We start from the raw sequence: 71721 nt of genomic DNA on the forward strand, positions 1-71721 counted from the left end.
GAGCCTCCTCCAGGAGGACACGTGGACGGGGCAGTGGACACCTTGCCCCAGGAGCCTGGGAGAACAGAAGCTTACCCTCCTCTCCCTCCACCAGCCCTTTCCCCAGCCTCACAACCCTCCAGCAGCCTCCAGGCCCCCAAATGCAAGAAGACACCCAACTGATTCCATTTCTATGAATTCAAATGGCCTGCCAATTTTTCTGAATGTGTATTCAGCTGCTACCCTTTTATCCTCATTGGCTCTGCCTTTTACCAGCTGTGTGACCACAGGCCAGTCATTAACCTCTCTGAGTCTCCCTTTTCTCAAACAAAAAACAAAATAATATTGCTGATTTCACAAGGTTCTCACCTTGCTAGTAGAACTTCAGAAAATACGTGTGACAGAAGAACACAGGTATGTGATAGTCACTTAGTTGTGTCCAACTCTTTCCAACCCCATGAACTGTAGCCCACCAGGCTCCCTTCCTCTGTCAGTGGAACTTACCAGGCAAGAATACTGGAATCGGTAGCCATTTCCTTCTCCAGGGGATCTTCCTGACTGAGGGATAGAACCTGGGTCTCCTGCATTGCAGGCAGACTCTTTACCATTTGAGCCACTGAGGAGGTCTGCACGTGGGTATGGGGATGGTAAAATAGAGGTTGCATCTGATCTAGCAGTCCCACCCCTGGGCACACATCTGGAGAAAACTCCAGTTCTAAAAGACATGTATCCCATGTTCATTACAGCACTATTTACAATAGCCAAGACATGGAACCCAACTGGGCTGGGTTGGGTTTTCTCTAGTAAACATGTATCTACAGATGAATGGATAAAGAAGATGTCGTCTGTATATACAATGGAATACTTCTCAGCCATAAAAAGAACAAGGTAATGCCATTTGTGGCAACATAGGCTGGACCTAGAGATTATCATACTAAGAGAAGTCAGAGAAAGACAAATGTCATATGATATCACTTATACGTGGAATCTAAAAAAACAAAATGATACAAATGAACTTATTTACCAAACAGACTCACAGAGACTTGGAAAACAAATTTATGGTTACCAAAGGGGAAAGAGGAGCGGGGTGGGGATAAATTAGGAGTTTGGGATTAACAGATACACACTATTGTATACAAAAGAGATAAACAATAAGACCTACTGTATAGCACAAGGAACTATATTCAATGTCTTGTAATAACCTATAATGGAAAAGAATCTGAAGAAGGAATATATGTGTGTGTGTGTGTGTGTGTGTGTGTGTGTGTGTAACTAAATCACTTTGTAGTACACCTGAAGCTAACACAACATTGTAAATCAACTATACTTCAATAAAAAGAAAGGAAGGAAGAAAGAAAGAAAATATACGTAAAAACAGCCTTCTTGACCCTGAATTTCCTGTTTCTGGTGATAGAGATCCCTTCCCTGATTAAGGAGGGTAATTTCACACAGGAAATTTATTTCCTGGTTTCAGGGGAACAAAAGAGAGCCCAAATATTTTTCTTTTACCTGCTGTTGCTTATGCAACTTTCATTTAAAATGATAAAATACTGACGTTGCATCTTTTGCAGTGGCCTGAATGCTATCCACTGCTTTTTTTTAATTATTTTTTATTTCTGTATTTTTGGCTGGGCTGGGTTGGGTTTTCTCTGGTTGCGGTGAGCAGGGGCTACTCTCTATTGGGGTGCACGGGTTTCGCATTGCAGTGGCTTCTCTTATTGCAGAGCCTGGGCTCTAGGGCACACAGGCTTCAGTAGTGGCGGTGCACAGGCTTAGTAGACCTGTGGCACGTGGGCTCCTCCCAGACCAGGGATTGAACCTGTGTCTCCTGCATTGGCAGGTGGAGTCCTAACAACTGGACCACCAGAGAAGCCCCATTCCTTACTGTTTCACTTTCACCTTGCAAGCAGGACTCATGGTCTGTCGCCCGCTCCCTCCCCTGATTTATTCTCAATGCCTCACTGGTGGTCCTTCTCTTCTGTTGCCCATAATCTCCATGCCTGCCCTCCCAGTTATGTCAGATGAATGAATGAACAATTGGTTAAATGAATACCAGGACCATAGAAGCACTTTGGAAATTGAACAATGGCATATAACCTTGTAGCACATGCATTGGATTTGAGACATCCAAATTCATCCATCACCATAGGATGTTGTTGTTGTTGTTCAGTCACTAAGTCGTGTCTAACTCTTTGCAATTCTATGGACTGCAGAATGCCAGGCTCCTCTTCTCCACTGTCTCCCAGAGTTTGCTCAAATTCATGTCCAAGGAGATTTATACTCACTATTAAAAATGTGCCCTGACATTATTTTCCCAGTTCTGGTAGGAAGATGTAACCCATAAGCCTCAGAAGCCAGAGGAAATTTTTGCTACCACTGAATGTTAAATCTCTCTTGAAGGGGATCCAGGCAGAGATCAGAGTCTGTCCTCGTAAACAGAGCCCATCCAAACACGTGGCTCTGCCGCCAGCATGCCAGTTTCCATCCCTCATCAATCCCTGAGTATCCAAGTGGGTCAGCTGTGGTCTAGGTAACTCACTCTGCCTCTCTGGGGGAAGGAGCACCCCCAGTGCCGATGCGGATACAGGCCAGGGGAGAGCACAAGGGTCACACAGAGGTGTGGACCCCACTCCTGCTGGCTTGTTAGAACCAACTGTTAACTTTTCAGGAATTCTGCAGCCCTGTTGATAACCCCTTGGTAGCCTGAGATCAGCCACAACAGGGGTGTTAATGCCAAGGAAATTTGCAAATGCTCCAAAGCTGGGCTTTTTCTCCCTAGAGGGATGGTTCTTTACCATTTGTCCACATCCTCGAATGGGCATGTCCCCTCCATTCTGAGCCCCAAGGGAAGCCAGAATAGCATGGAACCTGTGAGCCTCAGCTGCTGCTTCTGCAAAATGGAGCAATTTGCCTTGTCTCCCACGTTGTGGGCAAGCACAGCCTTATCCGTGGGTGCAAGAGAGGCCCTTCTTCCTGCTGGCACGGTTTGAAGGAATACAGAGAGTATGTCTCCATCCAGACCTGAACAACTGCAGGTGCTTTCCTGAATACAAATCTGACCTTGCCATTGCTCTGCTCAAAAAACTTTGATGATTCTGTTGCCTCCAGGTTGTACTCAAATAAAACCTCCTTCATTCTCTCATCCAATCTGCCTCTCAAGTTTCATCTCCTTCCCCCAGCCCCTCCTCTCTGCTCCCCAGTCACCAGTTCTGAGCACTTTCCAGATGTGCCAGGTGGACTGCTCCCTATGCCCCTTTTCCTGGGTAGGAGCATCTTCACTTTGTGGGAGCTAGCTAGGCCCATTATCTGGATTCAGAAGCTAGAGTGCATGAGGGGCAGCCAGGGACTAAAAACATGGTGGAGGCATTGATTTAGGGCTGGCTGTGGAGGCAGGCTTCCTGCATGAGAGACTCAGTCCTACTGCCTCCCTGCTATGTGACATACAGCAAGTTACTTAACCACTGTGAGCCTGTTTTCTTATCTGCAAACAGGGAATAATACTAGTATCTGCTTCATTGGATAGATGTGAAGATGAAATAAGCTCTTGTACATTAAGAGTTCAGCTTAGTGCCAGGTACAGAATTAGCATTCAGACCTTTTAGAACTAACACCCAAAAAAGATGTCCTTTTCATTATAGGGGACTGGAATGCAAAAGTAGGAAGTCAAGAAACACCTGGAGTAACAGTCAAATTTGGCCTTGGAGTTCAGAATGAATCAGGGCAACGGCTAATAGAGTTTCACCAAGAGAACACACTGGTCATAGCATACACCCTCTTCCAACAACACAAGAGAAGACTCTACACATGGACATCACCAGATGGTCAACACCAAAATCAGATTGATTATATTCTTTGCAGCCAAAGATGGAGAAGCTCTATACAGTCAGCAAAAACAAGACCAGGAGCTGACTGTGGCTCAGATCATGAACTCCTTATTGCCAAATTCAGACTTAAATTGAAGAAAGTGGGGAAAACCACTAGACCATTCAGGTATGACCTAAATCAAATCCCTTATGACTATACAGTGGAAGTGATACATAGATTTAAGGGGCTGGATCTGATAGACAGAGTGCCTGATGAACTATGGACGGAGGATCGTGACATTGTATAGGAGACAGGGATCAAGACCATCCCCAAGAAAAAAAAAAAATACAAAAAAGCAAAATGGCTGTCTGAGGAGGCCTTACAAATAGCTGTGAAAAGAAGAGAAGGAAAAAGCAAAGGAGAAAAGGAAAGATATACCCATTTGATTGCAGAGTTCCAAAGAACAACAAGGAGAGATAAGACTTCCTCAGTGATCAGTGCAAAGAAATAGAGGAAAGCAATGGAATGGAAAAGACTAGAGATCTCTTCAAGAAAATTAGAGATACCAAGGGAACATTTCATGCAAAGATGGGCTCAATAAAGGACAGAAATGGTATGGATCTAACAGAGGCAGAAGATATTAAGAAGAGATGGCAAGAATACACAGAAAAAATATACAAAAAAGATCTTCATGACCCAGATAAACACGATGGTGTGATCACTCACCTAGAGTCATACATCGTGGAGGGAGAAGTCAAGTGGGCCTTAGGAAGCATCACTACAAACAAAGCTAGTGGAGGTGATGGAACTCCAGTTGAGCTATTTAAAATCCTAAAAGATGATGCTGTGAAAGTGCTGCACTCAATACGCCAACAAATTTGGAAAATTCAGCAGTGGCCACAGGACTGGAAAAGGTCAGTTTTCATTCCAATCCCAAAGAAAGGCAATGCCACAGAATGCTCAAACTACCACACAATTGCACTGATCTTACACACTAGTAAAGTAATGCTCAAAATTCTCCAAGCCAGGCTTCAGCAATACGTGAACTGTGAACTTCCAGATGTTCAAGCAGGTTTTAGAAAAGGCAGAGGAACCAGAGATCAAATTGCCAACATCCACTGGATCATCAAAAAAGCAAGAGGGTTCCAGAAAAACATCCATTTCTGCTTTATTGACTATGCCAAAGCCTTTGACTGTGTGGATCACAATAAACTGTGGAAAATTCTTCAAGAGATGGGAATACCAGACCACCTGACCTGCCTCTTGAGAAATCTGTATGCAGGTCAGGAAGCAACAGTTAGAACTGGACATGGAACAACAGACTGGTTCCAAATAGGAAAAGGAGTATGTCAAGGCTGTATATTGTCACCCTGCTTATTTAACTTCTATGCAGAGTACATCATGAGAAACGCTGTGCTGGATGAGGCACAATCTGGAATCAAGAACCTCAGATACGCAGATGACACCACCCTTATGCAGAAAGTGAAAAAGAATTAAAGAGCTTCTTGATGAAAGTGAAAGAGGAGAGTGAAAAAGTTGGCTTAAAACTCAACATTCAGAAAACTAAGATCATGGCATCCAGACCCATGACTTCATGGCAAATAAATATGGATACAGTGGAAACAGTGGCTGACTTTGTCTTTTTGGGATCCAAAATCACTGCAGATGGTGATTGCAGCCATGAAATTAAAAGATGTTTACTCCTTGGAAGGAAAGTTATGACCAACGTAGACAGCATATTAAAAAGCAGCGCCATTACTTTGTCAACAAAGGTCCGTCTAGTCAAGGCTATGGTTTTTCCAGTGGTCACGTATGGATTTGAGAGTTGGGCTATAAAGAAAGCTGAGTGCTGAAGAATTGATGCTTTTGAACTGTGGTGTTGGAGAAGACTCTTGAGAGTCCCTTGGACTGCAAGGAGATCCAACCAGTCCATCCTAAAGGAGATCAGTCCTGGGTGTTCATTGGAAGGACTGATGTTAAAGCTGAAACTCCAATGCTTTGGCCACCATTTGAAAAGACCCTGATGCTGGGAAGGATTGGGGGCAGGAGGAGAAGGGGATGACAGAGGATGAGATGGCTGAATGGCATCACTGACTCGATGGACATGAGTCTGGGTGAACTCCGGGGGTTGGTGATGGACAGGGAGGCCTGGCGTGCTGCAGTTCATGGGGTTGCGAAGAGTCGGACATGACTGAGCAAATGAACTGAACTGAACTGAAGCATTAGCTGATATCAACATCATCACGATCACCACCACCATCATCACCATCACCAGCATCATCACCATCACTGCATCATCATCAACATCATGACTATCATCACCACCATCACCACCATCAACATCACCATTACAATCATGACCATCATCACCAACATCATCACCATCACCACCATCATCATTAACATCACCACCATCCTGACCGTCATCACCATCCACATCACTGTTATTATTAGCCTCAGATCGTCATCATCACTGTTATTCCCAGAAGCAGCACCTTAAGACTGTAAGTCAGTCTCTGCCCATGCAGTCTTCTGATTTCTGTCCTCAGGTGGAACATCTTTGGACCAGAAACATCTCAGGGAAGGACATAGTTCAGTGGCCTTCACTCCCTTCCTGCTACATGGGCAAGGACAGACTTTGGAGACTCCTGGGACCAAGTTAACAGTGTGAACCTCCCACGTTCCTTATAAAAACCCACACTACGGTCAGATAGATAACCTAGTAGACAAACAGGAACCTTTATTTTAAAATGCACAGAGGCACAGGATGGTTCCTACAAATGGAATTTGGCCCAGGGCTCTCCCACCCTGCACATTTCAGTGTTAGCTCAGCCAGAGCCCTTAGCAGACCATATCCTCCCAGAAGCTGCATCTTTGACCAGAAGCTCAGTGCTGGAACTGTGCTGCTCTGGAAATTGCCAGGGAAGCAGAAGTGCCCTGGAGATCTGGTGGTTCATCACAGATGACTTGAAAGGGGAGAGGATGACCCAGGGAAAGCGAAAGTGCTGTGAAAATTAGAAGTTACTCCCCATGTTCTCTGCTGCAGTGCCACAGACTTCAGGGGCCCTTATGAGTGTTGAAGGTCCCCAGCTTACCAGCCTCTCCCCACCTGACTCATTTAAAAACAAAGGCTGGAGAAGAGGAGTTCCTTCACCTTGTATTCAGGCCATCTGCACATCTGAAGGACCATCAAGGAGAATCTGACAGAGCAGGCGATAGACATTAGGAAGCTTGTCTGCTGGGGAGGAAAAAATTCTAGAATAGCACCAATGGTAGCATCAGTGGGGTAGAGAGGAGGCGTATGGTTCTGAGTATCACTCAGGTCACCCCGCTCCCAGGACCTGTACCTGAATCCTGGCTGGGGGCTGGGGAGAAGTGATGGGGATGGATTAGATAAGCAGTGAAACTGAGAGTTTTTTCCCCTACAATCTGTGACGTATGGGCTACACAGAGCAGCCTGGGGTGGTGAAGCTGCTCTTCTGTTCAGGCTCACGTGGGAAACATTTCAAGGCAGGAGCTGCAGCAGATGATGGAGGAGAATGAGGGATAATCACGGCATGAGAGCAAAACAATGATGGGACCTCGTAATTGCTGCCGGAACAGTCTTAGAGGATCTGAGGCGCTTTGGGGACACTCAAAACCACGTGGGAAGAATCTTCAAGGAACAGAGTTTCTTCTTAGAATGGACAAAGGAAATACACGCGTTTGTCTCTAACTGTGATCTGACATGTAACCAGGTCGGTCCCCAGTCCTAGAGAAATAGGACCATGTTCAGCTCCACGTTGGGCTTCCGCATGGGTGGCTCAGTGGTAAAGAAATCGCCTGCCAATTCAGAAGACACAGGTTTGATCCATCCCTGGGTCAGAAAGATCCCCTGGAGGAGGAGAAGGCAACCCACTCCAGTATTCTTTCCTGGGATATCCCATGGACAGAAGAGCCTTGCAGACTATAGTCCATGGGATTCAAAGAGTCAGACACGACTTAGTGACTAAACAGCAGCAATTCCACACTGTCCCGTTCTGCAAATCCTGCTTCGCTCTTTACTACCGGCAGGCAGTTTGCAATTTACCCGAGTGAATGTCCCCACTTCTTCATCCACAATAGAACCTGTCTCCAGGGCAGTTAAATGGGCAGTAAGTGGATTAATACAGGTCAAGTGCTTTGGCTTCCCAGGTGGTACTAGTGGTTAAGAACCCCCGGCCAATGCAGGTAAGACGTAAGACACGCTGGTTGGATCCCTGGATCAGGAATATCCCCTGGAGAAGGGAATGGCAATCCACTCCAGTGTTCTTGCCTGGAGAATCCCATGGACAGAGGAGCCTGGCGGGTACAGTCCTTGGGGTCACACAGAGTTGGACATGATTGAAGAGACTTGGCACAGCACAGCACACAAGTAAGTGCTCCCTAAGAGTAGCATCCACCACTTTCATCAACATCAAAGAGAAGAAGACCGGCATGAGGGTCTTCTTGAGTCAGGGTTGGACTCCCAGCCCCACCCACCTAATCAACAGTGAGATGTTGGGGACTTTAACTCCTCTGTGCCTCTTTAAGTGAAGTGAAGGTGAAAGTGTAAGTCACTCAGTCATGTCCAACTCTTTGAGACCCCATGGACTGTAGCCTGCCAAACTCCTCTGTCCATAGCATTTTCCAGGCAAGTATATTGGAGTGGGTTGCCATTCCCTTCTTCAGGGCATCTTCCCAACCCAGGGATTGAACCCAGGTTTCCTGCATTGCAGGCAGATTCTTTATCTGACCCATCACTAATACCCACCCATAAGGTTGTCCCAGGGTTTCAGGGGCCTGTGTCAACGACTGGGATCTAGTTCACAGGGAGCCCCAGGCACATGATTGTGGTATCCACATTCACAGCGTTGGTTCAGCGTCTGGCAGTCCCAGCAGCTGTCCCCCATGCCACATACCCCAGTTCACTGAGCTCACCCAGTTCAGTGCTCAGCTCACTGCAGTGCCCCTCTGCATGGAACACTCCCCTTGCCCTGTTTCTCCAGGGTAACTGGGTGTTCAGTGCAGGTGGGAGTTAGGGTGACTGATGCTCTGGCATCAGATCTGTCCTCCTGCCGATGAGCCCTGGTAAGGGCTTTGGCTCCACTGGGAACAAGGGGACGCAGCCATCAGTCGCCTCCTGGAGATGCAAAGTGTCTCTTTTTGTCAAGTGGGTTCTTTACTGCTCCTGGTCTGGGTCCTGCTGAGAGCCAACATCTTCACAGGCAATGAGCCTTCCAGCTGGCCGGGAGTCTGGGATGTTGTTTGCTGATCTGTCCACCCCGAGTTTGGGGGAAATCTTCCCTGGTAGCTCAGATTGTAAAGAATCTGCCTGCAGTGCAGGAGACCCAGGTTCGATCCCTGGGTTGGGAAGATCCCCTGGAGGCAACCCACTCCAATATACTTGCCTGGAAAATGCTATGGACAGAGGAGTCTGGTGGGCTACAGTCCATGGGGTTGCAAAGAGTCGGGCATGATTGAGAGACTAACACTTACCCCTCAGGGTCAGGAAAGCACTTGCTCCCTGGCCTGGGAGGGAATATAATGCTTTCCTCTCATTTTGAGGCAGAGCAGGTGGATGGTCCCTGGGACTCCCAGAATCATAACCCTGGAGCAGGGGACCCAGGTTCTGCTGCCTGTCTCTCACAGGCTGTGTGACTCTGGGCAGGTGGCCTCACCTCTCTGGGCTTCGATCCCTTCTTCTGCACAAATGTGGGGCTTAGTTCTGAGGACCTCTTCAGTCCCTTCCTGCTGAGCTTCTGAACTGCTTTTTATTCTGGGGCCAAAACTGATCTCATCTGTGTGTGCTGGGAAGGGAGGTGTCCCCATTTGGTCACCTCCCTGAATGCTCTGCTTGAGGGAGAGGGAGTCAGAAAGAAAGCCTCCTTAGGGGTGCCTCCACCACGGCACATTTTGATTTTTTTTTATTAATTCATTCAGCAAATACACATTCAGTGCTTAAAATATGCCAGTGCTGCCCTGGGCGTTGAGGGACTTGTCATGAACAGAGGAAAGGAAATTCCTGTCCTGATGGGACTTATGTTACTGGAGGCAGATCATGAATAGGAGATGGAAGGATGTGTGTGTGTGTGATGGTGAGCAGGAGGGGCACACGGGTAAGAGGAGGGGATGACGATCTCACATGGAAGTGGGCAGGGGAGCCCCACTGATAAAGTCAGAGTGATGGAGCAGACACTCCAGAAAGAGGGGGCCCTGGGCTCTGTGAAGCCTGATCACGACATACCAGGCGAGGAGGGCATGCTGAGATTGGCCTGATTCCAGGTGGATCACGGTGGGGAAGCTGCAGAGTGTGGGCATCTCTTTGGGGCACCCAGGACTGGGCCCCTTGCCCTCCCACAGCAGGGAGGCCAGGCCAACCTGGATGGTCTGCAGTGCTGGCAGAGTCCAGGGAGGGTAGTGCTGCCAACCCCAATGGACCCACAGCAGCATCCTCAGAGCACTTGGCCAGGTGGCCAGGCGATGGTCAGCTAATGAGCTGGAATCCAGGACTCCCTCCATCCCTGCCTCCCTCCTCCTATCCTCCAGGTGCAGCCAGAGGTGGTGGGGAAGGGCGGGGGCGGGACCAGGGGGCACCAAGGCCCTGGTCATTTTCAAAGCAGCCCAGTGGATTCGGTTCCAGGAGGAGGGAGAAAGGAGAGGTGCGGAAGGACCTGGACCTCCTGCGAGTTGTCCTCTGTCCTTCCCTAGGTGCAGAGCAGAGAGAGAGAGAGCAGACTTCCGTTCAGCTGCAGAACATTTTCACCAACTCTGTCTGGAATTTTCCAGCCCAGCTCCTGTCCCCACCTGCCCCATCCAGTCCCACAGGCCGTGGTGGGAAAGCCTAAAGAGCTGGAGGGCAGGTCTGTTGGCCCCCTCAGCACCTCTACCCATCAACGCCTCTGTCCAGGCAGCTCGGAATGGAACCTGAGTTTTCCTAGAAGCAGCCTTGCCCTGGGTCCCTGGTTCCTCCTCTTTCTGCCCCTCCTGTGGAACCTTCGGTCAACGGATCCCTGCCTGGCCACTTCTCCACCTCCAGCCACCTCCTGGGGCCCCCTCAGCCTCTCTCCTTACCCAGGGCTGGCCTCCTACTGGACTCACTGCCCAAAACCTTCCACAATCAAGCTCTCCTCTGCCAGGGGGGCCATGGAAGGAGGGGATGGGGAGACACATGAGTGTAGAAATTCAAGACACAGAGAAGGAAACTCAGTACATAAACCAGTGACACATATGAAGCCGTGGCGTTGCAACTGCCAGAGCAGACTGTCCTGACTCCCAGGCTTCTCGATGGAGGGAGAAGCAGGGTGGGGTCTCCATAGACCCCCACCACCGCCTGGGGCCCAGACTCTGCCAGCACTCCCTAGGCCTTCCCGGACCACCCTCTCATCTTCAGGAAGGCCTCTCCCACCTAACTCCAAAAGTTCTCTTGGGGGACACTGGATGCTTTAGCCTCCGTAAGGGCTTTAAAAATAGACTGTGGATCCCCTGCAAAAAAAAAAAAAAATCTGTGGCTAAAAATAGCTCTCAGCATCTAAGGAAGGAAAAAAAAGAAACTGCAGCAAAATTCAACTGGAGCAGTGACTTTCCTGCCTCTGACGTTCCGGGTCAGTTACAGCGCTGGGGACTGCGGAGTGGGCGGGGGCGGGCGGGGTCCTTCAAGGACCCGCATCAGCATCTCACTCCACGGAGAAGGGCCCTGGACCACTCGGGCTTCCTGACTGCCGGCCGCCGGACCCCTGCCTGGTCCCAGCCGGCAGGCTGCACTGGAAGCAGCAGCGGCCGGAGTCCGCCGTGGAGGTGGGCAGGTGCCAGAGGGGACAGGCCCTGCAGTGTCCCCAAAGATGCAAGTTCAGGGGCAGCTGTAGGGCAGCCTCGAATCCCATGCTGAGAGTCCCTGCCATCCAAAGAGCTGCAGGGGAGGTGAGGCCGATGCTCCGTCTTGGAGAGCGACTGCCTCCGCAGTCAACAAGGGACAAAGAAGCCCTTTGGGGCACTGTCACTAGGAAAGTCAGAATTTATATCCCAGACTTAAGTGCAGGGGAAGGGGGACCCCGTGGTCTTTGGTTTAAGATGATCTGGGCAGCTGGCAGTAGAGCTATCTAGGGAATGAGCAGACAGCGCAGGGACGCGGCTCTGCTCACTAAGGGTGCTGTGTGTGTGTGTGTGTGTGTGTGTGCGTGTTCAGTCACGTCCGACTCTTTGTGGTCCCTCGGACTGTAGCCCGCCAGGCTCCTCTGTCCATGAAATTTTCCAGGCAAGAATACTGGAGTGGGCTTCCATGCCCTCCTCTAGGGACTCTTTCCCAACCCAGGGATCAAACCCATGTCTCTTGCATCTTGTGCCTCGGCAGGCGGGTTCTTTACCAGGTGAGCCAACTCTCTTACCCAAAGACACTTTAAGGGGTATATGTGGTGTGGGAGCTTGTAGTCTAAACACTCAGACACACAAACATACATACACACAGACACACACCTTTTTGTTTCTAGCCACAAAAAGGGAGTCTGCTCATCTGCGCAGATCAAAATGCTATCACAGGGAGCTGGAGCAAAATTTCAGGCCCCAGCCAGAGAAGAGAGGCTTCTGGTCCCTCCATTCATAACATTCTGGTCCCTCTCCTCCTCCTGTCATTCCAGCTTTGGTACAGGAGGAGCCATCTCCCTTTCATCTCAAGCCGCAGTCACTGACCGCACAGGGGGTGAATGAGGATGCACTGGGGAAGAGAAACAAGCAACCTGAAAAGCCAACAGCCCCCCCTCCCACCACACCCTGGATGTGGATGGAGTAGGTTCACATGGAGATGGCAGCAGTACGGCGGAGCCTGGCACACACAGAGGGCTGCCTGGACATCTCTGCTCCCGTCTCTGCAGTACTTTTCCTCTTGTCAGCCCCTCGGGTCTGGAAAGAAATCACCCTGCCCCACCTGGTGGCCAGCAGGGGCCAGAAGCTCAGAGCATGGACCTGGGATGCTTCCTGGCAACATGGTAATTAGCCAGGAGTTTTGGCCTTCCCTGATGGCTCAGACAGTAAAGAATCTGCCTGCAATGCAGGAGACCCAGGTTGGATCCCTGGGTCAAGAAGAGGCCCTGGAGGAGGGCAGGGCAACCCACTCCAGTATTCTTGCCTGGAGAATCCCATAGACAGAAGAGTCTGGAGGGCTACAGTCCATGAGGTCGCAAAGAGTCGAACATGACTGTGAGACTGGCACTTTCACTTCTGCTTAGTTAGCACCAGAGCCTTGTGAATAGCAACGGGAGGGCAGTGGGGACCTTCCGTTTCCTTGGAGATTTAGCTGTGCTAGCATCCACGGCAGTGACTGTTCCCTATGAGTGCGACAATCCCGGGTTAGGATCTTCACAGGGCTCGCCACCCTGGGGGTAGATGACGCGTCATTGTGTCCTAGGCCAGTGCCATCCCCCAGCTTGGTGTCCTGACCTGCAGCCTTGGTGTTACCCAGAGCCTGAGAGAAATGCAAGTTCCTGGGCCCCTTCTCAGACCTACTGTTTCAGTAACTCTAGGAGTTGGAGCCCAGGAATCTGCACTTTAACAAGGTACCCGGATGATCTGGATCCACAGTGAAGGGTGAGGAGGCCTACCCTGGATCACGCATGCCCCTGGTATCCTGCTCCCATTAATGTCTGGAGCCTTTCTTGACTATTCAGGCACTAGACAGGGACGTCCCTGATGGTCTGGTGGTTAAGAATCCACCTTCCAATGCTGGAGGCGCAGGTTCAATCCCTAGATGGGGAACTTAGATCCCCTGTACCTCAGGGCAACTAAGCCCTTGCATTGCAACTACTGAGCCCGGGCACTGAAACAAAGACCCAATGCAGCCAAATAAAGAAATAATTAAAAAACAAAAACATTTTAAAAGCACTAGACAAAAAGAAAACTGAAAAAGCACGTCTTCCTTATTCCAATCAATCATGCGTTGCACAGAACAATGTATTAATTGGAAGGAATTTCTTCTCCTTGCCTCTAAGGAAACCTCTTCAACCCCCTTCCATTGTCATCCACTTTCTTTTGCACCACAACCAAGTCTGGGATGGAGTCTTGGTCACTGAGGCATCTTTAAGAGACAAAGCAGTGCCTGGAAATCCAGAGAAATGAGGATCCTGTCACCAAGCTGTGAGGCAGCATCACAGAGCCCAGACGAGCTGGTCCCAGCCCCTCAGAAATCAGCAGGACCAGGGAAGAAACTAGACAGCAGGCAAGTGATTGTTGACGCAGAAAATGGAAACCCCGGCCCCTGCTGTTGAGCCTTTCCAGCCTATTGCCGTGAAATGATCAATTACTGTCGACATCTAAGCGCAGAGGGCTCAGAATCATTTTTGATGAGTTCACTGGTTCTAGGAGGTCAGTTTAATTTTATTTTTAGTGGGATTTTTAAAAGAAGCTCACATGGGGAAGGACAATGACTTTTAACAGCCTTTAAACCACAGAAAGCAGAGAGTTGGTGGCAAATGAACCACAGTGCAAGAAGGCAAACTGAATAGACTGCTGTCCCTTGCGGGAGAGACCGTATAGGGCATCGAAACACAAACCTAACAACCTAAACTTACACCTGAAACAACTTCAGAAAGAAATATAAACCCCTGTTTGACCAAGATGGAAACTGAGGCCCAGAGGTGAAGACTTGCCCTGGAGCATACAAGGTTATGCGCAAGGTCACTTATCCATACTTCCCCTCCTAACCCTGATGGCAGGTAGGCATTCTGGAGAATTCAGCCTGGTGGGATTCCAGACAATCTCTATGACCAAGTGGTATCTGAACTGGAAAATCACTTTTCCTAAAGACAGCTGATCTCTTTGCCACGTCATCTCCTGGCCCCTGTGGATAATTTCCCATCACTGACAGCAACTCAGGCAGAAGTCCCTGGGATGTCAGGTCTCTGAGTGCAGTTTTCAGGGCAGTTTGTGGCTGCTCTGTTGCCTCTTCCAGGAGGTAGGGGACACTCCCAGGCAGGGGACCCCTCAAGTTGCCCACTGGACTTCCCAGGCCAGGGATCTGGGGGCCTTTGGAGCCTGTGCTCTCCCTGCATCTGCCCTGGCTCTCTGAGAAGCACTGCCTTGCGCTCTTGCATGGATGGACAAAGGGGCGGTGGGGAGGGGGTCATCCCCACTCCCTGGACATCCAGCAACATCAGGACTGCTGGGTAGAAACCCTGGCGGCCCCGGGAAAGCAGTGCAGACTCTCAGCCCTGAATGGACTCAATCAGCAGGTGTGGCTAGACACGCAGGGACCCCTCAGAGTGACCGAGAGCCAGGAGGTGTCCAGCTCCCAGGGCAGCCCCAGGGTGTCCCATCCCATGGATGGGAGAAACAGAAGCAGTGGCCACTTGGGAGAACTAGTGGCTCCCTCTAGTGGCGCTGTCTGCAATGGCAGGTTACTGGGGACCAGAAAGGGAGCAGCAAGGACCTGCAGGGTAGGAATGGAGCTGGTGAGCGCAGTCCAGATTCTCACAAGTCATCTCAAGTAGTAGATTTTGGAGGAAGTTGTTTTCACCTCCAGAACAGGAGACTGTGACTTCAGGCCTCAGAATCAGCAACAAGCACAAGGGCCCTGAGCCCTAACCTCCCACTCAGAACGTCTCTTCCAGCCACTCACGGCCCACCGCGGACAAACCCCTGTCACTTTTCTGGGGTTGTCTCCCTCCACATGTTTGTGGGGAGCAGTGCGTGCTTGTCAACCAGCTGATCGCCCATCCCTGAGATGCTCTGAGATGCCCCGACTCTCTGATGAGCCCACGGTCTACCACTCACCTACGAGGAAGCACAGCGTTGCTCATAATCTCCTACGCTTGGAGGGAGCCTGACAGTCACCCAGCACTTCCAGGAAGAGCATGATGACAGTCTGATGCACCTCGGCCTCACCTCTCCCACCACCAGCCCAGCATCATAGTCTGAGGTTGAGCTGAGAGATGGAGGAGGCCCTTCTGCCACCCGCAGGGCCAAGCATTCCAGGCTAAGGAGTCAATCAGGGTTTGCACTTGGAAGCCTAAGAAAACGAGACCCAGGAATTCTCCTCCTTAGAAGATCAAACTAGTCAATCCAAAAGGAAATTAGACCTAGATATTCATTGGAAGGACTGATGCTGACACTGAAGCTCCAGTACTTTGGCCACCTGATACAAGGAACTGACTCATTGGAAAAGACCCTGCTGCTGGGAAAGATTGAAGGCAGGAGAAGGGAATGACAGAGGACAAGATGGTTGGATGGCATCACCGACTCGATGGACATGGGTTTGAGCAATTTCTGGGAGTTGGTGATGGACAGGGAATCCTGGTGTGCTGCAGTCCATGGGGTCACAAAGAGCTGGACACGACTGAGTGACTGAACTGAACTGAGCAGGAGAAGATGTCTATGTGGCCAGCCCATAACAGTCACGACAGTGACTAACTTTCACTAACATTCACACATGTGCTGATAGCATCCAGGCTCTGCTTCTGCGTTAACTCATGTGATCAGGACAACCCTGTGTTGCAGGCGATCCATTAACAAGCCATTCCTGCCTGGATCCCAGAACAGACACAGCCCATTGCCTCGTTATCACAATGCCTGTGGGTATTTGTGGTTCTGTCACTAAGTAGCGTTCAAGTGTCTGTGACCCCATGGACTGCAGCACGCCAGGCTCCCCTGCCCATCACTAACTCCGGAGCTTGCTCAAACTCATGTCCATCAAGTCGGTGATGCCATCCAACCATCTCATCCTCTGTCGTTCCCTTCTCCTCCTGCCCTCAGTCTTTCCCAGCATCAGGGTCTTTTCCAATGAGTTGGCTCTTCACATCAGATGGCCATAGTATTAGAGCTTCAGCATCAGTCCTTCCAATGAATATTCAGGGATGATTTCCTTGCAGTCCAAAGGACTCTCAAGAGTCTTCTCCAGCACCACAATTTGAAAACATCAGTTCTTTGGTGCTCAGCCTTCTTTATGGTCCAGCTCTCACGTCTGTACATGACTACTGGAAAATCGTAGCTTTGAATATATGGACCTTGCAGGTATAGATGCTTAATAAGAATTGAATACATATGATCTCCCTAAGCAAGATGAGAGGGCTTTCGTCTGCTGTTAGGTATCCGGAAATCAATTTGCTCTCAGTTACTCAAGTGATGGAGTTAAACATCTCAGAATTCTAAGTGGGAAGAGACGTGGGAGATGGCTGGGTCCGGTTCCGCATTTCTCAGGTGATAAGGACATGCAAAGTCTCAACATGTGTCATGCAGTGAGTTTAGTGGCAGAGCGGGAACTGGGTCCCAGGTCTCCGGACTCTCGGCCTTCAGCACCTGCCGCTCCGCTGTGTTGAGGAAGCTAAGCTGAGCTGGAGGGCAGCCCCAAGACCCTTCACCTTGCATGGCACAGTGGGCTCCCCAGACACCAGCCAGCACAGCTGAGCTCAGGAAGCAGCGTTCCTCCTGACACCAGCCCCAGCGCCTGCAAGTGGCTTCGTAAATCAGATTCCTGCTATCTCACCTCAGAACAAAGACAAGAGTTTGATGTATGATGCTGGGCACCCAAAGCTGGTGCTCTGTGACAACCTGAGCAGATGGGTGGGGAGGGGAGTGGGAGGGATTCAGGATGGAGGGGACACATGCATGCCTCTGGCCAGTTCACGTTGATATATGGCAAAAAGCCATCATAACATGGTAATTATCCTCCAATTAAGATAAATAAATTAAAAAAAAAATGAAGACAAGAGCCACTCCAGGAAATGGTGCATCCCAAGTGCAGACCAATGGCAGAGAGCAGGGCAGTCTGAGGGCGACCTGCTGTCCATTTCTCCACGCTGGACGAGGCCTCCATGGCCCTTCCAGGAGCCAGGAGAGAGGTGTTCTCAGCCTCTCTCTGCTGTTTCTTCTTTTCTCAGATCGATTTCTGGTTCTCCTACTGGAGCGCCCCAACCATCCCACCATTTCCTTCCCCAGGGTCTCAGCCTCAGGCAGTTCTGGTCTCCCATGTATCCACTCCAGCTTGGCTGCCCTGGGAGGCAACAATACCTTGACTGCCAAGGCCAAGGCCAGCCAGGTCCCCAGCCTTCCCAGCAGGGAGAGACTAGAATGAATCACAGAAATGCAGACGCAATCTGTCCTGGACATGGGGTCAGGGAGACAGATGGTGGGGGCAGAAGCAGCTGACCCTCACCCATCCACCAGCGGGGGCAGTGGGGCTGGGGGCAAAGTCAGGCTGTGATGGGGGCAGAGTCTGGAGGGTAAGGTCACCCCTCATCCCGGCTTCCGGGAGGGGGTTGCGGGGTCTCCAGCACAGCCACAGAATCCTCCAGCACAGTCCAGCCTCTGGTGTTTCGTCTCTCCCCCACAGGCTGGAAGTCATCCTTGCCTTCACTCTTTCTCTTAACCCCACACCCAATCCCTCCTGTGGGTTCTCTTTTCAAAGTTATGCAGAATCTCTGCTTCTCATCACTCCCCTCCGACTGCAGACAGCAGAATTCAACCACCGCTCTCACCTAGGTTATCCCACCAGCTTCCCAACTATAAAGTCTGTTCAATTTTAAGTCTGATCACATCCCTTCTCCACTCAGAACCTTGGAGGAATGGCTTCCCCTCCAAGTCCAAGTCCAGGCAAAGTCCTTTCAGTGCCTCCAAGGCCCTGCCTGGCTGGCCCAGCCTCAGCGCTCAGCTCACCTTGACCTTGTGTCTTGCGGCTCACTGCCCTCCGGCCACGCTGGCCCCCTTGCGCTCCTAGAACACGCCGGCCAGTCTCCCACCCCCAGGCCTTTTCACCCAGATCACCTCCCTCATTCCTTGACCACTTCTGTTCTCCACTCGAACATCCCCTTCCAGGTCAGCCTTCTCCTGTCTCCCTACATTAACCTGGTCTCCACTCCCCTACTCTGGCTTCCCAGGTGGCTCAGTGGTAAAGAATCTGCCTGCCAATGCAGGAGACACGGATTCGATCCCTGGGTCTGGAAGATCCTTGGAGAAGGGAATGGCAACCCACTCAGTATTCTTGCCTGGGATATCCCATGGACAGAGGAGCCTGGTGGGCTACAGTCCATGGAGTCACAAAGAGTCGGATACGACTTAGCAACTAAACAAGTGCTAACTGAGTATATTAACCAGAGTCTACATTCATTCATTCACGACCTTACTCATTCACCGGATCCTTTGTGAGTGACGAGTCCACGTCTGGGGCTTTACTAGACATCAGGTGGCCATGTGGCTGAGAAGATGGTCCCTGCTGCCAAGACACCTGCAGTTTGGTGACGCAGCACTCAGATCTGGGAGGGCCCAGCATTAAAGCAGACGGTAACCCTGGCAACGCCTAATTAGAAAAGTAAGCCCAAGGCAAGAAAATCAGCCTCATGGGTTTTGTCACCAAGAGGACAGGACACTTGGATGAGTGGGCGCCCATGGGAATGTCCCCCCTAGAGCACCCTGGACGGACGCTGCCAGGAGGGAGGGAGGTGAGGAGGAGGGACGTCCCGGAAGTGGAATCGCTCTCCTTCCTCAGGGCACAGGTCAGGAGTGGAGTGGGTCACACACGAGAAAGAAGCTCCTGCCTTCCTGGGAGACCCCGTGCACGGCTTCATCACCTGGCCTTGACATCCGCCTGCAGGCAGACCACTCCTTGACCACGGGTGGCACACCTGGCCTCCTTGGAGAACGTCCCCTGTCCAGGGTGGGATCACCGCGGAGGGGACTCAACCACTTTTCCTGATGCCACCCACTTTTTGTGGGTGGCCCCTGGGATGCTGGCCAAGTGTCCTGGCACCTCGGGTACCTGCCTGCCTTTGTCACGACTACTTGACGCATCTGCTCAACTTAGCTGTGGGTGTTTCACACAGTGAAACACGCAGCCTCCGAGACTCCGGCTGTATTTATTGTGAGTCCTCCATGGCCACCCTTTTCCTGGACGGTCCTGCAGCGCAGCCATGCACTTGCCGGCGTCACTCGACCCCTGACCCCTCCACACCTGGTTTCTTCTGTCTGCACCCTCAGTTCTTCTGTCTCACCTCCCTGCCCCAGCCTCAGCCCAGTATCCCAAGTCCCATCTTTAAATGCCCATGGGTCCCATCCCAGTTTTTTCCAGCCTGGTCATGGCTCATGGGAGGCCACTGGAGGAGCGTCAGGCCTGTCCACCCTAGGAGCAGGGGCGGGGGGTGTCTCGTCTTCTGGAGAAGTTGAGGGTCCCGGTCATCTTTGTCCAGCCGCTATCAGAAATACAGGTGTAGTTCTCCTGGTTTGGAACTCTGGGCCAGCCTCTTCCTTAGTTCCCTGCCAGGGACAAATCAGAAGAAAAGGAGGTGAGTTAGTGATGGGAGGCTTGCTTGGCTGCATGAGGAGCAGCCCCAGGAGACCTGGGATGGAGCTCCAGCCTCTTTCTTGGTTTCTCTGCATGCTGGTCCCCCGCCTGCCCCATCCCTGGACTCTTTGGTTCACTCACTCCCACCCCACCGGCTCCACAAGAGTCCCCACAGCCCATCAGTAACTGCTGAGCCCTGAAGGGCTCCTGCAGAAGGTGCCTTTATACATGGCCACAAATACTCCACCTGTAACGGCCCCTCAGTCTCCAAACTCAAGTCCAAGCAATTCATTCAACTCCCAGGCCCAGGAAGATGAAGCTTCATACAACTTATCAGCTGAGCTCCCTTCTTTTGGACGCTGACACCGTTCTCCTGGGTTCCAGGGCTCGTCGTGACCCTCGGCATCCATCAGGCACACCATCCTTCCCTGAAAGCGTTCTTGCCACAGCCTGACTACCCACCCTTGGCCCACCAGAATCTCCTGCTTCTCGCCCCAACCTCCCTCCATCTTCTCCCCATCCCTCCTGGCCCAGCCAAGCCCCAGAGCCTCCTGGAGCCTCCCTGGCCACATCAACACAATGGGTCTTTCTCTTCTCTGATTGCTGAAGCCTTTGCAGTCTGTCCCATGTGATATCAGACATCACTGTTTTCGACTGGAAAGCATGCGAGATTGGGAGCCCAGTGTTCCATGTTCAAGGTTTGTGTCTACTGTGCCCTGGGCTGAAAAAGCCATCTGGATGTGCCGGCATGTCCCTGTAACTCCCACAAAGCCCTTCAAGAATAGGCCAGGGTTGCCTTAGACCAATTCCTCCAGGTATCCTGCCCACTCCCACAAAACCAAGCCCCTACCCCTCTGCCACTCAGTCAGAAGAGGGGAAGTTTATCTGATTTGAAGAGGTACTGGCACCCCTATGTTTATAGCAGGACTATTCTCAATAGCCAAGACATGGAAGCAATCTGAGTCCATCAACAGATGAATGGATAAAGATGTAGTACACGTGTACAATGGAATACCACTCAACCATACAAAAGAATGCAATAATGCCTCTTGCATCAAGAGGACGGACCTAGAGATGATCATACTAAGTGAAGAAAGACAGAGAAAGACAAATATCATATGATATCACCTATATGTGGAATCTAAAAAAAATGATGCTGGCAATGCAGGAAATAATATTTGATAGTGATCATGGTATGAACCCTGAAGACTGATTTAACCAAAAAGTATGCTGGAAGCAGGGAAAGTGGGAATATGGTTTCCAGTTGAGACATGAGGTGCCGTCCCATCACTCAGGGTAGAAGCTGAGGTCATTCCAGCAGCCCACAAAACCCTACCCATTGGGCTTCCCCACCCCTACTAAGCCAACCTCACCCCCAGGGCCCTCCCTACTCACCTCGCTCCAGCAGCAAGGGCCTCTCTGCTGTTTGGACCCTCAGTGACCCCCAACCTCCTCCAACCTCAGGACCTCTGCAGTCGCTGTTGCCCTGGCCTGGAATGCCTTCTCCCCAGACACCCACAGGGCTCTCCCCTCAATCCTTCCAGTCTTTGCTCAGATGCTGTTTCTCGGATGGGTCATCCCTTTCCCCCCTTCCCTTACTGACCTCTACATTCCCCCCCAACAGTGCCCACAGGACACCCATGGATGCCTATTCTTCACCATATTACCTATAACCATAAGAGCCTGGCGGGCTACAGTCCATGGGACCGCAAAGAGTTGGACACGACTGAGCGACTAGCACTTGCGTCCCTACAGAGCCCTGCCTCTATATAGAGAGAGGCTGACAGCCTTTTATTTAAACCTTTACGCGTCCTCCACACTGGCGTGATGGCTTCGTGAGGCGGGGGTTTTGTTCCCCAGGTGTATTTGTATGGCGTGTGTTTTTGTTTACCGTGTATATTTTTCTTTACTATGCATACTGTGCTCAGGTGCTTTATAAATATTTATTAGCTGAAAAGACAAATTAGGAAATAATGTAAGTATTACAGAGAAAAATGAAGGGAAATGACAGAAAGTAACTTAAAATAATTGAAAGCGCTAGCCTCTGAGGACTTGGATTCACGGTGAGAAGAGAGGTGAAGCCTGCCGGGTTTCCTTAAAAGCCTTACAGCATTATGTGGCTTTTCAAATTGTGTGTGTGTGTCTTGAATAAAAATGAAAATGTTTTAAATATGCTGTTTGCACCTCCCCCAGCTCTAATCATACTTCGTCACAATACTAAAGAAGTGAGTACTGGATTTCCTATTCTTTTGTATTATTAATCCTAAAAAATCACCTCCTTCCTCTCTTCCACCTCTTTCTCTCTAACCCACCACATCTCTGATTCACCCCGAGGCTGGAAGCGCTCACCTCCTCCATTGCTGTCAAATCCATTCACCTCCCCCTGTCTCTATCATTAGGGCTCTAGTGCCCTCATCCACCTGGATGCCGGCAAAAATTCTGTGACCAGTCCACCTTATCCATACAGAGCATCCAACCCACTGCACTGTGGTGAGACCAACTTGCTCCGTGGGTACCCTTCCCCTGTTCCCTTGGCAACCCCATCTCTGCACTCACTGTGTTAATCCCTTCTCAGGGCCTTTGGATACGGTTCACTCTGCCTGGGATGCTGTTTCTGGAACCTTTACCTATTTAATTCCCTTCTCATCATTCAAATATCGTGAAGTCAAATCCCCCCATTTCAGGCCCTTGTAGCTCAGGTATGTGGATATCTGTGATCTGTAACACTTGTCATGGTTGTAGTTTTATGTTGGGGTTTACTAGATTAACATCTGCTTCCATATGCCCCATCACCGCACGCACACCTCATGATTGCCATCAATTTCGTTAAAGGAAGAAATCATTTTTCATGATTTCACGTATCATTTTATTTATCATTCTCATGTATCGTTCTATCCCCACTGCCAAGCACATACAGGAGCCCAATGAATAAATGCTGACTCTGTTGAACCACTACCTTTCGCTACAGCAACAATCAATATGTATTGCTTGGGGGCGCATAACATTCCTCTCTGCCTTAAAACTCTAGGATATGGAGACTGCACGCTTTTTTTAAAGCCCTTCCGCTCACACCTCTCTAAACTTGCAGTTCCCATCTTCACGCATAATTTCTGGAAATGTGTATTGATGTAAAATGTGCAGAAGATTATATGTTGTGTGGGGTTTCTGTCCCGGAGTGCTAAGGTCTGATGAAATCCTTCCTCACGCTCTGCCGGGCGGATACAATCATCCAGGTCTATTTGCAGCAGTTCACACATGACTTTTCAATATGCTTCCTCCCTTCATAATCCAACAGATTCAACGGGCTGCATCCCAGCGAACCACTGATTGAAGCTAAAGATACAGCACTTCCGGCACATCTAATGATTCTTATCTTGTCTCAGCTCTACTAACATCCTTGCTTGGTGCTCTTAATTTTTCTGCGTTCCCCTCATTTTTCTAAAACAGAGGAAGAACGTGCAATGGCATGTTCTGAACTATTGCATGCACACGACTACACAGAAAAGACGGTGACACTGGCCAACAGCCAGGCCACCGTGAGAATGACCGTTCGTTGCAGCTAACACACAAAATTCCAAATCCAACATAAGATCCAACATTGAGGGTTCTAAATTTGAACACCTAATGCTGAGCACCATTTGCGCACACTTCCTGTGCAATTAGGGACTATCTGGTAATTCAGTATTAATTTAACCCTTTGCTGAGTAAAGCAAGTTTTAATTCATCCATTTCTTCCTACTTATTCAGAATTGTATGAAAAATCAAACATTCTTTAAAGTTCCTTTTAAAGAGTGAGGCTGTCAGGTTTAACTCCCCTTCAGACACAAGCTAAAATAATCAAGGGGAGTCTTAAATTCTTGTGTTTCCAATGTAGCACAGTTGAACAACTAAATCTGAGAATTCTCATGCGTGTATTTTTCAAACACCCCTTCCTTTGCCCCTAAAATCAACTCTTGGCAATTTCTGTTGGCAGGGAGGGGGTCACATCTTCAAACGGGCTGCACTCTCAAGAACATGGACCATGCCACATGGGCAGGGGAAGGCAAGGACCAGAATCTGGACGATTCAGCTTCTTGCTGGACCCAGTGTGAACCACTGACCACTTCAATCTCATGTCTACACTCACTGGTCTTATCACTTGTTTTCAGAGGTAGACTCACCAACTGTCTTCCAACCACTCAGCCTATCTGTGAGTGATGTGGAATTTGGCATCCCTTCAAACTTTGAGCTTGATCAAAGTTTCTGCTCCTCTGGGATATGTCACCAAACCCTGTGCATCCCCAGAGAGATAGAGATGTGGCTTGCAGCAAAGTGAGGGCTCCGTCATCCTCCAGACACCGACCAGGAGATTGCTGGACTCCCCCAGGGCTTAGAGTTCACCATTATTTTTAAGAGTGTGTGGCCAGGACATGGAAGCAACCTAAATGGCCATCGACAGAGGAATGGATAAAGAAGATGTGATATATATATATATATATGTCAGCCATGAAAAAGAATGAAATAATGCCATTTGCAGCAACCCAGAGGGACCTAGAGTTTGCTATCCTGAGTGAAGCCAGTCAGACAGAGAAAGAGAAATACCCTATGATAATGCTTCTATGTGGAAGCTAAAAGGGAATGATACAAATGAATTTATTGACAAAACAGAAACAGTCTCACAGACTTAGAGAACTTGCAGTTACAGAAGGGAAGGGTAGGGGGAAGGGAGAGTTAGGGAGTTTGGGACTGACATGTACACACTGGTATGTTTTAAATGGAAAACCAACAAGGACCTACTGTATATATAGCACAAGGAACTCTGTTCAGTATTATGTAACAACCTAAGCAGGAAAATCTAAAACCGAATCACTCTGCTGTACATCTGAAACTATCACCAGCTTTTAAATCAACAGTGCATGCATGCTAAGTCGCTTCAGTCGTGTCTGACTCTCTGCGACCCCATGGACTGTAGCTCACCAGGTCCTCTGACCACAGGATTCTCCAGGCAAGAATACCAGAGTGGGTTGCCATGCCCTCCTCCAGGGGATCTTCCCGACCCAGGAATCGAACCCACATCTGAGGCTCCTGCATTGCAGACAGATTCTTTATGGCTGAACCACTGGGGAAGCCCTAAATCAAGTATACTCCAATATAAATTTAGAAGTTTTTTTTTTTTTTTTTTTAAAGAGCATGTGAACATTATAACTAGCAACAAAATACAAACTACACAAGATCCCATTTAATCCCCATCTAGTGAACAGCCACCCTCCCCAACTCAAAGCTGGTTGGTGACATAAACAGTCTCATATAGAGCTGGCGATTCCTTCTGTTTGTCCCAGTCTCTATCCATTGACCACGCACTATAATGTTTCAAGGTGGAAATAACCTTTCTGATCCTAAAACGTACATACTCATTTTAAACAATGGAGGAACTACAAAGGAAAATTATAAAAGGAAACAACTTCACATACATCCCTTCCACTAAGACAATCATTTTGCCTTTGGAGTCACACAGATCCAGGTTGAGCCCAGTTACTCACGTGGTGGCCTCATCTGATGGGTGGCAATAATAATCATGGAGGCTGCCTTACAGTGTGAAGATTTACGATAATATTTTTGTTCAGCACAGTGTTCAGTAACTGGTAGCTATGACTATTATTGCTGTTAATACACCTCCAGTCTGCTTTCTATGCACACGTACATGTGCATAAATGTCCACGTGCACACTTTATGTCCCCACAAGGTGCTTTTGTGTGCCAAAAAGATGATTTAGGAGATCTGGTGCTTTGAGAGATAAGTATTCAATTTATGAAGGGTATATATCTTTAAATTGAGTTCTTTCTGAAGCTTTTGAGCTCAGCAGACAAACTGTACTATTCTATTCATAAGCAGAGGCTGCCTGTGTTGTTTTTCAAAAGCCTGAACTCCTTTAGACTTTGAAAGCAGTAAGAGGAAAGCATCTTTAAAGATACATGTTATAGAGGACTTCCCTGGTGGTCCAGTGGTTAAGACTTCACCCTTCCAGGTCAGTGGGTGCTGGTTCCATCCCTGGTTGGGGAACTAAGATCCCACATGCTGCACAGCATGACCAAAAAAATTTTTTTTTAATTTTTTAAAAAGATGCATGAATGTATTGTTGTTGTTTAGTCGTTGTCACATCCAAGTCTTTGCGACACCATGGACTGTAGCCCACCAGGCTCCTCCATCCATGGGATTTCCCAGGCAAGAATACTGGAGTGGGTTGCCATTTCCTTCTCCGGGGGTCTTCAAAACCCAGGGATTGAATCCAGGTCTCCTGCATTGGCAGGCAGAGTCTTTACCATCTGAGCCACCAGGGAAGCCCAGAATATATAATTGAATTTAAAAGGTAATAAAGCATTTTTTATTTTTAGCTAAGTGTTTTACATGTACAAGACACATATAAACACACACACACACAAATCATCTGGAATAATTATACTACGATGACAGGAATTACCTCTGGACTGTGGGATTATTGGTGACCTTTATTTTGCGATATACACCTCTTTGCATATACAGTCGAACTTTGAACAACAAAGAAATGTGGGGTGTCCACTCTCCACAAAATCAAAAATCTGACTATAACATTACAGTCAGCCCTCTGTATTCTCAGATTCAACCAGCCCCGAACTGTGTACTGGAGTACACATATTTATTGAAAAAATATCTGCATAAAAGTGGACCCATTTCATTCAAGTCCATTCAAGAGTCAACTATGTTATCTTAACAATCAGAATAAAATAGTAAAGCTATTACAAGTTGGGGGGAAATGTACCAGTAACTTTTAAAAAAAGAATTATGCAAAAGCATTCTTTGATCATCTAAAAAGCTAAAGCAGCAAGCCCATGTGCGTGGTTGTTCCTTGTCCCATTTTGGCGTTGATTTACCTAAGCTATGATATTTTTCTCTTCCTAAAAGAGGCACAGAAGAACCTGGATGTAGTAGATAGTCACTATTTTTGTTTGTTTGGGGAGGATGGTGCTTATATTTTTAGTTACCCAACATCTATGTTATCCCTTCTCTTCCTCATGGAGCACCAACTTTCCTCTAGAAAAACAGTCTCCACACTGTATACTCAGTCCATGTGCTTTGAATAAAACTGACCCCAACCTTGGCTCCAAGAGTGTGCATATGACCCAGATACGTCCAATTAGATAAGAAAATGAGTTGAAATTCTGACCAATGAAAATCAGATCATGGATTTTTTTTCTGATCCATAAAAGACTCTATTTATGGGACTAGAACCTGGAAGGATATATGCCTAGAGCTACTGGCCATCATATCACCATCTGCAGTCCATATGAACAGCAGAATTGCATTAAGAGAAATGAAAAAAAAAAAAAACAAAACTCTGTCTCCTGGATCACACTGTACCTGAAGCCCACTTTTTTTCAAAAGAATTGTATTGTTTTCAACTAACATACGATGGACCTTAGACTTATTTTGAATGTTCCAGCACAGGCTCTGGTTAACTTAATGGATATGCTGCTGCTGCTGCTAAGTCGCTTCAGTCGTGTCCGACTCTGTGCAACCCCAAAGACGGCAGTCCACCAGGCTGCCCTGTCCCTAGGATTCCCCAGGCAAGAACACTGGAGTGGATTGCCATTGCTTTCTCCAGTGCATGAAAATTAAAAGTGAAAGTGAAGTTGTTCAGTCATGTCCGACACCTAACGACCCCATGGACTGCAGCCTACCAGGCTCCTCCGCCCATGGGATTTTCCAGGCAAGAGTACTGGAGTGGGGTGCCATTGCCTTCGAGAATGAAATTAATTGAGTCTAATAGCACTAACTGAAAACATCATTTATAGGTACAGATAGAATCTCATGGGTAGATATACCCTGAGCCTAAAGAGGAGGCTGACATGCATCAGCACACACAGGATGTGTCTTGTATTTAATGACTTTGTCCTGCTTCTTGCTTTGGCCTCCTCAGGACAGCCTAAATATCTCATAGTCAGCTTTTTTCAATACATTACAAAACTTCAGCAGTTAGAGCTATGCATTACATTATCTAGGCATTCTGGCACTTTCATTTTGTTAAAATTTGAGCCTTACTAAAGAAGTCCTCTCTAAGCCTTACATTCAGGCTTCCCTGGAGGCTCAGCAGAAAGAATCCACCTGCAATGCAGGAGATGCAAGAGTCGCAGGTTCGATCCCTGAGTTGGGAAGATCTCCTACAGAAGGAAATGGGAACCCACTCCTTGCCTAGGAAGTCCCACGAACACAAGTGGAAATCCCATGAACATAAAGCATTATTGCTTGGCAAATCCCATAAACTGCAGAGCATGGGAGGCTACAGTCCATGGGGTCACAAGAGTCGGACAGGACTTAGCGACTAAAGCACCAACAGAGTCATTCAACCCCTACAGCTGTCCATGCTTTGGCCTATTCTACGGTATCTCTGCTAACCAAAGCCCAACTTTAAATGAATTTATGAGTAGTAGATTTCCCTTTTGGAATAAACTAGTTTGAGCCAGACATTTTAGTCTCTTGTAACCCAAAGAAAGCTAACTGGACCCATTTAATTATAGAATCACTAACACCTACGTTCTGCAGCCCAATTAAAATAATAGCTATTCTTTGCTCATCACTTGGTGTGTTCAAGATATTTTAAATACATTATCTCATGAATAAGCCCACTCGTCCTTTGAGATAGACATTATTTTCTCTGTTTCACAGATGAAGAATCTGAGGCATGACAAGGCTAGATAATTACCCTCAAATCACCCCGCTAGATGGACAGAATAGGAAACACCGGCCCCACATTCCACCACTATGCCACGCTACCATCCCGTCTAGACTTAGAATTCTAAATTCCAGTCTCGCACTAGAGACATAATTCTTTTATTGGGCTTGGGTGTACTACCAGTTGAGTTAAAAAAAAAAAAAGAAAGAAAGAAAAAAAAAATAAAAGAGAAACTTACTTCCCACAAATAGCCCTGACAGAAGCCAAGCATAGGAACAGCACACAAACAGAGCCTTGTTTAAAGTGGGAGGAGAGGCTTCACGAGTGGTCCAGCGGTTAAGAATCTGCCTTGCAATGTATGTGGGTTGCATCCCTGGTCTGAGACGATTCTGCAGACCTCAAAGCAACGCAGCTCGTTAGCCACAACTACTGAGCCTGCACTCAGCAGGCTCTGCAACTACGGAAGCCCGCGCACGTAGGGCCCATGCTCTTCAACAAGAGAAGCCACCGCAATGAGAAGCCTGTGAACTCAACAGAGAGCAGACCCCACTCTCTGCAACTAGAGGAAGCAGCACACAGCAGTGACGACCCAGCACAGCCAAAAATAAAATAAACGCTTAAAAAATTAAAAACTAAAGTGGATGGAGGAAGTCCCCTCAGTGCCACCATGTTCCTCTGATTTCCAAGCAGCAATCAAGATCTGAGAGCAGGTTCGGGGCTCACGTGAGTCATGCCAAATGCCCATTAGCATCGTGTAACCTCCGAAGCGTCAGACTTTATTTCGGGAGGCTCCAAAATCACTGCAGACGGTGACTGCAGCCATGAAATTAAAAGACGCTTACTCCTTGGAAGGAAGGTTATGACCAACCTAGATAGCATATTCAAAAGCAGAGACATTACTTTGCCAACAAAGGTCCTTCTAGTCAAGGCTATGGTTTTTCCTGTGGTCATGTATGGCTGTGAGAGTTGGACTGTGAAGAAAGCTGAGTGCTGAAGAATTGATGCTTTTGAACTGTGGTGTTGGAGGAGACTCTTGAGAGTCCCTTGGACTGCAAGGAGATCCAACCAGTCCATCCTAAAGGAGATCAGCCCTGGGTGTTCATTGGAAGGACTGATGCTAAAGCTGAAACTCCAGTACTTTGGCCACCTCATGAGAAGAGTTGACTCACTGGAAAAGACTCTGATGCTGGGAGGGATTGGGGGCAGAAGGAGAAGGGGACGACAGAGGATGAGAGGCTGGATAGCATCACGGATTCAATGGACATGAGTTTGAGTAAACTCCGGGAGTTGGTGATGGACAGGGAGGCCTGGCGTGCTGCGATTCATGGGGTCACAAAGCGTTGGACATGACTGAGTGACTGAACTGAGTTGAACTGAACTGAACCTCTGAAGCATTAGTCAAAGCTGACTCCATTGGTGAAATTAGCTGGAAAGCTGCAGATTTTCCACTTTATAAGGACACTGTCTAAGCTGGACGTGAGCTATCACCAGATTTCCAATAAGTCACTTCTGTTTCATATAATTATATGAAAATGTAGCAAAATGGTTCATGCGCATTTACCAGGGACATGGCATCCCATCTAGTTTGTTATTTCTCACAGTAACCCAACTTCACTCCAAGAAACTGAGGTACAACAGATCCATAAAGATAGAGTGTTCACAGTCAGACAGGCCAGGAGCAAACACATAAAGTACCCTGCTTTTCATGGTGTTAGCTGCTAAGTTGTGTCCGACTCTTTGTGACCCCATGGACTGTATACCGCCAGGCTCCTCTGTCCATGGAATTCTCCAGGCAACAATACTGGAGTGGATTGGTTGTCATGCCTCTCTACAGGGGATCTTCCCAACCCAGGGATCGAACCTAGGTCTCCTGCATTGCAGGGAGATTTCTTCACTTTTCAGAGGCAACTAAGTCACCTGGTACATTGAATCACATTTTATTTAGGCTACAGAGCCATTGGAGGTCAAAGGAAGCAGTCTTGCTTTCCTCGGGTTCAGTTCCCCACTGAGAGCACTCACATTAATCCCTGCCGCCCACCCCCTACCCCGGGCATGGATGGCATGATGCTACAGCTCCCCAGGCAGCAAAGGTGGGAGTCGGCGCCTACGGAAGCCTTGGGGAATGGAGGCTGGCAGGCAAAGCTTTTCCTTCTGAATAACCCTGCTTGTCAAACACCTCCCCTTGATGATTTCCTGGCAGCCCTGACTCTTTTAGGGAGAAAGTTCCAGGGACAAAAGAGTGGCTGTTCCTTCCCACTGGCTCTCAGCAGTGGAGGGAGGGCTTCTCGGGCTCCCAGAGAGGGTCCAGGGGAGCCAGGATGGCCAGAGGAGATGGGGTTTGTGAGACCTGTGCCCCTGAGGTCAGCAGGATGGTGACAACTCCCCCCACCCCACTCCCACTCCACACCCTCCAAGCACACACACATGGGCAGCTTCCACCTTCAAGAAACTCTTGGAGGCAGACAGCTTCTGCAGCCTGGCGCTGCAGCACCCCAAGTACAAAGGCTCTTTTCAAATCCACCTCCGAACCGCAGAGCCAGTGCCCAGCCTGTCCATCCAAGAGCTCCCGGCACACATGACCAGAACCTCCTCTATGTACCTGGATTCCTGGAGGAGCCTTCCTTCGGGGGCACACCAGGAGCAGTGCATTAAGACAAGTCTGCCCTCGCACGGGCAATACAGGCCTGCCCTGTCCACAGTAATGAACCTGGCCAGAGGTCACCTGTGCCAGCAATGATGAACAATGTCAGTGATGAAACCTTGGCGGACCACTCCCACCACCCTTCCCCACAATGTGCCATGCCGGCCACTGCATAGCACTGGGTCTCGAGCCTCATTTCCACTCCCGTCCTCACTTCAGCCAGAGGGATCATTCCCAAAAGGCATCTCAGCAGGTCCTGTCTCTGACTGACAGCTCCTGCTGCTCCCACGGGTGTCAGAATGAATCCAGCCCCTAACAGTGTCACGGCTCGTCACCACCTGAGTCCACCCTATCTCTCCAGCCTCTGCTGCACACTCTGTCCCACCCTATGTGTCCCTAGCTCCCAGTTCCTTGAACACATCCTCCTTTTCTTTCTCCCGAACCTTTTTTTTTTTTTTTGCAACATGTGAGATCTTAGTTTCCAGCTCAGGGATCAAACCTGTGCAGAGTCTAAACAACCTTTGCTCAAGTTATTCCTTCTATTGAGAATTTTCAATCCTGAAAACTCCTATTCATTTTGCAAGGCCCAGCTGATATACTGATTTCTTTGGGAAACCTCCCCTGACTCCCTCCAGCCTCCGGGAGAATTCTCTACCTTTCTTACCAGAAGCATCTTGCATATGATTTCCAAGGAAGGATTAAACCAGCTGGGAATGTAGACTTACTGCAATTTTCAGAGTCTTGCTCTCTCTCCTCCTTCTGCAAGTCACCTCTAAGAGAGCTGGTCAGATTCTGGTTTCCTCATTCTTCTCTTTCTGCTTTTGGACATGCTGGTATGAGGTCATGATTTCTGGAACCACTGCAGCCTTCTGTGGACATGAGGTAAGGCGGGGGGCCAAGTGAGCCCCAGAGAGCAGGACCCCCTGAGCCTTGCATCATGAAATGAAAGTGAAAATTATTCAGTTGTGTCTAACTCTTTGCGACCCCATGGACTATATAGTCTATGGAATTCTCCAGGCCAGAATCCTGGAGTGGGTAGCCTTCTCCTTCTCCAGGAGATCTTCCCAACCCAGGGATCAAACCCAGGTCTCCCACATTGCAGGAAGATTCTTTACCAGCTGAGCCACCAGGGAAGGACAAGAATACTGGAGTGGGTAGCTTATCCCTTCTCCAGCAGATCTTCCCAACCCAGGAATCAAACCAGGATCTCCTGCATTGCAGGCGGATTCTTTATCAGCTGAGCTACAAGGGAAGCCCTCCATCACGGTCATGGGCAAAAGTGGTTCAAACTTCCTTCTCTGTCCTTTGCAATGTGATCTGGAAGCTCCTTCCAAGGTAGAAAGGAGTAAGAGTCCCTCCCCACTTGGCCTGCAGTCCCAGGCAAGTTTCAAGTCAGCCTTTTACCCTGGCGCCCCGAGCTGCAGGATCTGAGTGCTGCTTTGGTGCTAATAAAGTTGTTCCCTGATTCCTGCATCAGTGTTTGCCTGTGTGTCACCGACCAGTGGACATGAGTCTGAGCAGGCTCCAGAAGATGGTGAAGGCCAGGTGTGGCCTGCTGCAGTCCATGGGGTCGCAGAGAGTCAGACACGACTGAGTGAACAACAACAGCAACACACAGTCAGAGCTCAGGGGTGATGAGAGGGAACGACAGGGCAGGACCTGGGCTTCATGGAAAGCCTGTCCCCCTAGCTTCCACCGCTGAGCACACTGTGCTGTGGCCAGCTATCTACTCATGTCTGCCACGTACTCCTTCCTCAAGATATTAAAGCCCTGCTCACCTTTGATTCTCCAGGGTTTGGCTCATGTGGGCCCATTATAAATGTCTGTTAAAAAAGAATGAGTGGGTACCAGACACTGAATAAGGCATTTCCTCCATCCTACCGATTCCCAGGACTGCTGCCATCCCCTGCCCTGCTTCTCTGTGCCCAGAAAGTCAGTTTTGTTCAAGTTTTTAAGCACGATGCTCTCCATGTTACAGCTGAGGAACACAAAGCATCAAAGAAGAAAAAAGGTCTCAAGGCTCGCGAGTCAGAGAGGCAGGGTTGGAACTTGCTCTGATGCTGCAGCCGCTGCTGGTATCTGCCAGGGGGTGCCGTCACCTGTCACAAGGATGCTGAGCAAGTAAAGGGAAGCAGGGCCTCTGCACCTGCACCTCCTCCCGGGACAGCTCCGCAACCTGCAGCGCAAAACCCCGCCTCCTCCCTACCCCCTCCGCCCTCTCAGCATCCCAGGGACCAAGGCTGCAGGGTTCTGACACGGAGCCTGCAGTCCCTGGGAGCTGGTCCAGGATCCTGCCTGCATGAGGGGAAAGGTTTGAACAAGGGAAGGAAGAGGAAAGAGAAGTAGAAGTCGTCGCTTTGAGTCGGGGGAGAGTGTGAGCCAATAGCTGGTTCCTGGGCGGAGGATGGATAGAGAAGAGCGTATACAGGTACCTGCTTCTGTCCTCCTCAACCTGGTCCACGTTGTCAAGCACCAGTCTGTCCCAGATGTCCAGAGAGGAGACCCGCCACTGCAGGGGCTCACAGGAAGGACTCAGGTGGGCCTGAAGGCTATCCTGGGGGCGGGGGGTGGTGGGAGGGGAGTAGGTGCAGGAGAGAAGCTTTGGTGGTGGAGGGAGAATTCAGATGGGAGGTGACAGCAGGGGAAAAGCAGAGGGAGTCCCGGGCAGCTGCTGCTGGATGCGGCTCTGCTGGCTCCTGCCAGGCACTAATGCAGAGGATCAGCCATGAATGGCTAGGTCTGGGGCTGGGGGTCAGACCCCTTTGTCCTTGGGGCCATCATCTGTTACGTGGGGGTGGAGCTTGGGGAAAAGAGGTGACTGGCACCATTTCACGAGGAGCTCTCTGAGGAGGAGGCAGGGCTGCGGTAGAAGGGATGTGGGTGAGAAGGCAAAGAAGGAAGCTCCACAAGAAGGGGGCTGAGATAATTCCATCCTGCAGGATCTTCAGGGGAAAAGAGGCTGCCCCTTCCCAAAGGGTCGGGCGGGACTGGCCAGGGCTGGGCAGGGAATCTCTGCTCTGACTGGTGGGGAAGCTGTGCCACTTCGGGCAACTCAGTCAACCTCTCTGGGCCGAGGAAAGTCATAAAAATGCCTGCTCTGCTGGTCTCGGTGAACTGTTGTGATGTCCTGTTGCGACAGAGCTTTGTAAAATGTGAAGGGCACTTAAAGGTGAAGGTATAAAAGCATGAGCGCCAGCACCTCCTAGATCAGTGGTCCCCAAATGCGGTGTACCCTACAGTCTCTCGAGAAGCTGTTTTTTTAAGTGTTGCTTCTTGACTGCATCCTAGATCAGTGGTTCAAACTGGAGAAGCGAGAAGGTGTTAAGACAGCAAAGCGGGCAGAAAGCGGTACTTTTAAAAATAAAGCTCCCAGGGTGATTCAGGCTTCCCTGGTGGCTCAGAAGGTAAAGAATCTGCCTGCAACGTGGGAGACCTGGGTTCAATCCCTGGGTTGGGAAGATCCCCAGGAGGAGGGCATGGCAACCCACTCTAGTAGTCTTGCCTGGAGAATCCCCATGGACAGAGGAGCCTGGCGGGCTACAGTCAACGGGGTCGCAAAGAGTCGGTCATGACTGAAGTGACTAACACTTCAGGGTGATTCTGAAGCACTGGAAAGGTGGAGACCCACCACCTCAGATCTCCTCAGGTTTCCTGAAGACAGTCATGCGGCACACACGTCTTAGAGAAGCAGACCCTCAGCTTCCCCCAGACCTCCTGCGTCGGGGTTTCTGGGAGGCCAAGGCGTCTCTGTGTTGAACACCATGATGAGGCAGCCCGGACCGTCATTCTGTGACGTGTCTGTGATCCCCTCTTCCTTGCAGGATGAACAGTCACACCTGCGGGCATCACCTTGCTCTGGGCAGAGCCGCTCGGGGAGGGGACGTGCCCTCTTCAGGGAATACACACAGACATGTGCTTTGGGGACGGGGTGGCGCTAGACAGCGCTCCCCACCCCATTCCTGCTCCACTGGACTGACAGCCCAATTCTAACGTGACCAGTTTCCCAGCCATAGAGGCTGAGATGAGTTATCCTTGACGAATAACACCGAATAACCGTGTTTCATTATTTTGTCAACAGATATCCAGGCTTTTCTGCCCCATACTCTCTCTGTTGGCTCTGCTCCATTCCTAAGATTACGTAAGTGTGTGTACGTGCACACACACACACACACACACACACACACCAATCCCACTAAACACACAAATGCCAGGGTGAAGAGGATTCAAGGATTTAAGGAGTCAGCAACTCACACCAGGCAACCATGTTACTTGGGAACACGGCTAATGTAGAAATAAATGAGGTAGATGACCTTAGGACTGGATAGAGACCTGGGGACTGTTCCCTATCTCACGGGGAAGTTAAGAGCACGGATACTACAGCTAGAATGCCTGGACCGTGAGACTTGGACCAGCGGTCCTCTGGGGTGGAGATTCTCACAGTGCTGCTGGGAAAGCAAACAAGTCAGTGCAGGCGAAGCTCTTAGAAATGTGGCTGCACCCGCCACGCTGGTGCAGTGTCTCCTGCTCTTACTCGTTGTTGTTTCTGTTGCTGCTTTATGATAGGTGAGGAAGCTGAGGTATAGAAAATAATTTGCTCAATTTATCTATGGTACTTGACTCTTGGAGGAGCACAACCTAAGGAGAGAATCATAAATGTGAACACTTATATAGAGGAAAATGTCCACTGTAGCATCACTTAGAACAAAAAGCCAGCAAACAACCAGAATGACCCACAGTAAGCGGTAGGTTACCAGAATGATGGTGGATCTATGGGATAATTGCATGAGAAAATGAGAGACAAAATACGGAGCTTTTTTTTTTAATGAAATACAAAATGAGTCTCAATGGAGAGAGACGCAGAGACAAAGCTGGTCTGGAAGGAACACCAGCAAAATACCAACACTGAAAGTCTCTGGTTATGGGACTGTGGGAACTTTTATTTTCTTCCTTATGCTTTTCTAAATTGCACTAGTTTTTCATAATGAGCAGATACAACTTTTAAAGTCAGTAAATAAAACTGTTTGTTTCAAGCCGTTTGCTCAGTGTGCTCGGAGTCCACATGGGCTTTCTCTATCTCTGGCCAGACCTCTGCTGCTTGTCGGGCTGCACCAGCAGTAGGAAGCGAGGCAAAATGGGATAAAGATGATGCACAAACACCAGGAAGCACCAGGACTGGGAGCTGGGCAGGACCGGGAGCCAGCTCAACAGGGACCCTGGTCCCGAAGTGCAGCCCCAGCTCCCGGGACTGAGCTGAAAGGGCAGAGCTGGACAGACCTTCCTATCAGAGAAACTGCATGGCCAGCGGGAACATCCCAGCAAACACTCCAACACCCGCCCTCGGGGTTACCCAGAAACAGAAAGAGTCAGCCCTACTTTGAAGACACCAAAGAGCTGTACCTACTTGGCTTTGTCTTTTCTACAGGTTCCCTCTGCAAGTGGGGAGCCAGAGACCCAAGAGGATACTAGATCAGCATCTCTGCTGGTCTGCATTCCCTGCTTCTCCTTAACAGAGAAGTGTCCGTCCACACCCCATGTCTTTCCAGTCATAAAGCCAAGGTTCTGACACAGACAACACCAAGGAACGCTTATTTTGCTACTCTGAGATTTAAAAGATCTGGAAATCACTTAATGACTAAGAAAGACTTCATCTAAGAAAACAAGAAGGAAGGGAGGGAGGGAAGGAGGAAAGATGGAGAGGAGGGGGGAGGAGGGAAGATGGAGAGAGAGGGAAAGTAACTGAGAAACAGAGGAAAGGGATTTATCATACTTGGTATCATATAAAAAGCTATGACCGCTTCCAAGACTTTGCTATAACCAACTCAGTGTATTTTTTAAGTGTTAAGTTCTGATCTTTGTAAAATAAGAGACTGGAGTAGATAACCTCTGAAACTGAATGATTCTATGTAAAGTTGAAATTGTAAGTTAACGCCCACTCTCTCTTTAAAAGATCAATCTAGTGGCAAAAGTCAAGCAATAAAGTTGGCCAAGTGATCGAGGGAACCAACTGTACATTTAATGAATAGGCTTGAGCGCCCACAGAATTTTCCAGCAAAAGCTCAAAAATTGTCTAATGCAACCACCTCACTGTACAGATGAAAATTCTGGGACAGAATCATACGGACAGTTAATACCTGCCCAGTGCCAGGCAGGCGACCTGCTCAGGGTCACAGCAAGCCAGTGACACACCCAGAATTAAATGTGATTCTCACTTTTTCCACAGTCTACTTGTTCTGACTCTTGGTGGATTTAAAGATGAAACCATCAGTTATCAGAAGCTCCTCCTCACGGTCCAGGATGTTCAGAAGAGGAGCCGAGACAAAGGCAACAGCAGGTCAAGAGCAACCACATCCTCTCCTTTTGTCTCCAAGCACAAAAGGGACTTCCCCAGTGGCTCAGCGGTAAAGAATCTGCCTGCAATTCAGGAGACCCAGGAGGCCTGGGTTCAATCCCTGGGTCGGGAAGATTCCCTGGAGAAGGAAATGACAACCCACTCTGGTATTCCTGCCTGGAGAATCCCATGGACAGAAGAGCCTGGCAGGCTACAGTCCGTGAGGTTGCACAGAGTCAGGCACGACTGAAGCGACTTAGCACACATGCGTGCAATCTCTGATTCGGTTAACAACATGCATGGAAATCAAACTGCTAGCACCGTAAGGCAACCCCTGAAGTCAGTCATCCACTGGCGAAGTGTATCTGAAGTATGTCCACTTGTAAGCAAAGCAGAACATAAACTTCACCTCTAACAAAGAACAGCGCTTACAGTTCTTTTTCTCAAGGACTTCTACTTAAGAGAAAGGTCACCAGGGGAGGGAATGTCTCCTTTCACATTATTCAGAGCCTTATCAACTCACTGATTCTGTAAGCCTCTGCACAAACTTAAGAGGAGTGTGGAAAACTTGAAGAGGGTTGCTAAGGAGGTCTACAACGATCCATTTGAGAAGACCTTATTTAACGGGCTGAGGTTTCACGGACTCAAATCCATTGCCGTGAGTTTCAGATCTCTTTGACTTTCTCGAAATATATTAATATTCCTTGGATTGCAGGGTTTTTTTGTGGGACATGAATAGAAGTTCCCTCCAAAAAGAGGTGGAGCTTCTGCAGTTAAAAATAAAAAATACTTTGAACAGCACTGACTTGAGAAGTGAAATAGCTTTACTTGTTGCAGGACTTCTCAGAGGCTTTAATCTTCTGCACATATGCCTCTGTATCTCTCAGAGGCAGTGCTTGTTTTCTTTTCTTTTTTTTTTTTTAATTTATTTGGCTGGGTTGGGTCTTAGTTGCAGCACTTGGGATCTTCCTTGTTTTGTGAAGGATCTTTTGTTGCGGCCCACAAACTCTCCAGTTGCTGCTCGTGGGTGCCGGAGCACTCAGGCTCAGTAGTCGTGGCGTGCAGGCTTAGCTGTCTCTTGGCATGTGGAATCTTAGTTCTCTGACCAGGGATCAGACCTGCATTCCCTGCATCACATGGCAGATTCTTAACCACTGGGACCATCATTTCTGAAACGGGCATCATGCCCAGAGATTCTGTTCCCGTGGGAATGTTGGACTGGTGCTCTGCAGATCACCTTGAGGAACTGACAGAAGGAGCTATTCTAGGTAATGCGGTCAGCTGAGTATACATTGCAGCAGAAGAAAAAAACACAAGGAAGTTAAAATACCACAGGAGATGTGTAACTGACATAGGAGGGAAAAGTCCCGAAAACAAAGGCTGTGAAGCCCAAATGCACGTCCTTGAAGGGGTGTAGGATACGGATTCTCATTGGGGAAGTCTCAGAAGAGGCCTGGGGGACTTGCCTGGTGGTCCAGTGGCTAAGACTCTGGGCTCCCAATACAGGGGGCCCAGGTTCGATCCCTGGTCAGGGAACTAGATCCCACGTGCCGCAACTAAGACCAGGTGCAACCGAATAAATAAATATGAAAAAGAAGAAGAAGAGGCCTGGGATAATTAGGAGCTTACTCAAGTGCAAGGCGGAGTACTGGATTCCCTGACTTCTGGAAGTCTCTTCTTATTCAATTATTCCACGTCATTTTGTCTTATTTTCTACGTATTTACCATGGAGCTCAACTGACTTCCATGCAAATGAAACACATTCCTGAAATGCTGCATATAAAGAAATACGTTCTCTGTAAATTGAATCATATTTTCCACCAGTTTGTGTTGTAATTTCAAAGAACATCGACTCCAAACACATAACAAAAGGCACGTCAATGAGCTGCTGGGCACCCCAGGTAGCACCCCACCTGGACCCACTAGCCAGGCAGGTAACCAGCTGAGCCCCAGATCTGTCTACACTCGCTTACTCTCACGCTCAGTTAATTCCTAAGTGAGCTGGAGGCTCTCACTGCTCCCGGGGATATGTTGCCTCATTGCTTACATCCTTTTCAAAGGGATTTACTAGAATCCTTGGATACTCTCTTCTGCTGGCATTTTTAGCCCGGAAGTAGTTTTCAAGTCAAAAAGGGCATTAAACCACTTTCCATGAGTCTCCTCTGTGACAGTCAAGTATCTGATGATTGAATAGCTGGATCGTGGTCAGCCAATCTAAATCTACACAGCGAGAGAAACTATTATATATACTCATATCTCCCAAAAGACTAATTTATGAGAGCTCCGAGTGGTTTCCACCATTCCGAAAGGTTGGACAGTTTTCAGACGCTTGCCGATTGAAGCCTCAACACCCCACTGAACCAGGGAAAGAAAAGAGAGACCATGGAAACAATACTGCTCTCTGATTGGATGCTTGCCAGGCCGTGTGACACATGGGTCAGCTCTGCCTCAGTGCATTCCACTGGCCACCATGAGGGATGTTTTTACAGGGAAGAAAAGGCTCAGAGAGGTTCCCAACACACCCAAGGCCACACAGCGGCAGAGCCAGAGGGTGGCAGCACTGGGCGCTGACTCCCGGCTTGGCTGAGATCACCTCTTCCGACTGGGCTTACAGAGGAACTAGGGGCTCAGAACTGTGTCCTCAAATCTCCCATCCTGCCTCACCTGACACTGCCTCAGGGACGGAAAATGCAATGCTGCAGGTGGCGCAGCGGTAAAGAATCCGTCTGCCAACGCACGAGACCCAAGAGATGTGGGTTCAATCCCTGAATCAGGAAGGTTCCCTGGAGGAGGAAATGGCAATGCCATTTCCTGAGCCTGGCAGGCTCATGAGGTCACAAAGAGTCGGACAGGACTGAGTGACGAAACTCGCACACGTCGGAATCCTGGCAGGTTCAGCACCTAGAGTCAAAATGCAGTAAGAAAGACATGAAAATGGTCAGAGTCTCCTCAAGTTTCCACTTTTGAAGATGCATTTTGAAAACTATCCCCTGCTTCTGCCAACAAATAGAGATGCTCTTTCTTTCTCAAATCTTTCTAATATGAGAGTATCCCTTTACCCGCCATTAGAGAAAGGAAATCAGGATGGTATTCATAGAAAGCGTGCCACGAACTAGTCCAGGTTCCTTTCTCTATAGACCAAATAGTCTCATGTAAGTTTAGCTATACTGTGATTTTTTTAATGCGAAAAGGCTCCTTACCATTGAAAACACCTCTGACAGAAAGTGAATCTTATTATTTTTATACACACACACACACACACACTCACACAACAAAAACAGCAACTTTTTAGAAGTGCACCTATTGGAAAAAGTGAGGCAGAGAAGCATTAAGATGGAAGGCCCATGATGGATTTCCTTTAAGTCCAACCTGATTTCATTTTTTCCACACTCCTGGAAACAGCAGATATTTTAGGGGGAATGGAAGGAAGGGTTATAGAATTCTTTTCAACTTGGGTTTTCTGCAGTGAAAGCTGTCCCTGGTAAGGGATGACCTCACCTCTCTTGGAATCCGGAGGAATTTGAGCTGATTGCAGCTCAAATTGCTTTTGAGACTTTCCATTTGAATTCTAGCCCTGAAATATCGCAATGAAATTACCCGTAAAGCACTGAAAAAAGGGAGACTTTCTTATCTGCCTCCCAAGGCGATATGTTGGACATGGATCCAATTCTACAATGATTTAACTTTCGGCCAGTAAATCTCACAAACACAAGAGTTCCCCTGGGAGCCAAAACTCACTGGGAATAATCTCAGAAGGACAAGAAGGGGTCTGGGGCTGACAGCGGGGTCATGATGTTCCAGACAGCCAACAAATGCAGAGTCCGGGCTGCGAACAAGTGATGACCCAAGAAAGCCATATGGTCCCACTTTAGGAATGCCCTCTCTCAATTTTCTCCCGCTCCCAGCCGGCAGGCATGGGGGACACCTAGTGATCTGACATCAGAGATGCAGGAGGTCATCCTCAAATGGGAAATATCCCAACACCACAGTTTTCCTTTTTTCTCATTCTAGTCATTTTGATGGAAACCCTTTATTGCTGTCTCCTTGCCCACATAATTGAACAGAACATGTAACTTAGGGTGTTCTTTTTTCCCCAAATTGAATGGTCTTATTGCGATAATTCTAGGCTTCCCTTGTGGCTTAGATGGTAAAGAATCTGCCTGCAATGCAGGAGACCTGGGTTCGATCCCTAAGTCGGGAAGATTCCCTAGGGAAGAAAATGGCTACCCACTCCAGTATTTTGGCCTAGAGAATTCCATGGACAGAGGAGCCTGGTGGGCTACAGTCCATGGAGTCACAAGGACTCAGACATGACTGAGCGACTAACATTGCAATAATTCTAACATTGGGTGCTGAGAACCTACACAAAGGTGATGGCAGAGAGCCCCAGGGTGTTACATTTGTACATTATATTTGCACATTAACTGAGCGTGTTCTTGATTGCTGGGAGGTCCCTGCTCCCCTGCAGCCACACCTCTCGTCTGGAGTTGTGACTGTCTCCTCCCCAGCTGCCAGCCCTCACTTCTACTCCCTCCCACTGTCTGTGTCTGATAACTACCCTCCTCCCACCCCGATCTTACAGTCTGCTGTGACTCAGTCCAACATGATCCCGCAGGAAGGCTCCCAAGAGCGGCCACACCAGATGGAGGAGGCCAGGGCACCATGGTTCAGTCTCTGATGTTCCAGCCCGGGGTTCAAATGCACACGTAGGAAGAGGTCTTCCTCCCAAGAGAAGCCCAACACTACAGGCACAGTGCCTCCATGGGCACCGGGCAAGAGCGCCTTAGTCCAGTGACTAAGACTCCACACCCCCAGTGCAGGGGGCCTGGGTTCAATCCCTGGTCAGGGAACTAGATCCCACATGCCTCAACTCAAGACACTGCATGCTGCAACAAAGACTGAAGATCCTGCGTGCCGTAACTAAGACCCAGTGCAGCCAAATAAATAATAATTTTTTTAAAAAAAGGGATCACTCCGCCCTTCTGAAGCAGTGACTGTGTTCAGTGCTTCTGACCAATGTTAGAAAACTGAAACACAAGCCCAAGGAGACCAGACCTATTATTCTTCAGAAGAAAACAAAAATCCAACACTGCATGTGAACTCTTCCAACATTTCTTCTGTTTTGTTTATTTATTTCTATTCTTTCCAGCTTTACCAAGACATAACTGTCGTGTCCAGTATTTCTTAGTGTCCCATCATCTTTGATTTAGGACATGTGGTCAGAAGTAGCTGTGAAATCTCAGGTTAGGCGCTTTGTGACAGCTGTTTGGAATCCTGCATATATGTAAAACCATGTACCAGGGCAGTGCAGATGCGGAAAGAAAAAATAAAGAGTAAAGTAAAATACAAAAAAGATCTTCACGACCCAGATAACCACGATGGTGTGATCACTCACCTAGAGCCAGACATCCTGGAATGCAAAATGAAGTGGGCCTTAGGAAGCATCACTATGAACAAAGCTAGTGGAGGTGATGGAATTCCAGTTGAGCTATTCCAAATCCTAAAAGATGATGCTGTGAAAGTGCTGCACTCAATATGCCAGCAAATTTGGAAAACTCAGCAGTGGCCACAGGACTGGAAAAGGTCAGTTTTCATTCCAATCCCAAAGAAAGGCAATGCCAAAGAATGCTTAAACTACCGCACAATTGCACTCATCTCACACGCTAGCAAAGCAATGTTCAAAGTTCTCCAAGCCAGGCTTCAACAGTAAGTAAACCATGAAATTCTAAATGTTCAAGCTGGATTTAGAAAAAGCAGAGGAACCAGAGATCAAACTGCCAACATCTGCTGGATCATCCAAAAAGCAAGAGAGTTCCAGAAAACATCTACCTCTGTTTACTGACTATGCCAAAGCCTTTGACTGTGTGCAAAAAACTGGAAAATTCCTCAAGAGATGGGAACATCAGACCATATTACCTGCCTCCTGAGAAATCTGTATGCAGGTTAAGAAGCAACAGAACTGGACATGGAACAACAGACTGGTTCCAAATTGGGAAAGGAGTACATCAAGGCTGTGTATTGTCACCCTGCTTATTTAACTTCTATGCAGAGTACATCACGTGAAATCCCAGGCTAGATGAAGCACAAGCTGGAATCAAGATTGCTGTGAGAAATATCAATAACCTCAGATATGCAGATGATAGCATCCTTATGGCAGAAAGCAAAGAACTAAAGAGCCTCATGATGAAAGTGAAAGGGGAGAGTGAAAAAGTTGGCTTAAAACTCAACATTCAAAAAACAAAGATCGTGGCCTCCAGTCCCATCACTTCATGGCAAAAAGTTGGGGAAACAGTGGAAACAGTGAGAGATTTTATTTTGGGGGGTCCAAAATCACTGCAGATGGTGATTGCAGCCATGAAATTAAAAGACACTTGCTCTTTGGAAGAAAAGCTCTGACCAACCTGGACAGCATAGCAGAAACATTACTTTGCCATGTCTAGTGATGTAAAGGTCCATCTAGTTAAAGCTATGGATTTTCCGGTAGTCACATATGGACATGAGCATTGGACTATAAAGAAAGCTGAATGCCGAAGAATTGATGCTTTTGAACTGTGGTGTTGGAGAAGACTCTTGAGAGTCCCTTGGACTGCAAGGAGATCAAACCAGTCCATCCTAAAGGAAATCAGTCCTGAATATTCATTGGAAGGACTGATGCTGAAGCTGAAACTCCAATATTTTGGCCACCTGATGTGAAGAACTGACCTTGATGCTGGGAAAGACTGAGGGCAGGAGGTGAAGGGAGTGACAGAGGATGAGATGGTTGGATGGCACCACCAACTTGATGGACATGAATTAGAGCAAGCTCCAGGAATTGGTGATGGACAGGTAAGCCTGGCGTACTGCAGTCCACGGGGTTGCAAAGAGTCAGACACAACTGAGCGACTGAACTGAACTGAAAGTAAAATAAAAAGTAAGGCATGTACATGAGGAGCCCAGGTTCCCATTCACCCCCAGACTTCAGACGGGGACTTCTTGGCAGTCCAGTGGTTAAGATTTCACCTTCTCGTGCAGCGGGACGCGGGTTCAATCCCTGGTCGGGGAACTAAGATCTCACATGCCATGAAGGCAAAATACCAAAACATAAAACAGAAGCGACATTGTAACAAATTCAGCAAAGACTTTAAAAATGGTCTACATCCAAAAAAAAAAAAAAACTTTTAAAAAACAAAATAAAACAGTAAAGGAACACCCTTCCAAATGAGCAGAGGGCAACTGCCTGAGGTCTAGGAGTGAACGAGAAGCTGGGCTCACCACACACAATGTAGCTCCTGAAAAGCCTGACACATCCCCTACAGCAGAGAGCAAACCTCATAGCCCACACGATTTTTCCCAAGCACACCAGACTTTTCTCTCTTCCCAGGGATACCAAATTGCCTTAAAGCAGCCGATGAGTGTCTGTCTGATTTATGACTCAGCTACCATGGCCTCTGGAAACTTTACTCTGTCTGACTCTGGTCCTGTGATTTTTGTTGTTTGTTCAGTCGCTAAGCCACGTCTGACCCTTTGTGACCCCATGGACTGCAGCACTCCAGGCTTCTCTGTCCTTCATCATCTCCCTGAGTTTGCTCAAACTCATGTCCATTGAATCGGTGATGCCATTCAACCATCTCATCCTCTGTCACTCCCTTCTCCTCCTGCCCTCAGTCTTTCCCAGCATCAGGGTCTTTTCCAGTGAGTCTGCTCTTTGCATCAGGTGGCCAAAGTACTGGAGCTTCAGCTTCAGCATCAGTCCTTCCATTGAATATTCAGGGTTGATCTCCTTTAGGATTGGCTGCTTTGATCGCCTTCCTGTCCAAAGGACTCTCAAGAGTCTTCTCCAGCACTAGAGTTCAAAAGCAACCATTCTTTGGCACTCAGCCTTCTTTATGGTCCGATTCTCACATCCGTACGTAACTATTGGAAAAACCATGGCTTTGACTATGAGGACCTTTGTTGGCAAGGTGATGTCTCTGCTCTTTAATACACTGTCTAGGTTTGTCACAGCTTTTCTTCCAAGGAGCAAGCATCTTTTAATCTCTCTATATTAAATCATGTCTTACGCACAATTTATTTAGAGATTCTGCAATGAATCCTTTAAGAAAAGAGCCTTCAAGCTTAAAAGTTTATATCCTGAGTCTATTTTTTATGCTGTATTTCATTTCAATGTTGGTTTCAGAGAACGAAAATGAAATCACCTGGGATGCCCTTTCTTTGAGGTGCAGGTGGCTGGTCACTCTGGGTGGCCGATCAGTGTCACTGAATCCCCATCGGCTGCCTGGCAGAGTGGGGAGCCAGGCTCTCTTGAGAGTGTGTGGCCTGGGAAATGTTTTCGCTTGCAACCTCGCAACCACCAGGTGGGCTGAGTGGAATTTGCTTCCTTATTTTGCAGATGGTAAACAGAAGCATGGAGAGATTTAAACAAGGTACAGCTAACAGATGGTTCAGACCTAAGTTCTCTGACTCTGAAAGCAAGGAAGCCAGGAAGTTCTGAATTCAGGATGGGGAGGGCAGTCCCATTTCCTGCCTGGGGCCAGGTCCCCCACGGGACACTGCAGTGGCCTCAGGAATGAGCTAAGGATGTGTACAGCTGTTGGCCCGGAACTGAGACCCCCAAGCCAGCAGCTGCCCTTCAGTCGCAGTGGAAGAAGACCAGAAAACCAAAGGAGGTGGGGAGCAGCTTCTTTCGACCCTAGGGTCTCCTGTACCCTCTGAAAGGAGGAAATTGCTCAGACACTCAGTAATGTCCAACTCTTTGTGACCCCATTGGCTGTAACCCGCCAGGCTCCTCTGTTCATGGGATTCTCCAGGTAAGAATACTGGAGTGGGATGCCACGCCCTTCTCCAGGGGATCTCCCCGACCTAGGGATGGAAACCATATCTCCTGCATCTCCGGCATTGGTAGGCAGATTCTTTATCACTAGCACCACTGCGGAAGCCCTTGAAAGGAGGAAAAAACAGTGGAAAACAACTAAGGAATGTCAGCAAGTACTCCACTGCAAAGGAGAAAGGACACGGTGGGACAAAAAAGGACGCTGAGGGTGAGGACCAGGGAAGTGGGATTTTGAAAGCCGCTAGAAGTGTAGACAAAAACTCTGAGCCAGGGTCCAGCTTATGGGTTCTGTCCTGAGGGTCACCTGTGAGACCCTGCATTTGTCCCAAAGAAGAGGATTCAAAGGAAGTGTTAGAGGAAGGCTCTAGAAGAGAGCCACTCCCACCCTCCCAGGCTGCTAACACACGAGGGGAAGAGAACAGTGATGGGTGAGGAAAGACCCTCTAGAAAGATGCATGAGCAATTCTGCGCCTTCAGAGCCCCAGAAGGAAAACAGCATGGGAAGCCTGTGGATTTTCAGTCAAAAGACAAACTGGCAAGTAAATAAAAGCCTATCGGGAACTTCCCTGATGGTCCAGTGGTTAAAAATCTGCCTTGTGATGCACGGGGCTCGGTTTTGATCCCTGGTCAGAGAACTGGGATCCTGCATACTGCACAGCGAAGCCAAAAATTTTGTTTAAAAAACAAAACCTGGGACTTCCCTGGTGGTCCAGTGGTTAAGATTCCATGCTTGCAATGCAGGAAGAGCAAGTTTGATCCCTGGATGGGGAACTAGGGATGCTTCGAGATGCGGCCAAACAAAAAGCTATGTGCACATTCAGGAACCATGATTCATTCTCTCTTCTTGCTGAATATCCATTGGACTTTTCCTAGGTTCTGCTCATCACGTCTCACCTGAGGGCGGTGGACCACTCAGTAGCCAGGTGCCCTTGAACTTGCCCACTGAGCCTCAACTGCCTTCTCTGCCAAAGAGGAAAACAATGCCTAGCCTTCCCATTGCATTTGGTTGTTGAAGGATAACAGCACTGATAATATCAACCTCTGTGTGGTGCTTGCTTACATCACACTGTGTGCATAGTGTTACTTGGTGTTACATAAATAGGGTACTCATATCAACTCATCTAATCCTCGAAACAGCCCTATGAGATTGTCCCCTTTATGCCTCTATTTTATAGAGAAGGAAACTGAGGCACAGAAGGTTCCAGAACTTGGTTTACATCACCCAACTGGTGAGCGGCAGAGGTGGGATCTGAACCCAGCCAACTGGCTCCAGAGTCCAGGCTCCTAACCTCTGTTATAAGACATGATGTCTGAAAGCACTGAACTGAGATGCTTTCTTAAATGAAAGATGCCATTCTCATCCCTGTTAGGACTACTCCCACGGGGCAGGATGGATTCCCAGATGGCGGTGCCGCCCCAGCCTCAGACCCACCACCCCACTGGTCGGGTGCCAGCCTCCTGGAGGAGCGGGAAGGCACAGCACCGACCACTCCCGGCTGCAGGACTGTCTTCCCGTATTCTTTTCCAAAGGAAAATGTCTGCTGCCAAAAGCAGGGTTTGTCTGTCTCCTGGAGACAGCGGTTGTCAGGTCCTGGGAGCAAGCAGGCATGTCAAAAATAGCAGCGCCGTAGACAGCTCGGCTGCAGGCTCCTTGGAGATGGTGGTTTCACTCTCGCCAAAGAGACAGGGTCTGTCTGCATTCCCTGCACCTGTGATGAAGGCCACTTAAGGCTCCAAGACATTTTCTAGGGCCAGGCAAAGAGTGTCCGCCGGGCGCGTGACAGACGAAAGGAAAACCCTCTCCATAGCAACAAGGATGAGGTCAGAGCCGTGCTCAAAAAAAAAAAGTCATAGATAAACCATGATGAAAAAGAATATTAAAAAGGATGTCTATATATGTATAACTGATCATTTTGCTGTACAGCAGAAATTAACACACTGTAAATCAACTATACTTCAATAAAATAATTTTTTTAATTGTCATAAATTCCACCAGGGCTAGGCCTCCAATAGCTAATGCTGATAGCCAAGGTTAGACCAGTATGGATGGCCAAGGTGAGATACCAGTATTGAGGTGTCTGCCTCTTTTTCTTTCTTGTTCTAAAAGAAGCAGTCACTCATTCTAGAAAACCTTTCCAAGGTACTCACTGATAGGTTTTCATCTCCTTCCTAGGGATGAGCACCAAGATAACTCACAAGGACCTACTTATAGCACAGGGCACTCTGCTCAATACTCCGTAATGACCTATGTGGGAAAAGAATCTTAAAAAATGAGTAGATATACATATAGGCATAGCTGAGTCACTTTGCTGTACACCTGAAATTAACACAACACTGTAAATCAAGTAGTCTCCAACAAAAAGGTTTTTTTAATATATGGAACAAAGAGGTGGCAAGAATGCCCTTCTCTAGGAGTTCAGAGCAAAGGGAGGGGAAAGAAATGACCGTCTCCAGCCCCGCAGGGACCTCAGGCCCAGATCAGGAAAGTGGTTCATCACGAGACATGATAACACAGGAACTAGGAGCCCATCTGTCTTCATTCCCAGTGGCTTGCATCTAGAGGCTCTCTCTCAGGAGAAGCCCCAAGCTCCAGCCCAATTCTGCCCCAAGAGAGCCTCGTACCCTGGGGCAGCCCGGCGTCAAGTGGGAGTGAGAGAGGAAATCCTTCAGTTTAAAGAATGGGTTTCTTTTCCTTCCCTAAGTGACCCTGACAAGCTAGAATTAGACCAAACTTTGCTTCCCCAGGCAATAACTCACAGTCAGAACCAATCAGAGCCGGCCCGGCAGGTTCCAGCCAGATTGTCCCAGGAGGACCGCGTTCCTTGGAAATCTATCTTGGCATTTATGGAGAGATGCCGGGGGACAAAACATTGCCAAAAGCAAGGGCTCAGCCAGCCGAGAGAAGGCATGATAAATAGCAGGACTGGAAGGTGTCACGTAAGGAAAAGCACCAAGGGCGGGGAGGGGAAGGAAGGGATCAGTGAGGGGAAGGCAAGTGAGAGCAGAGAGCAATGGCATCTGATGAGCACTCCAAGAGGAGGACTGGCTAAGGGAAGACCCTCACCCCCGCTTCTCCTGTTTTCTGAATGAGCCATAAGCCTGCGACACCCGATCAGCCACTGGAGGGTGGGGAGCAGATCAGGAGAATAACACCTTGGCCCCTGTGTAATTTCTCAAGGAACTCTGAGTTTCCAGGGAAACAGAGATGAGGTGGAATTTTCTGCATTTGTTTGTGAGGTTTTGCCAGTGAAGTATAAACCCCTTAGCTTTGGGTGGGTGGGGAGGAGCGGGGGCGGGGGGCGGGGGCAAGTTCATTGTCTTTGTGCTGTCACAAGTCACATCCAACGTGTTTATCCTAGTTCAAGACAAGCTGCCCAGGCTCTACATGGACTAGAAATGGCTTAGTCTGTCTTCAGAGCCAAAAGAAAGGAGCACGTCAATCCCACAATGGTCTCATTGTCAAAATTCAAAACAAAACAAATGGTTCCTAGCACTGGATGGGAGCAACATGAAAGCTCTCAAGTGTCCCCATGCGGCAGAGAAAAAAACTGTCATCCTTCTCGAATATGCAATCTGGTCCATCTTTAGAGAGGCTTAACGTCTAGATTCATAAAACCAAACCATCTCCCAGACAAGACATGAAACTCTGGGGTTATTAGCCTCATGTCACTCAAAAAAAAAAAAAAAAACAATTCAGTGACTTTTGTGAGTTAACTTATGAAGTACAACTGTCACTGCAATCCTCTTTTAGAAAATGTCCATTACCCTCATTGGAAAAGACCCTGATGCTGGGAAAGACTGAAGGCAGAAGGAGAAGGGGGCAGCAGAAGATGAGATGGTTGGATGGCATGACCAACTCCATGGGCATGAGTTTGAGCAAATTCCAGGAGACGGAGAAGGACAGGGAGACCTGGCATGCTGCAGTTCATGGGGTTGCAAAGGGTCGGACACAACTGAACAACCCTCCAAAAACCTAATATCCTGATACACGTGGGACTCAGTCTACATGACCTCCAGCAAAGAGATGCACAAAGAAAAAGCCTCCTTATAGACCGGTTGGTGAATCTCAAGCCATCTTTCTAAGGAGAGTCGTCCCCTGAACTTCACACCACTAGGATTTATGAACTCTGCTTTTGTTCTGTTTTCAGGATTTGAGAGAGACAGCTCTGAGAACCTTTGAGTGAATTCAGGGCATTCAGAAGGCCAGCCTTAAATTAAGGCTTTTTCTAGGTTAATTCCACTCTATGCTTTCCTCCTACATCCTCTTTCCTGTGTTTATTTCACTGTATCTATAGTGCATTGTCCGGAACTCTTCTGCAAGCTTCTCAAGGTTGGGGACCCAGAGTGAGCAGAGTCCAGTGCTACACAAGCGAAATATTTATCTGAAATATATGAGGTTCTCTTTCTTCTCTCCAACCCGCCTTCTCTATTTTCTACTTGCAGATTCAGGAAATTTCATCAGAGATGTTTTCTAAACCCACAGCAATCTCATCTTGCTTCAGAAACTCAGGACTCTGCCCCCAGAGGTGAGCACACTAGGACAGGATGCTGTACTGGCAGGAAAACAGAGAGTCCACCAGCTGGAGAACAACCTTCTGAGCAAACACCCAAGGTCACAGCCATCCTCGAATGCAAAGAGTGAGCCCCACTGAAATGCCCCAAGGTGCTCCCAGCTCCCGAGAAAGTGAGAGAAAGATGCACAAAGAAGGAAGAAGAGGTTCAAATGGCAGATGAGGGAAAGCCAGAAAGGTGAGAAGAAAGCAAGGCAGAGCAAGTGAGACTGCAGAGAAGAAGGAAGGGGGGGAAAATGCAGAGGAAAAGGGGGGGTGATTTAGAAGGGGGAGTGAAGGGAGATAGCAGTGTGCAAGCAGAAACAGAGGAGAGTAATATAGATGGAGACAGAAACACACGGAAAGAGAGAGAGCGAGGAGGCTGCTTAGGAAAGACAGTCAAAGGCTTCACTCTCCCCAGATGCACGCTCTCCCGCCCCCTTTCTGCCCCTCCCCACTCCTGTTCTCATTTGACCTGAAAGACTGAGCCAGAACGAAATTCCCCAGCAGCAGAACCTACCTCGGGTGCAAAGACGGCCAGCTGTCCCCTTCTCTCCTGGGGCTTCTCAGGCAGAAGGAATCCCCCCACGTCTCAGCTGAGCCTGACAGATCCAGGAAGACCTCTGGGAGCTCCTGCCGGCCCAAGTCAGGTGTAACAAAGACCTGAACCCCTCTGCTGACAGCTGTGAAAACGCCACCCCAGCTGTCACGGCGACATGGGGCACAGATTCCCTCGGTGCTCAGGGAACAAAATCCACATCAAGAGGCTCAGAGTCAAAGGGGGTCACTTGGCGAAATCCATCAGAGGAAGTAGGTCAGGTCACAGCCTCCCAGTTTGTCTTGGATGTCTTTAAGAAGAACCATCTATGAGGTCCCTCCCAGGAGCTAGACATTTCCTTGGGAAGAAGCATCATCTCTCTGTCTTAGAGCTGGGAGGGGCCGACGTGAGTGCTCCATGGTGCTATTATGGACTAAAACTAGTAGCAGCTGCCTCTTGAGAAGCTAGTCCCCTCCAAGGCCATTTCGAAAGAGAGAATATGGTCTAACTGGCAGTTGCCTAGCATTCAAGTTTCTGAAGACTCGAGTGAGATGAGATAGCTCCAGTGATGGGCTGGGGAAACCAGGAAGAAAGGTCCAGATAGGAAGCTTTGGGGATCTGCTTACCCTCATTTTCCAAAGGCCACACATCCCTGTCCCAGCCCTGCCAGCCCCTAAACAACGTTATGTGAGAGGCGTCCCCATTTCAGAAGCTGGGACTACATCGTCTCTCGTTCTCCCTGGCTGCCCAAATCAGAAGATAGAACAGTCTGGAAGGTTGCTACGGCAACCAGAATCCCCGGAGAGCCCAGCTCTTCATAAACCCTTTCCACTCGGGCATGCTCTGACTTGAAATGGTGAGGACGATGAAAACACACACACTCCCATTCTGAGAATGACACATCCATGTTTCAACATTCACTCTCAACATGAGCATCCCTTTTGCCTCTGGGTGGGCCTTCTCTTCCCCCCTCCCCCTGAACTGTCAGGAGTAATATTCCAGAACAGATGTGGAAAACTGGCACTTCATAGCCTCAGAGCAGGTGTGTGAATCATGAGCATTTTCTACTGCATTTCAGATTTGGAGAAGCCAAACTCCCAATCAAGATGGTGCTGGCCCTAAAAGGATGCCACTGAATCGCTCCAAAGAGCATCTTCCTTGCTGAAGGGGAAGAAGCAAAGAATAAGGCCCAGTTCAAGAGGCGAGGGAGGGATTTAAAAAGCTAAGGACCCAGAATGGCCTGGATGTGGGCTTTGGACCCAAAGCGGGAACCCTGGGAGGAGGCTTGGCCTATAGGACAGGGGGAAGCAGGGTAACGAGCTAGAAATCATTACAGAAGTTCACGCATTTGCATAGCATCACCCCCAGGATCCAAGCTGAGTTCCTGGGCCATTCCCCAAGAAGTGGGGGTGGGGGGACAGACATCAATGTTCCCATCAAATGGGTGGGGACACCGAGGCACAAAGTGGAACTGTGGCCCCCAAGTTACCCTGTAAAGTGCGGCAACATCCAGACACAGTGTCTCTCAAGAAAACCCTCAAGAGGCTGTACCTCGTAAGTTGGCTCTTCGAGAAAAGCTTTAGAAAAAAAAAATCTCATCAAGGAGTCTTAAAGCCTAGATTATAAAACTAAAAACATGTTAACAGTCCTTTCGGTTTCTGAACTGCACCCAGGAGAGCTCAGAACAGTACATCACAGTTGATCAAGGCAGCAAATGAATGGCAGTGCAAAGAGGAGAAAAAGGGGACGTGGGCAGGTGGTACAGGAAGAGCAATTCAGTTCACCATGGAAGAAGATGGCTCAGACCAGGTGGGGGCACCACCGGGCATCTCCCCGGTGACAGCCAACAGCTGCATCTCCAGGGCTGGAGCAGGACAATGTTTACCTGACTCAGCAAAAAAAAAAAAAAACAACCCTCTACCGGTGAGGCTGTCAGCAAAAGAACAATGCTTCTTCCTTACTCTAAACCGCCTGTCTCATTGCCCGCAAAATGCAAACAGAAACCCACGCTAGCATCCAATGTGTGCTTTTACCTGGCGGCAGATTTAAGCTGGAGTCTGCTTTAGCAAGCCTTCAGCTGCAAACCTAAGTCAGATTCCCAGGAAGAAGGATGGAAGGCTAGAGAGGGCTGGGGGAAGTGAGGGAAAGGAATTTGCTGTCAGCAAAAAGACTCCTCCACCGCTCTGAGATGGCACTGTCTAAGGGACACTGCTTCTCTAAGAAGTGGTCAGGCCAGGTACTTGGTTCCGTTCGGCCATTTCTTGCAGCTCCGTGGTTCCCCTTTGTCAGTTCCTCTGCACAGGAAGGCACCTGAACAGACAGAGTATTTGGCTCTGAGAAGGAGGAGCCTTCCTGGAAGCCAGAGAGTCAGGGGAATCAGAGTCGAGAAAGCTAAGTGGAGACCAGAGACTAACGTCTGTCGTGCCAGGTCACGCTAGAAGAATCCACTGGCCCTTTTGGTCCAGGACTGACCTCTCACGTCCTCCAAATGGCCAAGTGTCATCGTAGTTTCTCTAATTGCATCCAAGATTAGAGACAGATAACATATGTTCAGGCTGTGCAACTGAAGGCTCTCCTAAGGCTTCTCTGCAGAATGACCAGCCGACCTTACAGGGCACTGGAGGAAAACAACAGGATGAGTACTGTTTCTGTCCACCGGCTTCGGCTAGTTAGCATGTGGCCAGAAGCTACGATGGGAGGGTGCATGCCCCAAAGCCAAGGATGCTAAGGAGAAACAAGACCCAGGTATGCCTGGTTTCCAGCCTGTCGACGTCACTCTTCCTAGAGACATCACAAGTCCCAAACGTGAAAAATCAGAGTCTCGAGGGAAGGTCAGATGGAAATCTCATCCACGTGACATAAGATGGGCACGAATGGGTGGCACCATTAGAATTTCAAAAATGTCACTTAGATGGAGAAACCTGGGATGCTGCAGGGGTCAAGTAACAAGGCTGACAGTCCAGGTGTATGGTCCTGGCACCAACCACTGTGGGGTGAGGGAGTCAGGAGGTCACCTGGAGCTGGGGTGCGAGTAGTGGAGGATAAGAAGGGTCCCTACAGAAGGGTGTGTTTGGTGTCTTCCTTCCATGCAGGCACTGCCCGCATCCATCAAACCTCAGTGAGCATCCTTTTCTCTGCATACCCTCGATGTGGTGTGGGAAGGTAGCTGGGTCTCCGCTCCCGGGTGGCCTCTGAGAATTCAGGCTTGCCAAGTCCGCTGTCAGCTGCCTTCAGGTCCGGGGCAGGCTGCCCACAAGTGACGTGGGTATACTGCCCTTGCTCCTCCTGCTCTGTCTCTCGGTGGTAGAAGTAGTTGAAGTTAGAGACGATGACGGGCACGGGCAGGGCGATGGTGAGGACCCCAGCGATGGCACATAGCGAGCCCACGATCTTGCCCCCCACCGTCATGGGGTACATGTCCCCATAACCTACGGTGGTCATGGTGACCACCGCCCACCAGAAGGCATCTGGGATGCTGGGGAAGAGCGAATCGTCGTCGTCAGCCTCCGCGAAATAGACGGCGCTGGAGAAGAGGATGACCCCGATGAAGAGGAAGAAGATGAGCAGGCCCAGCTCCCGCATGGAGGCCTGCAGCGTCTTGCCCAGGATCTGCAGCCCCTTGGAGTGGCGTGACAGCTTGAAGATGCGGAACACGCGGACCAGGCGGATCACTCTGAGGATGGCCAGGGACATGGCCTGCTGCCCGTTCTGGCCGCCCCCACCAGTGGCCGACTGCTGCTCCTGCTGCTGCACCAGCTCGGTGCCCAGGGTGATGAAGTAGGGGAAGATGGCCACCAGGTCGATGATGTTCATGATGTTCCGGAAGAAGGCTGGCTTGCTAGGGCAGGCGGAGAAGCGCACCAGCAGCTCGAAGGTGAACCAGACGATGCACAGCGTCTCCACCAGAAAGAAGGGGTCGGTAAAGAAGGAGCCCCCGAGAGTACTTAGTGAGGATGAGCCCCCTGCCACCATTCCCCCGGGGGCGATGCCAGGATGGAAGGTATAGGAGTCACCTTCATCCTCCTCTTCCTCCTGACTGCCCCTGGACCCTGGGGAGACGCCGCCACCGTTGCTTCCACCTCGACCGTCTGCACGGAACTGGGGCAGCGTCTCCAGGCAGAAGATGACGATGGAGATGAGGATGACCAGGACGGAAACGATGGCGATGCCCCGGGCGGGCCCCGAGCTCTCCGGGTACTCGAAGAGCAGCCACACCTGGCGCTGGAAGGGCTGGGAGGGCAGCGGCTTCTCGTCCACGCCACCCTCGGGCAGGCAGCCCTCATCCTCGCGGAAGGCCGCCAGGGCCTCGTCCCCCAGCTGGTAGAAGCGGATCTCCTCCAGGAAAATGTCCAGCGGGACGTTGACCGGCCGGCGCAGCCGGCCCCCGGACTGGTAGTAGTAGAGGATGGCGTCGAAGCTGGGCCGGTTGCGGTCGAAGAAGTACTCGTTCCTCAGCGGGTCGAAGAAGCGGACGCGGCGGCCGGGGTCCCCCAGGAGCGTGTCCGGGAACAGCGACAGGGTGCGCAGCTGCGTCTCGAAGCGCAGCCCCGAGATGTTGATGACCAGCCGCTCGCTACTACAGCAGCCGCCGCCACCGCCGCCGGCCTCCGGGAAGTCTCCCGCATCCTGTTGCTCGCCCTCCGGCCCGCGGACCTCCCCCGGCGCCGCCAGCGTCAGGGATTTCTCCGATCGCATGTCCCCTCCGCGCTGCGCTCCCCGCCGCTAGGACGGCGCCCACTACACGACCACCACCCGGGCGCCGCGGCGCCTCCCAGCTCTCGGCGGCGCCCTCTTTGTAGGGTGGGGCTCGCAGTCCGACCCGGCGGCGGGTCCCTGAGTTCCGAAGCCCTGGTCTCTGCCGGGCTAGGTCTGGGGAGGCGACCAGGGCGTGGAGGGTTCGGCCCCGCGCCTCCAGGTATCCGCGCCGGATGCCAGATGGAGCTTGGAGTACCTGGAACCGCAGCCTGGCGCGTGTGCAGCTGGACGCCCGAAAAAGACGCGTGGCTTGGCCCCTCTCGCCCCGCCCCAGACTGGGCTCCGCGACGCGGGGGTCCGCCCTGGGTGTCAACACGTCCCAGCTCCCACGGCTCCAGACCCCCTGCCGCCGCTGGGACTCGTGCCCCAGATGTGCCTCCCTCCGACTCGGCCAAGACGCCCGGCGGGGCTCGGCCTCCGCCCAACGGCCACTGCGCGTTCCGCTGGCCAAGGTCGCCGTTCCCGCCGCCACGGCCGCCACCGCCTCCCTCCGAGCCGCGCCGCCGGCCTGCGAGAGGGGCCCTGGGGCCGCCCCGGAGGCCGGGGCGCGCGGACCCACCTCCCCAGCGCTCAAGCCTTCGCTGCAGCCGCCGCAACTGCAGCGGCTCGGCTCTCCGCTCTGCCCTTCCTTCCCAACACACTCTCTCCAAGTGACGTGGCAGGCCCCGCCTGCTGCCCCCTCCCACCCCACTCCCGCATGACACCCCTCGCCCGGCCAGGGGCTGCGCGAGCCCGGGCGCGGCGAGCAGAAGCACCCTAGCCTCTCCGGCAGTCTTTCCCGCGCTCTCCTGGCACGCCTCTCCCTTAAGCGCGTCCGCATCCACGGCCCTCTGAACAGGCGCTTATCCCCCTGCCACACCCCCCCGCCCCCGCAAACCGATTCTCCCTTTTCGGTTTGCGGAGTTGACCTGCGCAGTGCATTTCATCAATAAGAAAACACCCCGCCCCGCCATCCGGCGCAGAGCTCCGTGCCTCCACTCACCCCGAAACTGAATGACCAAAAAAAAAAAAAAAAAAAATCAAATCATCTTTTCTCCTTCTGAATTTACAAAGACCCATTTGCCAGTTTTTTCCAGTCTCTACTTAAAAAATAAAGGAAGCACGTTTTGATGTCCTGAGAGCTCCCAATTTAAACTGTACTCGAGTGTTACTCCCCAGAGAATCCCATGGGTCTTTTTGCAAACCGAGGAAGGCGGGTGAGGCTGCCCTTCTTCTAGGATTGCAAAGTGAAAAGGATGGGAGGTCCCCTGTTGCCTTTCCCAACAGAGGTTTTCCAAAGGAGCTTGGGCAGCAATCCCAGGGGAAAAAGAACCAGAAGATGCTGGCATCTCACAGGTAGCATAATCTAAGGAAGCGTTATACATCCTGGAATTCATAAGCTCCCAGCCTCCCTGGGAACGAATCTGGAGTGTCTGAGAAGGGCGTGTTAGTTAAACTAATAGCTGTGCTTCCTGGGCACCTAATATGTGCCAACCATCTTCTGGGTACCTCACCTGCACCATCTCATTCACTCCCCCACAATCTTGTGAGAAAGATGGCCTCTGCTCCTGGGCAATGTTACAAGGAAGACCCACCTGGCAGTATTTGGGGAGGGACCCCATTTGGTTGTAGGGAGTTTCCAGGAGGGAGGAGGTAAGAATGGTTTTCCACCCATTTCAGTCAGAGACCATCACTAGATCAGACAGGTTAGGGTCTGATCATTTCACACTGCCTACCTACCCAGCAGGGTTGATGGCTGGCTTCTCACTGCCTCAGTTTTCCCCTTTTGGGGTGGCTACCGCCAAAAGTAAGTTGGCTGACAACCAGAACAAGAAGGTTTTTTTTTAGTACCTCCTGGTGCTCTTAGAGCACTGGTATGAGTTCATGGATGATCATGATGGGAAGGGTACATGGAGCTACTCTCAAACCACAAAACTCGCGTGAGAGTTCTTTGCATAAAGCGCGGTGTTGTAAAACCACAGTGGTTCATTCCCAGCAGGGTGCTGGGGAGGAAGGTGAGTAGGGAACCAAGTGTGCTAGATGTGTAGGGCAGAGGTCAAGTGATGAGAGAGTAGGAGACAGATGGCCGCACCACTGCGTCTTAGTTCTCTAGTCTGGTCGCTCACCACGTCTTCCAGGTAGGTGTTTCCATTTCATTCCTGGTTGTTTCTGCTCCCTTCTCCCAACGTGCGTGTTTCAGTGAATGGCGAGAACGCAATTATATCACCCAGTCAGTATCTTTCTTTTTCACAAGCTATTGTCATTAATCAATTTAAACTTTGCACTAGTAGGTTGCTCCATTAAATTTTTTTTTTTCTTTCAAGAAAGAAAAGGAAACCTACAAGTATAACACAGAAAGTACTGGGGTTTTTTGCTTGTTTTTACCCCTGTCCAATTATCTGTAGTTCTTTCCTGAGTGGTAAACTGACTTACTCACGATTCCCTTTGTTTTTGGTGATCAGTTTTTACCATGAAGTAGTCATTGGTGTGTTTGTTTTCATCACTGCCATTTTTACACACGAGGTTGTCCACTAGGTCAGTCACTCTTCCAAGCAAACCTTGGAGAAATGTGGGGAGGAACCTGAATTCTGTCTAAAATGGCGATGGGAACAGACCTTTGAGTATCGCCTGGGTTAAGGCTTCCAAGCTACAGGCAGAGAGAAGCTCCATAGTTCCCTTGACACGCGGCAGAAGGCTCTGCCCCAAGAGAGGTTTCACTGTGCACAGAAAGTTTCCCCCCGAGGGAAAACCCATTAGCAAGTTCATGAATCAGAGTTCTGTTTTTAGTTCTTGTGTGAAAGAGACTCATTTCTTAGCCACAGAAAAGCCCTTTTCTCTAGATCATTCCTCTCAAGCCGATATTAAAGGGTGAGTAAAATCACACCTTTAGAAGTGCCAGTTCCCACGTGAAGGAAGACAAGAGGAATAACCCCATCCTCAGACTGCACAAGTGAACATTTCTCCAGAATTCACGGAGCCCCAATTTCACGACAGCATAGGCTTTCCTAACTCTGTCTAAAGCCAGACGTTTTCACTGATGGTCGCTATCATTCATTTATTTAATCTTGCATTGAGAAGTTATTGGGTGCTCATCATGTGCCAGGTGCTGGGGTTTTAGGAGCAGCCTGGACAGACCGTCTGCTTTTATTTCTTGCAATAAATATATGACATTCTAGATAGAAAATTTTCACAGTAAACAATAAAGAAGATATTTATATATTGTACTGAAGGCTCTGAAGAAAATAAACTGGATGCTGAGTTAGGCACGAACCTGGGAATTCTGCTTTGAAGCATCAGGTGGTTGGGAAAGTTCCTTCTGAAGAGGTAGTGATTTAACTGAGAATTCAAAGAAGAGAAAGAACCAGACTTGCTACAAGCAGGGAAGATCATTCTGGGCAGACAAGTTCCAAAGCTGTGAGCTAGACAGGTCATGGGTGTGTGTGTGTGTGCGTGTGTGTAGGAACATGTGCGCCTGTCGTTACCCCAGCAGTGGGATCTTCATGGTTTTCCTCTGGGGAGACTTAGCCTTGCTTCTCTGAGTAATCTCTATGAATGGGCCTCTCCACTGCCCTTTCAGCCACAGACCTCCGTGAAAGGAGAGTGGTAAGGGGTCAGCTCCCTCAGTTCCTACCTGTCTATAGGTGTGTATACACACACTCTCCCTAAGAAGAATCACCTCTCTCTGTAGCTTTTCACCGTAGATTGTTGAGGACAGGAATAATAAGTCTAACACCATGTCCCATGACCATTTCCCTCCCTCTGGGCTTTCCCTGGGACCAAAGTGACAAGAGGAAGGACAAACGCAAATACATCTTATAGATAAGGATCATTTATAATTAGCTGCTTAGGTGAAGTTTTTGACGATGATGGTGATGATATCAGCTACAGACTGGTGATGGAGATAATGATGCTCCAGAATCCACCAGAGAAAAATCTAACAGTTTTCAGCTGAGTGAAGCTATATATTGGAAAAGGAATGCATTAGACATCTGAGTCGTGCAAATCAACAGCCCTAGGAGATGACTAACCCTGCCAAGAAATAAATCTATAAAGAGCATTTTATCATGCAGGGAGGATCCCAAGAGCACTTGTTAGTTCTGCAAGTTTGCAGCCTGCTTTTTCATCCCATTTCCCTACTGTGGCATCATCAGTGATATTTTCCAAATGTCTCCAACTCTCTCCATTTCAGGAAGGTGGGGAATTGTACACTCTACCTCACTTATGGTTGGACCAGGCCAGTAGTTCTAACCAATGAGCTGTAAGCAGAAGCGATGTGTGCCATTTCTGAACCAAAATATTTAATTAAAGGTTCCAGAGCTTTCTTTATCATAGCCACGTGGTTGGCATCATCCATGATGGTGACTGCTCTGGCAGAGTGAGATGAGTCCCAGAGTGAGGTGACCTGAGACAGGGCCCCCAGACAAAGCAACAGGGATGAAGCGTAAGAAAAAATCTTTTGTTGTTCTGATCTCTGATATCTGGGGATGGACTTGTTACCATGGCCTAATGTGGTCTACCCACACTTACTCACTGTAATACCCAGAATTGAGAAACTACTATAACCAAAACCTAAAATTCATGGCCTGGTACGTTGCCTGGAAAATCCCATGGACAGAGAAGCCTGGTAGGCTGCAGTCCATGGGGTCGCAAAGGGTCGAACACGACTGAGCAACTTCACTTTGACTTTTCACTTTCATGCATTGGAGAAGGAAATGGCAACCCACTCCAGTGTTCTTGTCTGGAGAATCCCAGGGACAGCGGAGCCTGGTGGGCTGCCGTCTATGGGGTCGCACAGAGTCGGACACGACTGAAGTGACTTAGCAGCAGCAGAGGTGGTTTAGACAGTAAAGAAATTGTCTGCAATCCAGGAGACCCTGGTTTGATCCCTGGGTCAGGAAGATCCCCTGGAGAACAGAATGACTATCCACTCCAGTATTCTTGCCTGGAGAATCCCATGGACAGAGGAGCCCAGCGGGCTATAATCCATGGTATCACAAAGAATTGGACACAACTGAACAACTGCCACAATAACAATCAGGGGCCAAGTTATGGGCAATAAAGACACTTTACTGGAGGCTGTTATGGGCCATTTATGTTATGAGTGGAAAAATATTTGAAAAATCGTTGCTGGTGATAACTTAGAAGGCAGATAATGTACCTAAAAACTCGCATGTCTGTGAAGAAGTTAGAAACCAGATTGTTAGTATCACATGGTGGCTACTATTGGCCAGCAGAGATGAGACGGACAAGAGAAGAGTCCTGAAACATGGGGATTTTCAGGGTTGGTGGAGGCAACTGCTTGTCAATCAGAAATAAATAAAAATTAAAAGACTTCTGTGCCAGAAGGGCTGACTAGGATTCCGGCTTGCTTCATGGAACAAATCAAGCATAAGACAATTATGCCCCTTGCTAATACCTCTGAAGAAAATAAGGTGTTTTACAGAAGTCTAATTAAAGTTGTGGCTTTCAAAAGATAAGTATTTGAATTAGACAAAGTGACTTGTGGGGTAAAGGGGAGAAGCTAGAGGTGTATAAGCTCCAACTGAAAACCAATAAACCTGGGACTTCCCTGCTGGTCCAGTGGTTAACACTTCACCTTCCAATGCAGAGGATGCAAGTTCGATCCCTGGTCTGGGAGCTAAGATCCCATATGCCCTATGGCCAAGAAACCAGGACATAAACAACATAAGCAATATTGTAACAAATTCAATAAAGACTTAATTTTTTTAATTGTTAAAAAAAAGGAAACTAATAGGCTCAAATTATCCACTGTTAGGTTCATTTCAAGAAGAACTGTGGATGTGGTTATTGGCCCCAGGATGTATGGCTGTATTTCCAGAGAGCTGCCTGGACAGGTAGGAGAAAGTCTAAGATGATTTACACCAGTCATGCCACCAAGGGAAGCACCATCTGGACTAACCTATGCAGGACTGTTCAAGACTTGCAACAGCCTTTTTTTTTAAATTATATTTATTTATTTTTAATTGATTGATGTGCAACAATCTTTAGTGTCCTAAATCTTTATGTTCAAGAAGCAGGCAGAGAAAGCTGCTCTGTCTCCAAGGGGCATATCACTTGCAACACCCATCTCAGGTAGGGCCAAGGAAGATGACAGAGAAAAGGGGGGGAGAAGTCGGGGGACAAAGAACAGTGACCTGGGAATCCCTCCCAAGCAGCCACATGAGGACCTCATTCTGTGAAGAGCTGTTTAGAACCATCACGACCACAGTCCAGGGATGGCTGCACTGCTTCCATCTCTCCCCTTTCTGAATGGGAATATTTATTAAGGTTGTGTGTGTGCGTGTGTGTGTGTGTGTGTTAGTCACTCAGTCGTGTCTGACTCCTTGCGACCCCCTTGACTATAGCTCGTCAGGCTCCTCTGTCCATAGCATTTCCCTGATAAAATACTGGAGTGAGTTGCCATTTCCTTCTCCAGGGGATCTTCCCTACCCAGGGAATCCAACCCAGGTCTCCTGCACTACAGGCAGATTCTTTACCATCTGAGCCACCAGGGAAGCCCCAAATCAATCTTTGTCTGTTGTGCTGTAGACGAGGGAAAGATAATCTATCTTTTTGTTTCCCTGAAGTTTTGAACTAGGAGGAGCCACGTCCATATCTGATTTAGAGACCAGAACATGTCCCTTTTCTAAATGCATTTATTTTTAATTGGAAGATAATTGCTTTACAATATTCTGTTGGTCTCTGCCATACATCAACATGAATCAGACATAAGTATACATATGTCCCCTCCCTACTGAACCTCCCTCCCACCTCCCACCCCATCTCCCATCCCTCTGGGTTGTCACAGGGCACCTACTTTGAGCGCCCTGCATCATGCAGCAAATTCCCACTGGCTATCTATTTTACATATGGGAATATATATGTTTTATGCTTCTCTCTCAATTTGTCCCTCTTTCTCCATCCCCCGCTGTGTTCACAAGTCTGTTCTCTATGTCTGCATCTCCATTGCTGCCCTGAAAATAGGTTCAGCAGTTTCATCTTTCTAGATTCCATATATATGTGCTAATATCAAACATGTCCCTTTGAACACAAATACTACTGCCCATCACTGGAGGTCCTGTACTTTGAGCTTGATATCTGAACTGGATAGGACTTTTGCGTTGTCTCCCTTAGAAAGTACGTGTGTTTCACCTGTGATGGTCAAACATTTTTTATCAGGAGTGCAGACAATGGTAGTCATTGCTGCTATTTACCAAATATTTCCATCTTCTTACCTTCTGAGTGCATGGTAGGGTTGTGTCCTTCCTGGTCCATGGTCAGCAGGGTGGGGTCACGTGACTAGTTCCAGCCAATTCACTGTGACTTGTGTTCCATCTATGGCATCACTGACTCAATGAACATGAGTTTGAGTAAACTCCAGGAGTAGGTGATGGACAGGGAGGCCTGGCATGCTGCAGTCCATGGGGTCGCAGAGTCGGACATGACTGAGCGACTGAACTGACCGACTATGTCCTATCTGGCCTGCAGCACTGAAATACCGAGAGTCTTCTCCTCTGCCATAACAATCCTGAGTGCTTGAGAAGGTGGCCACTCCATCAACCTGGGCCCCGAGAATGCCAATGAAGTGTGCATAGTCTGAGAAATAAGTAATCCTTCAGTGGAACCCACTGAGAGGTGTGGGATGTTGATCACTACAGCTTAACGTAGCCTCTCCTGACTCATTCACCTACCTGTTTTCCTTCTTGGAGATACATACAACAGACATCATTTTTATTTTTTGGCTGCGCTGGGTCTTCATTGCTACACAGGCTTTTCTCTAGCCATGGTTCACCAGCTTCTCATCGTGGTGGTATCTTTTGTTGCAAAGCAGGGGATCTAGGGCAAGCAGACTTCAGTAGCTGTGGCTTGTGGGCTCAGTAGTTCTGGTTCCTGAGCTCCAGAGCACAGGCTTAATAGTCGGAGCACCTGGGCTCAGTTGTCCCATGGCATGTGAAATCCTCTTGGACCAGGGACCAAACCTATGTCCCCGGCATTGGCAGGTGGATTCTTCACCACTGAGCCACCAGGGAAGCCCAACAGAGATCATTAATGTTCTATTTTCTATGGCCACAAGAAAAACATTGAACATAAATCATGAAATTCATTTCAAAAGCTTAATTTTGGCCAACCTTTTGTTCTTGGTGTTCTTGTTGTTAGCTATTTCTTCCTCCACCATATCATCCTGCAGAGGGGATGCTCAGAAAAGATGGAGAAAACATTTCCCTGCTTCTTCCTCCACTGGAGTGAGGTTCAAGTTCCTGAAGAGATAGATCTGGAAGCTTTGACACAGTTAAAGGAGTTGTTTGTCTAGTTGATTTTGCTAACTGGGGACTCCATGGAGTAAAAAGTTCTTTTAGTTCCAATGACAAATGAAAGGATTTTTATAATTAAGAGTGGTGAAACTGAGCCGGTTTGTGATGGGAGCTTAAGGCAAAGGAAATTCTATTGCTTTGCATCAAAACAGAAGTAAAATGATTTTTGATTGTCTTCCCAGGGTCAGGAACTTGCAGGAAGCTAAAAAGGAACAAATTGGGACTTCCCTGTCAGTCTAGTGGTTAGGATTCAGCACTTTCATTGCCCAGGGCATGGTTTTGATCCTTGGTCGGAGAACTAAGATTCCACAAACTATGCAGCACCACCAAAAAAAAATTTGTAAAGGAAGAAAGAAAGAGAATAAAAAAATAAAAAGGAAGAAATTAGAGAAGGCTGTCTATCAAGGAGGACAGGTCCCAAAACAGGGTGGGGAGGCAAGGTCACAAAGACTTTGTAAGGCAGCCTGTCGGACACAGAGATTGAAACAGAAATGTCCGGTGTGCACTTTTAGCCTGTTTTCTCTTCTGGGCTTGGCTTCCCCTTGGATAACGACAGAGCTGCTTTGGAGAAAGAGATGGAGGAAGTTAGGGAGGACTCTACAGAAAGAGGAGACCCCACTAACATCCACCACTCCCCTCTCTCTCTTTCAGATACAAACAGATAGATGGGAGCAGTAGGGGAGGCCAGATGGCTGGTGCCTGGTTCCTTCCAAAGCACATATGCCTCCCACCCCCCAAGTGTAAGGATATATGGATGTGAGAGCTGGACCATAAAGAAGGCTGAGTGCCAAAGAGTGCCAAAGCATTGATGCTTTTGAATTGTCCTGGAAAAGACTCTTGAGAATCCCATGGACTGCAAGGAGATCAAACCAGTCAATCCTAAAGGAAATCAACTCTGAATATTCATTGGAAGGACTGATGCTGAAGCTGAAGCTCCAATACTTTGGCCACCTGATGCGAAGAACTAACTCATTGGAAAAGACCCTGATGCTAGGAAAGATTGAAGGCAGGAGGAGAAGAGAGTGACAGAGGATGAGATGGTTGGATGGCACCTCTGACTCGATGGACATGAATTTGAGCACACTCTGGGAGAAGGTAAAGGACAGGGAAGCCTCGTGTGCTGCAGTCCATGGGGTAGAAAAGAGTCGGATGCAACTTAGCGAATGAACAACAAAGCCCCCAAGCGCCCTGCAGGCAGAGAGCCACTGTCCCTTGCCCAGTGAGTCTCAGTTAGATGTAGTTGGGCCTCCAAGGTGCTGCTTCCTTTCCTGAGGAGCTAAGAGTGTGATTTTCATGTTCTGGCTCGTCCGCTTCCCCGAGGGAATGAAATAGCTGGGGCTGAATAATGCAACACTCTCAGTCTACCGATGGCAGCCTCTCTCTTTTTTTAACTACAGCCTCTAATTCACTCCCAGGAACAAATTATATTTGATAGCCTTTTACTAAATTATTCATCCCTCCTCCCACTGCTCTCAGTGGTTCAGGAAGCCTGGAGATGGCCTGGGGTAGGGAGGACCTCATTTCCACCCATATACAGTTCCCAGAGGCAGCCAGGCTCTGACCACAGTGGAGGCAGGATGCTGGCTGCCAGGCTGGGAGCAGGGATTCCAGAATCCCGCTCCATAGTGCTGGTCTTCCGGGACACCTGGAGGTTGGGGGCCTTGGGGGCCTCAAGGGCCATACGAGAGGAGAGTGAAGGGGAGTCATGCTGCTCGCCTGGTTTCTCCACGATTCATGAATTTCTTCTGAAGACCTGGAAGGCCAGCCAAGCAGCCTTCACGCATGTCCTTCGTCCTCCACGCCCTCTTTTCTAAAATGTACGTGTTGCTCCCACCCAGGCCCAAGGCCAGGACACCAGCAAGGGGGTCAGAGTCCAGAGAAGGGGTGAGGGGAGGCTGGTGGGAGGTGGCAGAGGGAGTTTAGGGGAGAAAAGGGAGGGGTGATGGCTGCTTTCTCTCCATGTATGTTTCCCATCCAATGACCAAGGAACACGTGTTCATAATATCATGAATAAGGCCCTCACTTGCTCACAGTGCTTTACAGTTGGCAAAGAACAGTCACATTCAGAGCCTTGAGCCCTGAAGTCAAAGTTGGGGAGCTTGACTTCCAGATCCGGGGTGTCTGTGTTCAGCCCACATCATTGCACTTTACCGGGCCTCAGTTTCCTCGCTTGCACAGTGAGAGGTTTATATGAGAGGTCTTTGGGGTCTAAGGTAAATTCTAACCCTGGTTCTACAACCCTCACTCTCTGTCTTGTGAGCTCCTAATCCTAGGCTGTTACCATTTTAGAGGGTCTCTGGGCATTTGTTCACTGAAGGTAGAAAGAACTCCATTTTCTTCCAAAGCAACAGCATCAGTAGAGAGAGGTTTCCCAATGCCAGTCTCACATCGTGATCCCTGGCATCACCCACTAGGTCCTTCCCTTAGTGGGGGGAGAGGTGGACTCTAGGCACCCCTCCCAGCTGGCCAGGGACCTGATTCTCGGAGGTGGTGCCCAGGAGAATGTTTATCACCAGCTGCAGTGCACAGAGCCAGTGAGAGAAAAGGCAGACACCCCCAACACCCAGAGGCCACTTCCCCCCATCTTCCTGAGCAAGCCTGGTCCACTCCGCATGGGGACATGCTCATGAGGACAAGAAGAAGGATCTGACACTAACAGCAAATTACAGTAGAGGATTTTCCCAACTAATTTGTCATCTCGAGATCTCAAAGTACTCTGTGTCTCTCAGTTATTCCCAGAACCTGTTCATGTAAAAAGACTAGATTAGTTAATGTGCACATTTTCAATTATATGAGACAGAGTATGGATGAGAATGTGTGAGTCCTGGACTCCTCAAGCTGTATTAGCTGTCAAATAGAATTCTCCTAGTCCAGAGTGACCTGAGCAGTGTTTCTGTGTGGGGAGGGCACAAGTGGCTCCTTGAGAGGGCTGTCACCATGCTCACTCATCTTGTCATTGCCCCCTGTCTTGGTCATACACATTGGTAACCCAAGAGGCAGTCATTCATCTATTCAACAAATAATCATTGAGCGTCTCCTGTATACCAGTACTGTGTTACATGCTGGGTTGAGAGTGTTGAATGAAATAGTCATAAGCATGACTCTAACCCCCAGGACAGTCGACCTAACTGGGGAGGGGGAAGTATATACATACAGGTGTACAGGCTTCCCAGGTGGCTCAGGGGGTAAATGAGAAGCAATGCAGCAGATGCAGGAGTCACCAGTTAGATTCTTGGATCAGGAAGATCCCCTGGAGGAGGGCATGGCAACCCAGTCCGGTATTCTTGCCTGGAGAATCTCATGGACAGAGGAAGCCTGGCATGCTGCAGTCCATGGGGTCGCAAAGAGTTGGACACGACTTAGCAACTGAGCACGCATGCATGTACAGACATAGGTGTATAGACACAGGTGTACACACACCCTCACACACACACATACACACACACATACACGTTTAAAGAGACTGAGAGACTCCTCAAGCAGCCCTAGCTGTTTCGGGACTCGGTAATTCACATCATCCCAGCTGAGACCCCAGACACCACAGAACAGATACAGAACAACGCCACTCTGACTTTTCTGGATTCCTGAGCCCCAGCATCATGAGCTATAATGACAACAAATCAATATTTGAAGACACTAGGTGTCAGCTGCCTTGTCATGCAGACAGAGATAACTGAACCCCTCAGAGAGGCCACGTAACCTGCAGAGAGTTGCTCAGCTATTAGGTTTTACAGCGGAGGTTCCAACCCAGCTGAGTTGTGACAATAGATTACCTCCTGGGGAGTGAGGGGGGGTGGTAGAGTCCAGGGGAGCCCAGAACTTTCCTCAACGTGGGACTAGCCCTCTGCACTTTCTCGTCACACACACACACACACACACGCATGCACACAAACACACACGCACACACAAACATACGTAGGCACACACTTGCACACACATGCACACGTGTGCACATGCACACACACGCACACACACACACGTACTCACTCACCCCTAGGCATCACATTTCACCATCTCATCACCAGAAGGGAGTCCATGCAGGAAAAGCACCGGCAGAAAGCCCCTCCTTTAGAGAGAAAGCTGCAGATCAGCTAAGCCGAGTCAGCAGACCTGTGGAATCCGAGTCTGGCTGGTGCAGGCCACACTCTAGCCCTGCTCTGCAACACATAAGGTTCCAATTTGAATTCCATTTCCATGAAAAACACGTCCAGCAGAATCCTCTGGTCCTTCCCTAAGCCAGGAAGGGGCCCCGGGCTAGGAAAGAGCCTTGCATCCTTACAAAACAGGTTCCTGCTCTCTTGTCAAAAACAAGGAGGTTGAGAATGGGGGATGCAGAGGGGGCAGGGGAGGTGGAGGGTGGGCCCCCACTGTCTGGAAATTCTGCTTTCAGAATTTCTCAGTGTATTTCTCAGGTATTCTCAGTGTCATTTGCTCAGGAATTGGCAGAGGAAGGGGCAAAGCAACATTATGGAAACAGGAAAGGGAAGTTGCAACTTTTGATACTTATCATATTTTGTTGCTTAGTTACTAAGTCCTTTCTGACTCTATGACCGCATGGACTAAAGCCCGCCAGGCTCCACTGCCCTTGGGGTTCTCCAGGTAAGAATACTCAGGTGGGTTGCCATTTCCTTTTCCAGGGGATCTTCCCAACCCAGGGATCAAACCTGCATCTCCTGCTTGGCAGGTGGATTCTTTACCACTGAACTGCCAGGGAAGCCCACCTTCCATATGTCCAGATTCTATTCCCACTTGGGGAAATATCAAACCACACGGGCATCCCCAGATTCCCCTGGAACCCTGGGTGGGTGGGGACTGAGCATATGGGGCCTGCACCCTGAATTGTAAAGGGGAACCAGGCAGGGTGTGGACTAATTTACAAGGTCAGAGAGAAGCCTTCGTGATCTGACTGCAGCCCCCATACGTCACTGTCTAAATAATAGACATTCATACTTTATTGAATGAGTGGAAAAAGAAATGATCTCCATACAACTGCCCTGATGTCAAGTCCCTAGAATATTAGGAAGTGGGCGGCCTGCTCCCCATTCAGATGCCCTCTGATCTTCTGAGAAAGAGGGGAGGCTCCTTTGCCCACTGGCAGGGCCCAAGCTCAAGGGAGATAACGAGGAAGGAGCACAGGCCAGACGCCATCCTCCAAGTGTGTGACCCTGGATGCGTTTCCCAGCCTCTCTGAGCCTCTGTGTTCTCATCTATACGTGGTACTTATATAGAGAGGAATATTACTTGGCCGTAAAAGGGAACAAATTTGAGTCAGTTGAATTGAGATGGATGAAACTAGAGCCTGTTTTACAGAGTGAAGTCAGTCAGAAAGAGAAAAATCTCATGCTAATGCATATATATGGAGTCTGGAAAATTGGTACTGATAAGCCGGGGCAGGGCAGGTATACCAACGCAGACATAGAGAATGGACATGCAGACGTGTTGGGGGATTAGCATTGACATATATACTCTACCATGTAGAAAGTAGAGAACCAGTGCAAAGTGCTGTATAGCCCAGGGAGCGCAGCTCGGTACTCAGCTGGAGCGGTGAGATGGGTGTGGTGGGAGGGAGGGAGTAGGTGTGCACCTCCAGCTGATCCACTTTGTTGTACACCAGAAACTAGCACAACATTGTAAAGCAATTGTCCTCCAACTAAAGATAAAAAAAAATTTTTAAGAAACATTGACCAAAGGGGAAAAAATGAAGCTAAAATGTCTTTTCCCCCCCAAATTAATGAATGTGAAGACATACGGGATACTTTTCATCAAGTAGAAACTTCATAACTGTAGTTCCTTTCACCTTACCTTCTGTTGGCACAAGGAATAAACGTTACCATGGAAGTCTGTAGCCCTCGTTTCTTCATCTTCCTTCTACCTCCTTGCCCTTGCAGTCTGGGTACATTACAGCCCAGATATGAAGATTCTGTTTGGGGTGTGAGGTTGTATATTGGGTTTAAATCTCATCTCCCCCACTCCAGGGAAGTTACTCAACTAATAGGGACTGCCTACTTCTCATCTATGAACTAGGAGTCCTGACAGTACCCGTGTCAATGGCGTTAAAAGGACATCGTCATGAACTGGCATCCTATGGGGCACCCTGACCTGGCTGCTCACTTCCAGAGAAAGGGGCATCTTTCTCTAATGCGCATGATGTTCTCTATGGGCTAAAGCTGGCTCTGAGCTAGTGTGAGGATGAAATGAGATAGAGCAAGAAGGTCACTCACCCTAGTTCATTACAGGAGGAAGCTTTAAAAATATGCCCCAAATCTGATGACTTTTTCTCACCCCTTTAGAGCTCTAGGAGTTTCTCCACTGGCCTCCTGCCAGCAATGTGCTGGTACTCATACTGATTCACAAATGTCAACTGCTAGCAACTCAGGTGTCCATCCACAGATGACTGGAGAAAGATGAGGTGCATATATACAATGGAATAGGACTCAGCCATACAAAATATGAAACAATGCCACTTGCAGCAACGTGGATGGACCTAGAGATTATCACACTAAGTGAAATAAGTCAAACAGAGACAGACAAATATATGATATCGCTTATATGTGGAATCTCAAAAAGGGAAAAAATGAACTTACCTAGAAAACAGAAACAGACTCACAGACATAAAAAAAAAATCCTTTTTTTTCTTTGCTTTTTTAAAAAAGTGTTTACAGTGTTGTGTTGGTTTCTGCCATACAAAAAAAGGGTGTTAGTCACTCAGTCGTGTCTGACTGTTTGCAACCCTATGGACTGTAGCCCACCAGATTCCTCTGTCCATGGGATTCTCCAGGCAAGAATCCTGGAGTGGGGTGCCATTTCCTTCTCCAATACAAAAAAGGGAATCAGCCATAATTGTACATATATCCCTTCCCTCTGGAACCTCCCTCCCTTCCCTGCATCCTATCCTTCCAGGTCATCATAGAATGCCAGGCTGGGCCCCCTGTGCTGCACAGCAACTTCTCACCAGCTATCCATCTTAAACCTAATACAGTATCTTTGTTGATGCTACTTTCTGCATTCATCTCACTCTCTCCCTCCCCTACTGTGTCCACAAGTTTCTTCTCCGCATCTGTGCTTCCATTCCTTCCCTGTAAGTA

General features: G+C 48.9%; 1 protein-coding gene across 5 annotated transcripts; it reads right to left on the minus strand.

Moving 5' to 3' along the window:
• Window positions 1–19594: 19594 nt before the first annotated feature.
• KCNA6 (potassium voltage-gated channel subfamily A member 6) lies at window positions 19595–56820 on the minus strand. Of its 5 annotated transcripts, XM_070790266.1 has the most exons (4): window positions 51573–56820; window positions 32091–32234; window positions 31324–31446; window positions 19595–20010 (listed from the first exon to the last, which is right to left on the minus strand). In XM_070790266.1, the coding sequence occupies exon 1, from the start codon at window positions 56283–56285 to the stop codon at window positions 54699–54701; it is 1587 nt and encodes a 528-aa protein (XP_070646367.1). In that variant the 5' UTR covers window positions 56286–56820; the 3' UTR covers window positions 19595–20010; window positions 31324–31446; window positions 32091–32234; window positions 51573–54698. The 5 variants fall into 5 exon arrangements, with proteins under 5 accessions (XP_070646367.1, XP_070646366.1, XP_070646369.1 ...); XM_070790265.1 differs by lacking the exon at window positions 31324–31446; XM_070790268.1 differs by lacking the exons at window positions 31324–31446; window positions 32091–32234 and having other exon boundaries at window positions 53624–56820.
• Window positions 56821–71721: the final 14901 nt, after the last annotated feature.

Source organism: Bos indicus, chromosome 5, assembly GCF_029378745.1.
Source record: "Bos indicus isolate NIAB-ARS_2022 breed Sahiwal x Tharparkar chromosome 5, NIAB-ARS_B.indTharparkar_mat_pri_1.0, whole genome shotgun sequence".
Taxonomy (NCBI): Eukaryota; Metazoa; Chordata; class Mammalia; order Artiodactyla; family Bovidae; genus Bos; species Bos indicus.

Coding starts and splice junctions, on each gene's coding strand:
- KCNA6 (XM_070790268.1), bottom strand. CDS start 56,285: ATGCGATCGGAGAAATCCCTGACGCTGGCGGCGCCGGGGGAGGTCCGC.